The 72,089-nt window shown below is 31.0% G+C and overlaps 2 protein-coding genes and 1 pseudogene across 2 annotated transcripts; all 3 read right to left on the bottom strand.

Moving 5' to 3' along the window:
• Nucleotides 1-3,906: 3,906 nt before the first annotated feature.
• On the bottom strand, nt 3,907-4,845 carry LOC123214264 (anti-H(O) lectin 1-like). Its single transcript, XM_044634039.1, has one exon. It carries the CDS (start codon nt 4,843-4,845, stop codon nt 3,907-3,909), a length of 939 nt encoding a protein of 312 aa, XP_044489974.1.
• A 9,865-nt stretch (nt 4,846-14,710) lies between these two features.
• LOC123214951 lies at nt 14,711-16,622 on the bottom strand (annotated as a pseudogene).
• A 22,076-nt stretch (nt 16,623-38,698) lies between these two features.
• On the bottom strand, nt 38,699-40,831 carry LOC123213246 (L-type lectin-domain containing receptor kinase IX.1-like). The gene has a single exon (XM_044632638.1). It carries the CDS (start codon nt 40,735-40,737, stop codon nt 38,755-38,757), a length of 1,983 nt encoding a protein of 660 aa, XP_044488573.1. The 5' UTR covers nt 40,738-40,831; the 3' UTR covers nt 38,699-38,754.
• Nucleotides 40,832-72,089: the final 31,258 nt, after the last annotated feature.

A 72,089-nucleotide genomic window follows, 5' to 3' on the forward strand; every position in this document is an offset into this window, starting at 1 on the left:
TATATAGGAAAATGTGATTATTTTACTTTCTTTATTATAGGGATAAATGAATAATTCAAATTAAAACTTATTTTATTAGTGATCTTTAATGGATAATTGCAAACATAGGAGATGGATGAATTTTGATGCACTAAATAACGAATACCTTGAGAAAGTGAATAGCTTTATAAATACTGAATTTAGAAATAAAACAATTGATGAAAAAGTTTCGTGTCCTTGCAAAAAAATGTGTACTTTATCATCATAGAGATCAGGTAAAAATATATGATCATCTTATGGTTCATGGTATTATGCTAGGGTATGATACTTGGTTTTGCCATGGTGACCACTGCATGCATAGGGTTCTCATAAATATGTCCAAGTAAAACAGGAATTACCTAGAGATACTACCATGATAAGAATGTTATATAATGTTTTTGGGGTTTTAGGACAAAATGTTGATATAGATATTGATAGAAGGGATGAAGCCTAATGTTGAGTGTATTCCACCACAAGAAAATATAGAACAATCTCCATAATTTAAATTGTGGTCTTGGTTAGTCCAATGAATCACTTGATGCATTGATTAAGCTTATAAAATATGTTTTGAGACATCTGGCTAACTCAAAAGCATAGAAAAGTTACGACTCTAGATGCCCTGAATTTGCCAGGGACCTTCGGAATGTAAGATTGGGTTTAGCTAGGGCTGGATTCGAGCCGAACTGAGCTCGAGCTCGAACTGAGTTTGAGTTTAGCTTGGCTCGCTTCGAATTTGAGTATTCGTTAGTAAAACGACGTCGTTTTAATACGTATTAGTCAAAACGATGTCGTTTTGAATCCAAAATTTTAATTTATAAACTTTGACAATTAAGCTCGAGCAGAGACATTAGCTCAAGCTCGAGCTGGCTTAGGGCTAGCTCTCGAATCCAGGCCTAGGTTTAGCAGGTGATGGATTCAATCTCTTTGTACCATGCAAACTACTTATATAGCACATGACTAGTTATCTTAATTCCTTTTAACGTACCACCATAATTGTGTATGAAACAATTCTTTATGCTTTCATTGTTAAATCTTAGTCTATTTAGTCCTAGAAATGATATTGATGTTTACTTGCAACACTTATGGAAGAGTTGAATAAATTATGGGAGGTAATGGCGGATACCTATAATGCTCCAATCATCCAAGGAAAGTTTTCAGTTGCATGTAGCTATTATATAGACAATAAACGATACTATGAGTACCCGCTATGAGTACCCGCTTTGAGTAAACAAATTTATACACACTTATGTGTGTCATTATATAATTGAATGTTACTTTATTTTTAATTCAAAATCATCAAATCACATGATGATATATATCAAGTGTGTATCTATTTGTATACTCAAAGTAGATACATATAATTTTATTGTATACATAATAAATGTTTTTATAGCTATGGTAATCGTACTGTTGGAACATTTATAATTGTTTTGCATACGCTTCCTGTAATATAGATACTTGTTCTAGGCAATTAAGAAGTAATAAAAAAATTTTGCTTTGTAGTCATCAATGTTTCTTGCATATGAACCATAAATTTATATTTGATGCAAGATAATTTGATGGGATAACTGAATTGAAATATACTCATGTTCTGCCCTTTTAGTTAAAAATTTTGGATTAATTAAAAGATATCAACTTTACCCGTGGGAAGATGAACAAGGAAGTTACAAGGGTTAAACCAAAATTTAATATGATTTAACATTGATGTGATGCATATAGAGAAGAATGTTTGTTATAGTGTGAGGAATACTAAACTTAGTATTGAGAAGAAGTCAAAGGATAACATAAATGCTTGTCATGACTTGGAAAACATGAATATAAGAAAAGAGTTGTGGCCATAACAAGAAGATTTTGGAAGAACATATTTGCCTCTCACATGTTATACTATAGCTCCAAATGAGAAATTCATTTTGAAGTTTTAGAGAAAGTGAAAAGTTTAGATGGTTATTCCTCAAACATATCAAGATGTGTCCGCAGGCAACGTAATTATCTGCTCTTAAAACCCATTATTGCCTTTTATATCTTAACCACAAGGTTTTATTGATTCTTCAAAACTTGAATGTGTATGAACTAAAAAAGGCTCTTTATGTCTTTAAATAGGCACCTAGGTTTTGATATAAAAAACTTAGAGATGCCCTTATAGCCAAAGGTTTCTTAAATTTTATGGATAACTCCAGTCTATTCTTTCTCAAGTTTGAAAAGGTGATTGCTTTTTTTTATTCTATGTAGATGATATACTATTGATAAGTGCAAATTCTTCTTTCATTCAAGATCTTGCTTCTACATTAAATATGACATCTACATTGAAAAATCATGGAGAATTGAGTCACATTTTGGGATTTGAGGCAAATAAAAGTAGTAAAGGTCTGCATCTTTGCCAAATAAATTATGTTTATGAATTGCTGTGTAAAACTCAGATGTTTCGCAGTTGAATCAAACATACTGTTGAGTTTAACACTTGATATTTACGCCTCACATCTCAATTGTTACACTGTACTTGAATGTTTAAAAAAACCACACAACGTCGTATGTTCTCCATACTGCTTAGTCTTGTCATGATGTTGAGAAATTAAGTGCTGATCAAAAGAATCCTTGAACCTTGAGGTATGAGGAAGAAGGCCAACCTATCTCCATATTGACTTATGTTTTGAGAATTAATCACAATAGAGAAATAAGTTGTAAAATCGGTGAGATCTCTTAAAGCCTCATCCTAAAGGTGTAGCGGTCTAGAATAGATATGTGGCTTGCCTTGACTTAGCAGTTTCTAGGATATTTAGATAACTTTATATCGGGGAAAACCTGTCTCTTATTTTAAGTTACTGTCAAAAAACTGAAACTGGAAATGTAAAAGGATATACCAATTGCCAATGGGTATTTTTAAGGCGAAAAAATTATTATCACAAAAAAATTATAACCAGGCATGTTGTTGTTGTAGATTGACATTTTGGGTATAAGATTGGTCTTCTTCAAAACTTTCGTTCGGGCTTCCATTGAGTTTCGAACGCTTGAAGTATATTTTCAAATGGCGCAGCAGCCTTTCTTGACTAAAGTCCATTATATAGCATTTATAGGCCATGAAGGCATTATACCAATTTTAGTGGCAGCTCTCTTCTCTTATATAAAATAGAGTCCGTGAGTTAGTAAAAGTCAAAAGAAAGGAATTTAAAAGGAAACACCGAAAAGGATGAATTATTAAATTATTGTTGTCATGTGCAAGCCGCATGGGGGCCTGCCCACTAATGCAAGTTGCAATTTTTATATTGATTTCAACACGTCAGCTAGCCGTCTATGCAAGGTAAATTGTTTCTCGTGAGAGTAATTTCTGTTTTCTTTAATGTTGACAAAAAGAAATATATAATAGCCCCCGTGAGGAAAGAGAAAGTTTCCAGAAATTTTCTATCGTGGTTATTCTTTAGTGACAATAAATTGTGTTTCTTAGCTTTGCTTATGTACTGGAGATATTTATGCACATCTTAAATCCACAATGAACCCCATTTTTTCAAAATGCCTCAAACGAGAAAATTCGTCCATAGCATCAGTGACCTCCAATATGCATAAATATTTTGTACGGGTTTGATTATCATCTTGAATCTTGATAAGACTAGATAAATCTTTTATTGAAAAGAAAGTGTCTGGTTGTTAGAATTTCAGGTCTAATACCGTAAAAGAAATCAAAGTTTGCTTAAAATTATATTTTTGATTATTCTTCAATAACAATAAGCTAAGCTTCCTAGCTTAGCTTATACATGGTGGCTTAACATAAATAAAGCAATACTTAAAACTAATATTGTTGACAAGCAAGCCACACATGCTAAACATTAGTGCTGACTTCATATAATTACGAAACATTTTAACATGGAAAAATTTACTATAGACAGACTCAACAATTCACTTTACTAAAATGGTGAGATAGTCTAATAAAATAATTGAAATAACTATGCCACCAATACCCAATCCCACTCCCAGTCCTGTTTTGCTGCTCTTCCTACCTGCAGAAAGATTTGGGTTTACCGCTATTCCTGTATTAGTTGAATCACTGTCTTCTAAGCTTGATCTGAACTCCCACGAGTTAATTGTATGAGTTGCAGTTGCATTTCCAGTTGCTCCTGAGAAACCGAAAGTTACAAACTCAGGTAAATAAAGCCTCAAATCGACTTTATAATCGAGGTACTGCTTCACAATGGTACCATTTCTAAAACCAGTGAATTCAACTGTCAAATTCTTTGTACTAGAATTATAATTGATCCATGCCTCGTTCCTTCTTCCACCCTTGACATCACTCCACCATGGCACAGTTTTCAAAGAATGCAAAGAGTTGATGTCGATACCTACATGTTCAGGGACGCCGGGCGGATCATAGTAATTTTCATAAATATCAAACTCAATTGCAACAAACGGATTGGATGTTGAATTTAATCGCTCATCATCATTTGCAAGACCAAAAGATCCTCCTCTCGTTGCGTTCACCGGAATCATTGAACCCTGAGGCGCCAAAAAGAAGGCCAACCCATCTCCATAAGTACTTCTATTTTGAGAATCGATGACAAAAGTGAAACGGGTGGTAAAGTCTGTGAGATTTCCAGTGGCATTGTCCCAAAGGTGCAGAGGTTTATAATATGTCGCCCGGCCAACCATGCCAGTTCCTGAGGCAAGCAGAATTACTTGGTTTTGTGGGTAAGCTGTCTGGTATGTCATGTTTTCCCCATTAGAACGGAAACTGGAGAGGTTGAAAGATAAAGCCCTCAACACTCTAATTTTTACCAATAACAAGATGATGATCACGAAGAATTGAAATAGAAAAGACCTTTTCGTGCTGGGGACTGCCATTTTTGGGAGGTAGGAATGAGATGGCTCTGAAATTTCTCTCAAATCTACATATTTAGAAGGTACAAGTCTTCACGTGCTTAAACCCCACCCAGTGCAGACTATAGTGATAAGAACTAATTTTAAATTTGCAAGTAGGAAAAGGTTTACTAACAAGTCGGCAGCCTTTGTTTAACGCAGTCAGTTATCATAAGAGGGAATGTTATAAAATAACTACTTTCATGGATAAGAGTAAGAAATGTCGAAAAACTTAGGGATGTTAAGAAACTTGTTTTATATTATATAACATTTTAAGATTATTAATAAAATTTGAGTCAATTATCCAAATCCTCAACAGAGAAGTATCGTAATAAAAATGTAGTTAATTAACGAAAAAATATAGTTGCGTTAATTTTTTGAGAAATTACGTCCAGTTATTGCCCTTTTTTTAAAATATCCCATGAAAATATAAATTAAAAAAAAGAAGCAACAATCAAATTACAGATATATAAAAGCTTGGACCAAAGTTTAACTTATATTTATTTATAAGGTTAAAATTTCATATAAGACATACATGTATAAACATGTGTAGTTTATTATATTATTAAATCTGTTAAGTATTCAGTAATACTCAATTTTGATCTTGATTAAGAAGATCTTAAACGAACTATCAATTCCTAGAGTTGTTCTTGACCGGTGGTGTTGAGGAAAAAAGGAGTGAAACGGCATAGTTTTGCTTACCAGAAGAACAAAATATTTGAAAGAACCATATCCATTTGCTGTCTTTAAAAATATCTTCATCAAACCCACGCTTTTCTTTTGTCCATTTCTAATGAGATCGATTCTCCACAAGTTGCTCAACTTGCAAGATCTAAATGTCTCTTAATTGCGTTGGATAGCCCACAAATCAAGAACAATCTCATGCAAAAGTGTAAAATTTTAGAAAATTAACTAAAGATGCCAACAAAGAATTATATATAGGTTGTAGGAAATTTACTAAGCTTTCTTCCATGTTGCATCTTAATAATTTCAATGGTCATTTTGGTTAGTCAAATGAATCACTTGATGCATTTATTAAACTTATAAAATATGCTTTCCTAGAGGGTGAGACATTACCAAATTTTTTCCTTGAAACCAAAAAAAAAAAAAATTGTTGGTGCATTAAGTCTTAAATATGATAAAACTGATGTTTGTTCTAATGATTGTATGCTTTTTTTGGAAAGAACAGTCTGCTGATGATATGTGTTCAATTTGTGGCGCTTCCGGTTGGAAAACTAGTGAAAATAATTCTTGTAATAATGCATTATTTGAATTTTTGTGACAAAAAAGAAATTTACATTTGGTTAAGGTATTTTCCTTTAAAATCTAGACTTCAAAGATTATTCATGTCATTAAAACTTCTAATTTGATGAAATGGCATGACAAAGACCACACTAAGGAAAAGTTCTAACTCTAGATAACCTGAATTTTCCAAAGACTTTTGTAATGTTAGATTGGGTTTAACAAGTGATGGATTTAGAGGTGCTATGCGTCGGGTCGGGTCGAGCCTTAGGCTCGCACAATGATAGGCTTTCAAGTCGGGTTGACGCATGAAATTTTTAAGGCCCAAGGCCTGGCCTTATATATATAAGGTTGGGTAGGTCAGCTTTTATCGGGCTAGCCCAATGGTCGGCCCATTTAAACAAATTTTAAAAAATAAATTTATTAAAAAAATTAAACACATTATTTTTAAATTATTAAAACCGATAATAGTATCTCAAATATTTTGTTTATAATCCTTTACTTATGGAGAAGGAATATTGTGGTTACATGATAAAAATATTATAATAGAATACAAATAAATTAATTTACATACAGTGTGATTATAGATATAAATAAAATATATATATCATACTATTTATCTACTCATCCGCGACGTCCAAATTTGTGAATTCTTTAACGATATCTTTTGTCAGCTAATTTTGTAATTTGAAATTAACTTTGACCCAATCCTTCATACACATGATCTCCTCGACCATGTTTGGTTGTAAATTGAATCACATATCATCTAGCACACATCCACCTACACTAAAAGTGGATTTCGATACTATAGTTGACACCGGAGTGTTAATAGATCTCAGGCCATGGTGGTAAGCATAGGAAAAGTTTTTGTCTTCCCTTTCCACCATTCCAAAACATCTAGTTTTTCAATAATATGTCTTTGAACAATTTCTGGATAATGGTCAGTATTGATATAATTATAAAATTTATCATAATTTGTACTTTGACTTACAACTGCTTACCTTTGTGTAATAGCAATCATATGCATGATCTCTTTTTGTCTAAACTACTGAAACTTACCTCTAGTATAGAGATTTGTCCAATCCTTCTATAATTTTGTTCATAAATACTATATATTTCAAAAAACAAATCTTGAACATATTCAATATAATTAACATTACTATTAATTAACAAACTTTCATTAATAACATCAAATAAATTTTATAGTTCATTAGTTTTTGTCCTAGGATTTAAAACAATAGTTGCAGAATAAAGTAAAAGAATTTTACTCCAATATTTTTAAAATTTTTGTTTCATTTGCCTAGATATATTTTGGAAAGTATGATAAGAGTCATGAGACTCACGTTCTTTAAAAAAAACCACTTATTTTTATCATACTATATATTATTGAACTAATAATTGGATAATACACACCTAAGCAATGGTCTATGACTATCGTTAATAGCTTTAACATGTTTATTAGAATCATAACTATCTTCCAATCTTGATCTATCAAAAAACAGGATTTGTCAAATCGTTTGATCGTATATTGAAGTACCATGTTATAGGAACTTTATACATATTGCTAGGCCTGGAAATGATCCAAGTTGGCTTAGTCTCAAAAGTTGATTAGACTCGATTTAACTGGACTCAAATTTATTTGATTAAAATTCCAACCGAACTCGAGCCAAAAGATTTGGGTCATTTTTTAATTAGAGGCAAACTTGAGCCAAAGGGTGTTTAGTTCGGTTTAGCTCGAATTCAACTCGATTGAAGAATGCCCCAATGTAGTTTCTTGAGTAGATACCCTTACTCTAGTTACAAACGACTCAATTATCATCATAGTAAGAACTCTATCAAATTATCTTTAAACCTGCTTTTTATATTTTTATATTCTCTAGATTTCATTTCTGTCTTACCATCTTTAAATAGGAACGTCATTTTTGGAATATTCTAATTGGACATAGAGATGGGATGATCTCTAATTTTTAATACAGTCTAGATATAATTTGAATCAGCTCGGTCTTGAAAGTTGATTCAGCTCGATTTACCTTGACTAAAATTCTTTTTGATTAAAATTTGAATTGGACTAGAGCCGAAAAATTTAGCTCGTTTTTAATGTGAGTCAAACTAGAGTTAAGGGGTGTTCAGGCTCAGCTTGACCTGAATCCACCCCTACACATCGTATGCTTTGAACATGAGATATGTTGAATGCCACCTAATTTTAATATATATTTTTAATCTTGTTCTGCTTAACCTCATTAATTTACATAATTGATTATATGTTTGTGCCTGTGATGGGGATGATGAAATGTATGTAATGACATATCTAATTATTTGCATATATTTTTTAACTACGCCCAAGCCTTCTTGAGCTATTAAATTAATAACATGACAACACACCTAATATAAAATCATTTTTCATTAAACAAAAGTTATAAATGATTATCCATATATTTAGTAACTTTTTCATTAGTTTTGGCATTATCAAAAGTAATTAAAAAGATGGAATTATTAATGTTACATTCCTAAAAAATATTTGCTAATGCATGATAAATTATAAGACTGTCATGTGGATATTCTAAATTTCTAAATGCAATAATTTTTCGCATAACTGTAAATCAAAATAAATATAATGGGTAGTTACATATAGGTACCATATATCTTGATTTGTAATTGTCCATAAATTAGAAGTTGTTGAAATAACACTATTAAAATTACTTAATTCTCTAATAACTTTAATTTCATTAATTCATAATTTTTCAAGATGTTTGACCTAAGAGTTGACCTATGAATTCTTCTAAATATCGGTTAAATACTATTTTGCATCATCCATTCTAAAATTTCATTTTCTGCATAACTAAAAGGTTGATCAAAAGCAACCAAAAACTTGTTTATGTAGTCTCACATCTTCATTTGATTGTATATAAAAGTTGACATTTCTCTTATATGTCTGAAACCACTCGAACCTCCTACTGAATTGACGCTAGGAAGATCAAATCATGATCGATAAATGCAATTTGTTTTTACCGTCTGAGCTCTTGTAGAATTTTTTTACAATAATCAGTAATGTGTCAACAAAGATGCCTCATGCCACTCATACTTGCACATGTCAAACAAGAACTATAATGTATACTTACTACTCAATGAATTATTTTTTCTTCAATCTTTTCCTGTATTTTATTGAAATGCTCCCACATCATTAACGTTTGTTTTCTTTTTCTCTCTATTGAATGCCAACTTGTGTTTATACCTCTTTCATTTGTTAATACTCCACTTATTTCACCTTGTGCATCATCAATAATATCATCAGTGCAATTATGATAATATTCAAATGAATTGAATTCATTTGACCTTGGATCAATTTGTAATATTTTGTAATGACAAAATTGAAATGAAAATGAAATTATAAACATAGAGAAAATTTCCTCCAAGGCAGTAAATGTAGCTCAACATGCATTCAATGCATTCACACCAAACTTTTACATTTTCTTCTCAAATGGTGGATTAATTCACCTTTTGTAACACTCCCCCTTGGATTTCCACCACTTATAGATAATTACATTAACCTTGTTAAGAAAAAACCCAGTGGAATAAAAACTAAAGCAAACAAACATAATTATTTAATGTCTTGTAAAGTGAGGTTGGATGTGATAAAACTGTCTCATTAAAAACCTTACTGGAAAACCTATTGAGACAAAACCTACTGAAGGGAAAAAGAGTACAGTACACATTTTATCCAAAATGTGATCAACTAAAAAAATTACTCCCCCCGATGAATGTTCTCCCTCTTTGAAGCTAGATTAATTTGGTTGCTTGTTAAGCCACTACATACCAATGTTATACACTAACTTTTTAAATATTAATGCGGTAATGTCTTGATGAACAAATCTACAAGATTTTCATTAGATCTTATTTATTTGACATCAGTCTTTCTATTCTACTGAAGTTCATGAGTATAAAAGAACTTGGGTAAGATATAGTTGGTTCTATCTCCTTTGATGCATCCACCTCTAATTTAGGCAATACATGTTTGTATTGTTTTCATATAATATAGAGGATTGTCTATTGTAAAAGTAAGACTGCATGTATTCTAGATATGATAGATGACAGACTGTAACTATATGCATTCTTGACTAGTTTCATGGAAAGTTAAGATCTCTAAATAATTTGAAAATGTTGCAACCAAAGTCTGTTTAGTGGAGCGTCAAATATCGCCATATCATTAAAAGTAAAAACATATCCTATTTGTGAATAGGTTTTATAAGGGTCAAAAAGATAACTAGTATCTACACATCCGACTAAACTAAACTTTTTAGAGGATTTGACATAATAGAATAATCTCAAATCTTTAGTTGCACATAGGTAACAGAGTGATTCTATTCCAATGACAATAGGTTAGTGTAAAGCTAAATTAGGCCAACAAATTGATTGCGAAGGATATATCCAGTCTAGTGCACTAGGCCAAATATAATAAGATTATAATAGCATTAAGATACAATACTTTAAGATGGAGTGTCTTTTCATCTTCTTCTACAGGATGAAATAGGTCATTTTTCGAATCGAGAGACTGAATAACCATTGGATACTCAAAGGATAAGCCTTATCCATATTAAAGTATTTTAATAATTTTTTAATATACACTATTTGATGGATAAGTATTCCATCTGAATTGTACTAAATCTGTCGGTTGAGACAATATTTTGTTTTCCCCAAATCCTTCACTTAAAATTGTTATTTCAGATATTTAACATTTTTGAAAGGTTCTTGAAGAGTCTCAATTAAATTCATGTCATCAACATAAACTGCTATAATGGCAAATTCCGATTCTGACCTTTTGATAAAGACACATGGGTATATAAGATCATTCACATAGCCCTATTTTTTCAAATATTCATTGAGGCAATTGTACCATATTCATTTGAATTATTTTAATCTGTACAATAATCTTGGTAATTCTATTGAGTGCATGTCTGTTGAGTTGACCTTTTTTTGCTTTAGGCAATTTAACAATCACATTAATTCTTGCTGGTGTGTTGGTAGTTAGAAAATATGATCTTGTCACTTTTATCGTATCTACAAATGCATCGGGCATTTGGTTGACAATAATTTATAAACGCATTATCCCCTACACTGTAGTTTCACTTTGGGATGTGTGAGGATTTAGATGAAATATGGTAGGTACATACTAAGTAAGTTTATGCCTAACTTCAAGAGGCGTTTTCTTTTCCCTTAAAGATGGGAATGTTGTCTCATCAAAGTGACAATATGCAATTGTATGGTAAAAAGATCACTTGTTAATGGTTCTAGATACCTAATAATAGATGGTGAATTATATCTAATACATATTCTCAAAATGACGTTAGAGTCTTATTTTTATGCATTGAAGAGACATAATAGGGATATATACAACATAACCAAATATCTTTAAATGAGATATATTAGGTTGGTGAGTAAGAACCAATTGTATGGGAGAATAATGATGATAAGAAGAAGGTCGCAAGTGAATTAATGCTACAACACATAGAAATCGGTAATTGAGTTCTTAGTAATAAAGTACATGCAATTACACGAAGTTATTTGATAAGAGACTAAACTAATCCATTTTGAGTGTAGACATGCGGGACTAGATATTCAATATCAATCTTCTTAGACAGGCAATAATCATCAATGTTTTGGATGTAAATTCACCAGTATTATCTAGTTGTATTAACTTGATTGAAAAATTTGCGAAATGTGTCTTTCATTTGATAATTCGTGTTAACAGTTTAGCAAATACAACATTTTATGTTGACAATAAACAAACATGAGACCATTATATAGATGCATCAATTAAGACCATAAAATAACGAAATAGCCTACTTGGTGGATAAATGGGTTATGTCCTATTGAATCCTTTGCACAAATGATAGGGATTCAACTCTAATTTTGGAGGGAGGTGGTCTTATTATTAATTTGCCTTAAGAATAAGCAGTGCAAAATTTTCCACTGGACAATAAAATATTATGATTATTTAATGTATGTCCATGTGAATTTTCAACAATCCTACGCATTATTGTTAATCTGGGCAACCTAAACGATCATGCCAAAATATAAATACTTTTGGATTAGAGAACTTCTAGTTCAATACTGTATAGATTTCAATTGCCTGTATGATTGTATAGTATAATTCAGACGATAAAACAGACAATTTTTCTAGTATAAGCCTTCTTTCAGAGGTATTACTAGTTATATAGATGAATTCTACACTATTTTCACTTATGGTTTTAATGTGATAACCATTATTGCTTGTATTTTTTAAATTAAGTAGATTTCTTTTGAATTTACTTAAATATACTGCATCATTGATGCTTAATATGGTCATATTTTTAAACAAAATTATGGCTCTTTTGAAGCCTTCAATTAGATTTATTGATCCAAATATAGTATTTACTTTAACTTCAATCAATGCTAAAGTTAAGAAAAAAAATTTTTCCTTGAGAATTGTATGCGGTGTTACACTATTTACCAAACTCATGTCTCCGACATCAGCATTTGAAGTCAACACTTCAATTTTTGAGTCCATATCCTTTCATTTAAAAATTACGTTAGTCATAACGTACACAAAATATTAAAAGGAAGGAGAACAAGATAATAAAACACAAAATAATATTGATGACTCCAAAATAATTATATATGATGAATATTAATTATAAAAATCTAGGGCGTTCACATCACTAGTCAAGTGACCCATATTTTATTCTTGAAAGAAGTTTTAAAGTATCAAGATTCATTATATCGACAGGATCTAAATCATCAAAAGTTTAATTTTTATGAATGCTTAATATAAATCCACCCAATGTTTGTGTGCTCTACAGGTACACAACCAATGACATTTGCAACCACACCTATTGTTTCGTAATTCACTCTACGTTATTTTTATTTCACTTCAATCTTAGTCCACTTCCGGTGATATAACTGAGATTTTCTATTATAACCATCTTCGGATCAAAAAATATTTCATCCAAGATCTTTGACCCATAATAACTGCTTTTAGTAGTTGCATTCACTTCAAGGAATGATGCAATACTTGATGGGTGAGTTTGATAATTTTTCATTAATAAGAAAATATTAATTCAGAATTTCTATTTCTTGATATTTCTATTACAGGAGCATATTATAAAAAAAATAATATGTGGAGAATATTTTCTCTTACACATTATCTTAATTAAGGAATGATTCTGAATATCGCAGAGTTGTACTGAGTTACAAAACCATTGGGAGTATTATTAAATTTGATGTTCAAATTTATCTTTCAAATTTCTTTGTGAATTTAATAGATCTATCATTATATCCATACATTCGGCTTGCAATCCTTCAGGGATGTGGTGTCGGGAAAATAGTAGCCTTGTATTTGTCCTTCTGGGATATTTTATTTTAATAAGTTTTTCAAGGCTCATAAATTCTAGAAGGAGAATTGTGTAAAAAACCCATTTAATATTATCTATCCAATTTTATGAACTTCAGATTTAAATATTATCATATTTACAAAACTTATAGTTTTGTAGACAATATATATGAGTTAATCTTTGAAACTTCATGTTCAAATATTATACCATTTTTATAAAACAACTAATTTTGTAAAAGAAATATTAGGTTCAAATATTATCTCATATTTACAAAACTTTTAGTTTTGTAATTAGTATTCAAAATATTATAATATATTTTTTGATTATATTTTGGACTTCAAGTCCATATTTTTTACCATTCATACAAACTTCAGATTGCAAATATAATATAGTTATTATAAAATAAAGACTCTGATGAAATTTGAGACTTCAGACCAATATATATATATATATATTCTCACGATTGTACAAACTTCGGATTACAAATTGAATACAATTATTATAATAAAAGTAAATATTCAAATAATATTTAGGACTTCGAGCTTAGATTTATGTTTTTAAAAACTTCAGGTTACAAATGATATTTATGACTTCAGATCCTAATTCATGATATTCAAGACTTTAAGTCTAAATTCATAATTTTATAAACTTTAAATTACAAATAATATTTAGGACTTCGAGTCCAGATTTATGAAATTCTAGACTGCAGATCTAAATTCATGATTTTACAAACTTCGAGTTGTAAATATAAAATAAATATACATGAAAACTTAAATAGAAGATAGCAATAATTAAAATATCAATAGTTTGTATTTTGCAAATGGAACAATATCATAACTAAGATATTCATATTTGCAATAGACAAATAAAATAATAACATAATTGGAAGATACCTAAGAGTAAAATATATCTAAGTTGATCATGCTGATAAAGTGCAATAAATATAATTAAACAAAATGAAAGATAATTGAAGTAAAGAACGAATTGAGAGAAATTAATATTGAAGTAAAGAATTGAGAGGAGTGGAAGAGTTTTTTATTTCTGGATGAAGAAGTTTTTGTCTCACTCTTCATAACAATAACAGTGGGGGAAGTTACTTATATAGGCAAAATTTCCTCCAAGGCAATAAATGTAGCTCACCATGCATTCAACACATTCACATCAAGCTTTTACATTTTCTTCTCACGTGGTGGAAAATCCACCTTCTGTAACAGGTTTTTACTAATTATTATAGACAGGAATTATTATATGGTTTCCACCTTTATTTTTTTTTCATACAAATAAGAATATTAAATCAGCTTTACATTTTATTAAGTAGACAAAATTACTTGGGTATAGTCAATCCAAAGAAAGGAAGAAATCCTCTGACGGAGCTACATGGAAACAGCTACAATAGTAAAATCATGCCAAATGGATTAACGTAGAATGGTCAAAGACTGAGAAGGCGCATAGCTTGAACCAAAACCTGCACCCGTATATAGCATAGGAACAAAAGTGGGATCAGGGATATTTGGTGGAATATCCGGCAATTCTAACTCAAAATTAAGAAATTTAATAACTTGTCTTATGGATGGCCGCTGATTACGATCAGGATGAGCACACAACAGCCCCACAATGATCAAACACTCCATTTGTTTACTGTCAAAATTCTTACATAATTTCTTATTAGCAGTATCCAGAAGTCTTTTATCCTTATACGACTCCCAAACCCAATGCACCAATGAAACTTGATCCTCCTCATATTGGTGCTCTATTGATTTTCTTCCGCATACAATTTCCAGTGCAACTACACCGAAGCTGAAAACATCTGATTCCTTCCTAGTCTTTTCTGTTTTGAGACATTCAGGAGCCATATAACCTTTAGTTCCAGCTAAACCGGTAGCATCTGACCCTTTTTCATTGTCAATAAATGTAGCTAATCCGAAATCTCCCTATGCAATACACTGTTCCCAATCTTCGTGCAAATACAGTAATCCTGAGCTAAATCTTGAGCTATTTTGTACCTCCGCTCCCATGGCAATAAGCTTTCTCCTTTCAAAAGATGGAAATCCAAGCTGCCATTAGGCATAAATTCATAAACAAGAAGAAGATTCCTTTCCTCATGGCACCAAGAAGTTGCACCAGATTTCTATGCCTCAATCTACTAATGATTTTCACCTCTGAAGCCTACTCCCTCATCCCCTGTTTAGACTCATTAGAAACCTTCTCAACTGCAATGTAAGTGTTTGTGCCCCTCATAAATCCTCTGTAAACCCCGCTAAAAGCACCCTGCCCTAACTTGTGTTCATCATTGAAATTATCTGTACCTCTTGCTAATTGTTCATACGAAAACTTCTTAGGTCCAGTTCCTCTTTGAAATTCGTCAGCCATATTTTCTTCTTCATCTTTCCCATCTCTCTTCCTACCAAAGCAAGACATCCGAACCAAAATAAACCCAGCAATTAACACACCGCCACCAAAACCCAATCCCACTGCCAGTCCTATTTTGCTGTACCTCCTACCGGCCGAAAGATTTAGGCTCACTGGTATTCCTATACTAGTTGAATCACGGTCTTCTAAGCTTGAACTGAACTCCCACGAGTTAATTGTATGAGTTGCAGTTGCATTTCAAGTTGCACCTGGGAAGCCGAAAGTTACAAACTCAGGTAAATAAAGCCTCAGATCGACTTTATAGTCTAGGTGCTGCTTCACAATGGTACCATTTCTAAAACCAGTAAATTTAACTGTCAAATTCTTTGTACTAGATGTATAATTGATCCGTACCTTGTTTCTTCTTCCACCCTTGACATCACTCCACCATGTCGCAGTTTTCAAAGATTGCAAAGAGCTGATGTCAATACCTACATGTTCAGGGACGCCAGGCGGGTAATAGTGATTTTTCATAAATATCAAACTGAACTGCAACAAACGGATCGGATGTTGAATTTAATCGCTCATCACCATTTGCAAAACCAAAAGATCCTCCTCTCGTTGCGTTCACCAGAATTATTGAACCCTGAGGCACCAAAAAGAAGGCCAACCCATCTCCATAAGAACTTCTATTTTGAGAATCGATGGCAAAAGGGAAATGAGTGGTAAAGTCTCTGAGATTTCCGGCGTCATTGTCCCAAAGGTGCAGAGGTGTATAATACGTCGCCCGACCAAACATGCCAACTCCCGAGGCTAGTGGTATCTCATGTTTGTGGGATTGATTGATTAAAATAAATTCTTATCATTTTCAAAGCTAAAGCAAGAGCTGGACAATTTATTAAACTATAATTACGGCTAATAACAGGTGGCGGCAGCATACCTGTCTGATTATTAAACGGCCAAAACACTTATCCCACCCCAGGTTTGGTGTATTCACAAACTCCAACCCGTAAGGTATCAAAAATTCAAATATCCACTATTTTGTTAAAATTCTAAAACAGTTATTTAACATCAAATATCCACCTACAAGTGTAATATCATTATTTAACAAAAAATTTTAAAAAAACTAAAATTTTATCTCATTTTCCCTTTAATTTAAAAAATTAATAATTTTCCCCTACCTAAAGTTTGAAAAGTTACACTTTCCCTCTTAGGGTTTTATTTTTTCTAGTTACCACTTTTCGATGATCACTTCATTTTGGTCATCAAGCGACCTTCCCACAATCTCTTTGCCTAATGGTTTCCTAGTGTGCAAACTACTTAAAATTCAACCAAAATGGTCGGCAATGTTGCACAAATTTGTATGACATCACACAGTCTATGCATCAACCGAACAATGTATAAACATGGCATTGTTGTTTGTGCATCATCCTGTTGACACACAGATGTTGGACGATACACAAATATGTGCAACGTTGCACAAATCTATGTGACATTGTCCTACTATTTTGATTGAAATTTAGGTGGCTTCCATACCATGAAAACATTGGGGAGGGAGATGGTGGGAAGACCGATCAATAGTTAGAATGGCATAGTTGTCAAAAAGTGGTGACTGGAAAAAATCAAGTCATAGGGAAAAAATGCAACTCTTCAAACTTTGAAAGGGAGGAAATTGTTAGTTTTTTAAATAGAGAAACTGCGATAAATGTTAGTTTTTTAAAAATTTGTATTTAAATGATGGTTTTACCCTTACCCTTAACAAAAAATTTTAATAGAAAAATGGTATTTGAGTTTTTAATATCTTGCGGGTAGGAATTTGGAAATACACCAACCTCAGGTGGGAATAAGTCTTTTGGCCTTATAAGAATGGATGAGTCAAAAGGAATGAAAAATAGCAGGAAGAAACCTAAAAGCAGATACTAAGAATTGGTGGTGTTGGCATTCAACGTCTGAAAGGCTAAAGTTAACATTGGAGGGCATTTTAGCTTCTCATATAACAATATCATGGTTGTCTCCTGATGCATCATCATATTGACTAGCAAGCACATCATCAGATTTGACCAAAAAATGGTCTACAGTCTACAAATATTATAAGGTTCAAATTCACAAATCGGTTTTACAAATGCATTCTTATTTTTGCCTATATTAGGTACTAAAGACTTGATCATTCATAAGAAATGAGACTTCTATTGTCATTACGAACATCATATGAAAGCAACACAAAGTTTGATAAAAAGGATAAAAGACTTCTATTGTGTTGCACTAGTAATACTCAAGATAAAGGATGTGTTAAAATACTCTAATTAGAGAATTTATGTGTCAAGAGCTCACATTTCTACTAAGATACTTCAGATAGATTTTACATTAAACTTTAAATTGATTCATTATTGGGCTCCCATTTGTTGATTTAATCCAGAAAACTTCTGTGTTATCAGAAGGTCAAATCTGGATAACCATCGATTATGCTCTTGCAAACAAACTCTACATCAAGAGCTTTAAAATTAACAAAATTTTCAATCTATTTAATGTCATACAAATCCATATGAGGTGGATCCAACAACCTAAAATTAGGTTCTATGTTTCCTCAATATTACATTAAATATGAATATATTATGTTGAAAGCCACTTTCCTCTGACTTACATTACATACAAATGAAAAATAGTTTGTTAGAATGGATACAATCATATTATTATTTGTTCATAGCAATGGATATGGCTTGTATAACATCAAACTAAGTGATATGTTGCTGACTTTATGGAAGAAATTTTATAGTAATAAAGACTATGGAATTACAACAATCATTTGAAACTTGTCTAATGAAGTATAAAAATTGAAAACAATCAAAAACAAGATTCACAAAATAAAGCAAGCCATAAAATAAATGAAACCCATTTTCTTATCACCTCAAACAAAAATATTTTAGTTGTTTATATTCAAGAGATCTAGTGTCAGACTGACAAGAGTATAGGAAAAAAGTCAAAATCATCAAATTTTACCATAAACAAATATATTGGAATAACATCAACCACTTAATTTTTGAGAGTGTAGGAGAAAAAGAAGAACCCTAGAATCGGGCATTTCTCAAAGCCAATCCCTTTTTCATTCTTCTTGGATATGAAACAGTAAGTTGAACTCACCATAAACCAGTAGTATTCTTAGTCCTCCATCAACAAAACATTCTTGTCAAAGAAGAATACAAACTTCCAATAGAACTTTTAACAAAAGACACTTTTCAGATAAACTAACTAAACAATAGTAATAAGAAAAACAAACAGAAGAAACTTTAGCCATCCTTTATCTCTAAGTCAACTTGGAAAAAAATTTTTAAACCAGAATTATTAACCACATTCAACTTATTCATCAATGTTTGAAACTTGAAAGGGAGATAAGGGTTTAGTTAGCAAATGTTTTGTTTAAAATTTAGTAGGCACATACTAAATTTATAACACTTTAAATGATATCAAGTCCTCACTAATGAACATATATCTCTATGTGTTTGGTTCTTTCATGAAAAAACTACATTTGAAGCTAAAGAACTCGCACTCATATTGTAACACGAAATAACAATAGTACCAAATACTAAGACATCTATCTTTTTAAAAAAACTTCTCAACAAAGCAATTTTTATGGATATCTAACTAAGTGCCCTATATTCTAATTCAGTAAAAAAAGACTGTCATTACCTTTTGTCTTTTATAACTCCATAGGATAAATTATATTCCAAATAAACATAGTATCCATTGGTGGACTTTCTGTCTCATAGACTCCCAATCTAGTTTGCATAATAGGCTTTTAAAGTTACTAAAGAAGTTGGTTTAAATAAAATGCCATGTTGTAATGCTCTCTTGATGTATCACAAGACTCCCTTCATAGCTTACCCTTGTAATTGAAAAGGATCCTTAAGAACTTGACTCAATTTGTTTACAACAAAAGAAATATAATGTCTGGTCAGTGTTAAATATTGTGATGCCTTTATTATGCTCCTATATTGGGTTGGATTGTTATACTAATCGTTGTCACAAAAATAACATTTTAGAACCTAGGGCCATTACAGTAGCACACAGTTTGAATCTTGCATGTGAGTCTTAATAAACTATTTTGGCTAGCATACATGAATTTCTTCTAATGTTCAATGGGTTTCCAAGCCAAAAAAATAACTTAATTCACCCAAGTTCTTGAAAGCAAATTGATTATTTAAATATGAAACAATTGCTTTTATATACATTAAATCAAGACTAGTAAGTGGTATATCATTTACATAAATGAGCACAAAATTTGAACCCTTTTCTCTTTTGAGAATGAAGAAAATTGAGTCTTAAGTCTACAATTGAATTAATAAAACCCTTATTGATCAAGGCTTGTTAGTTGTTAGTGTATGCCTTAAAAACCATTTATGTTGTGGTTTCAAGGCATTTCATCTTGTATATATGTAATTATGATTTATTAAATAAAAAAATATGTTCTTTTGTTCATATACATAAACTACTTATTTTATTGGTTTTAAATATAAAATATGTATATGAATTGTCTAGATAATTCATTTAATTAGTAAAACAATAACACCCAGATTCAGGTATGCCAATAAACCCTACTTCCAAAATTACCCTTAGAGTTGATTTTATAAGCTATTGTTTAAAGAAATTGTGAAAGAGTTCTTTAAAGCTACTAAATGAGCCATAATTTTCAAAAGGAGAAAAATGGTCATTTTGGAAGGATCTAAAGGAGAAAGTGGGAATGTAAATTGAATGGCACACTTAAAATTGAATAATGGTGCTAAGGGTTTTTGGTAATGGTATAGGGATATAATAGTCCTTTTTAGAGAAGACTATGGGTAAATTAGTCCAAAATGGTTATAAAGGCAATCAAAAATGTAAAAAAACAAAATTATTATTGATTTTCTTCTTCCTTGGCCGAGACTTCTCTATAAAACTTTACTAAGGTTTGCTTAAATAAAAAATTCACTAAAAACCTAGCTAAACTACCTAATTTCTAAAGCCACTAGCAGTAAAAATTTTAGATCTGTCTATTTTGATAAGTTCTAAAGTAAAAACTTTAATTTTTAAGAGATGTCAAATTTAGAGTTTTAATTGATAATTATGTTTTTGGTTGAATAAGTTTACCAAAAAGAGGAAAAGAATGAGAATAAGCTTAAATCACCCAATTATCAAAGAAAATGTCAAAATTTCATACTTTACATACTTGAAATAATTTGAGTTAGGTTATTCAAAGAACCTTTAATTGTATAAGTGTGTAGGGTATTAGAATTAAAATGATTTATGCTTAAAAAAATAAGGAAATTCATTAGGATTCATGATGTAATTTTTGGCCATAAGGGTATTTTAGACATTTCATATTCCTAGGGTTAGCTTAGTTGATTTTGTGAGTTCAATATGTGAGAAATGATGAATTGATGGAAGAATTTGCACTAAGGGTAGACATGTAATTTTTTGCTATAAGGGTAAAACTATCATTTTATGTGTTGTAGGTTAATTTTGTTTTTTTATGTGCATGATATGTGTAAGAACCCTTATATTAAGCCCATGTTGTATATGTGTAGATTAAAATGGAGAAAAAAAAAATCCTTACATATGAGTTATACTGTATGGACAACAGAGAAAAATGTTAGCTGAACTGCATGAACAACAAAGAAACATAGTGAAATATGGGTACAATTTGTGATATTAAGATTACATGTAAAAGAGGATTGTATCTCATATAGTGACTATGGGTACTATCATATATAGTTTAGACAAACTAATGGAAATATTTGATATACAAAAAGAATTAGCAAATGTTTTATGAAATTCATTTGCTTTAAAATCATGCATGTAAGCCTATATGGTTGATAAAGAGTTGAAAAAGATGTACGATCATAAAAGAGTTAAGAAAAGAGAAGAAGAATCTGAAAATAGAAAAGTTATAGCACTCATACATGCATAAATCATAAAGTGTGAATCATACTTGCATAGTAAAGAAAAAGAATAAATTTATGAATAAAGAGAATTATGATATATGGTTGATGCAAGTTACAAATAAATTATCTTGTAAGTGAGTAGCCTTGACATGTTGAGTATAAAGGAGACTGGTACTGGTATGAAATGTTTTAAGTATTTAGTATAATTTCCTTATTAAGTCGTGGTGGCTCACTCCATATAATTTAATATTTTACAAATAAAGAGTTACAATAGAGGTTCCAGGAGGGCACTAGCAAGACATAAGGTTCAGTAACGATAGCACTCTATTTTTGTCGCTTTGTATGTTTTGGGTGTATATGTGAATATATGTATATATATACATGATATATATAGGTGAATATGTATATTTATATTTTGGTCCTTATATGTATATATGTGGTTATTGTATTGATATGCATATACATCTATATGGTGGCCAATATATACCCGTGGGAATACATACATACATACATATATACATACATATATATATATATATATATATATATATATATATATATATATATATATATATACATACATATATATATATATATATATTATTACTTGTTGAAATTGGTTATAAGGTTCCTGTGGGTGGTAATTTTTCTAGATGGTAACTATTATTTAATTATTCCGTTAAATGTGATCAAGTTGATGAAAATCTAGTTGGTTAATAGAATTGTTTTGTGCGAATTATTAATTAGGAGTGTTACAGGGCATCATAAAAATTCTCCAGGCCCTATAAAGTAGGGAAACTCTTGTTGTTTTTTTGTAACACACCTATTGGTTAGAAGATGTTACATTTTTTATATCAAAGCATGATTGTAGGCTTTTAAAGCTAAATATAACATAATATACATGCATACATACATACATACATACATACATACATATATATATAGTTTTGCATTCTGGTATTGCATAAGTGCCACTCATGTCTCATATATCAGCTTCTAAGAATCGACTGCAATAAATTGTTTTCTTTGCCTGTATTTAAATAGTAGAATGATAAAATCCTTATATAGTTACACGTATGCAATTATCATAGGAGAGTCGTCTAACCCTACCCTACTAGGTGGTTCAAGATTTGGCCTAGCAAAAATCAGAGATATAGTCCACTAGATGTTGATCGAGAGTCAAGAAAGGGCAACGCCTAAAAGTGTAGCTAGAGATGCTATTCAAAATGAGATTAGAAGTGAGATTCGAGAGGAGGTCAGAGGAGAAATAAGAAATAAGATAAGGAATGAGAGGAGAGAAGAAGTTGGAGCTCAAAGGTAACTTGAGCCCATCTGTGCCTTGCCTAGTCAATATACCCCTTTTGAATTTAAAGGTACTAAAGTTCCTTCGATAGTTGACAAATAGATCAAGCTAGTAGAAAGTACCGTGGATTTGTTTCCTATGATTAACAGAGAAAAGGCTTGGTATGCTAGTTTCTTAATGAGGGAAAAAGCCCACCTATAGTGAAACCTAGTTAAAGAAACTAGAAATATAGATTTCATAACCTGGAAAGACTTCAAAAGGGCATTTAAGGCTCAATACAAAGTAACCACTGTGGTAGTAGTCAAAGTTCATGAGTTTATTTCCTTGTAACAAGAGGAGTGTTCAATAAAGGATTATTCTATTTGTTTTGATGTCTTATCTAGTTTTGCTCTGGGTATGATAAGTACACCCAATCTCCAACTGGATCGATTTCTTTAAAGCCTTAGATGGAAGATAGTCTTACATGTACTAACTGGACCACAACCTCTTCAAACCTATCAAGGGGCATTAGAGAGAGCATTGAGGTTAAAGGTATATGTTAACAAGTTATCCAAGAATGAACCCTCTATGACAACACTTTAGTTAGTGACAACACCATAGACAATAATGCCAAATCAGTCAGGTCTACTTGTTTTATTAACTACTTTAGCATCTGCTACAATATCAAGGGGTAATTCAATTGGCTCCAGTTTCATAAATAACAGAGGCAAAAGAAAATTCTAGTTAAAAACAAATAAAAAAGGCTTGAAGAATCGCAAGAAGCCCAACAAAGAAAATATTCCCTAATGTTAGATATGTAGGAGACGTTAGTAAGGAATGTTGATACCTACAGAAATAGGTGATTTGTTATAGATACTGACAACCAAGACATATAGTAAAAGATTGTCAAAGTACCGAGGTGTCAGTCCTAATACAATCACAGTAAATCCTGATTCCACCAGTATAGCCAAGGAGAGGTACTAATGCATGGGTCTATATAGCTACCCATAGTTAAGTGACAGCTAGTCTATCTATTGTTACTAGTTAGCTCCTATTCCACTCTGTTTCTTTGTATGCATTGATTGGTTCAAGAGTTACACTTCTTTATTACATCACGAGTTATTGAAAGAGTAGGTTTAGTGCTTGTCAAATCTACCTATTCCATTAAAGTTGAGATGTTAGATAGGAGGAATGTGATTACTAATAAAATGTTGAGGGATCAGAAGGTAGTGATACATGGGAGAAAGTTAGAGGTGGACATGATTGTCTTTGATATGTATGATTTTGATGTTATCCTGGGCATGCATTTCTTATGAAGATATGGAGTCAAGATTGGTTGTAGAAAGAAAAAGGCTCAGTTCTAACTCGATAGTGGGGATCGCTGTAGTTTTAGAGAGGGCTATTAGTTGAGTATAATGATCAGTAGTGTAAAGACACAAAAATTATTGAAAAAAGGGTGTATAAGATATTTAGCTCACATGGTACATGAGAGTGATATTCAAAAATTAAGTATTTAAGATGTAACGATAGTACGAGATTTCCCAGATGTATTCCTTGATGAGTTTTCGAGTTTACCTTCAGAGAGGGAGCTCAGATCAACTTAGTATTCCTGAATGAAAGTTGGAGAATATTTTAATGGATTTCATTCTTGGTCTACCTTGAGTACATAAAGGCTATAATGCACAATGGGTGATTATAGATAGATTGACTAAATTGGTACATTTTATTCCAGTGAAAGATAGTTCTACCTTAGACCAACTAGCCAAGATTTATGTACAGGGGATTGTGAGATTACATGGCGTACCCAAAATTATTGTGTCAATAAAGACCTCAAATTTGTTTTAGCTTCTTGGGACAGTTTATAGAGAGCATTGGGTACTAGGCTGACATTTAGCATAACATATCATCCAAAACAGATGGCCAAACTAAAAAGGTGAATCAAATACTCAAGGATATGTTGAGGGTCTGTTGCTTAGATTATAAAATAACTTGGCATGAAATGATTCTATTGATAGAATTTGCATATAATAATAGCTACCAGTCCACTATTAAAATGGCACTATATGAGGTTCTTTATAGAAAAAAAAAGTGTGGATCTCCATTACATTGTGATGACATAGGAGAGTGAGATGATTTGAGTCAAGCTCTTCAGTATGTGTTGACCCAAAAGATGGTAAAAGACATAAAGACTGTCAAGGCTAGATTTAACGCAAGCTTAGGATAGACAAAAAAGCTACACATATTTGAAGAAGAAAGAAATAAAGTTTCAATTGGGTGACAAAGTTTTTTATGAAAATAACCCCTTACAAACATGTGATGAGATTTGGAAGAAAAGGTAAACTTGCTCCAAGATTTATTGGACCATTTGAAATTTTAGAAAGAATGGGCAAGGTGGCTTATAGACTTGCACTTCCACCCAGTATAGATCGAGTTCATAATGCATTTCTTATTTCATTGTTGAGAAAATACATCAGCGATCCTTCACATGTATTGAAATCAGATGATGTGGAATTAAAAGAGGATTTAGTTTATGAGGAGCAACTAGTGCAGATACTAGACAAAAATAAAAGACCTTCGAAATATGACAATTCCACTAGTTAAAGTATTATGGAAGAATCATAAGGTGAAAGAAGCTACATGGGAGATTGAGTAATATATGAGAGAGATTTGCCAACCTATTTATTTAAATTTAAGGATGAAATTCTTATAAGGGAGGAAGAAAAGTAACAATCGAATTTAGGTATGCCAGTAAACTTTACTTCCAAAATTACCCCTAGAGTTGATTTTATAAGTTGTTTAAAGAAATTGTGAAGGAATTTTTTAAAACTACTAAATGAGTTATAATTTTCAAAAGAGTAAAATGGTCATTTTAGAAGGATTTAAGGGACAAAATGGGAATGTAAATTGAATGTCACATTTGAAATTGTATGATGGTGCTAAGGGTTTTTGGCAATGGTATAGGGATATAATAGCCCTTTTGGGAGAACGCTAAGGGTAAATTAGTCCAAAATGGTTATAAAGGCAATAAAAAATGTAAAAAACAAAATTACTGTTCATTTTTTTCTTTCTTGGCTCAGACTTCCTTACAAAACTTCACTAAGGTTTGCTTAGAACAAAAATTTGCCAAAAACCTAACTAAACAACCTAATTTCCAGAGCCACCAGTAATAAAAATTGTAAATCTATCTATTTTGGTAAGTTCTAAAGTAAAAACTTTAATTTTTAAGAGATGTCAAGTTTAGAGTTTTAATTGATGATTATGTTTTTGGTTGATTAAGTTTGCGAAGAAGAAGAAAAGGAGAATAGACTTAAATCACCCAATTATCAAAGAAAAGTAAGAATTTCATACTTTATATCCTTAAAGTAATTTGAGTTAAGTTATTCAAAAAACTTTTACTTATATAAGTGTGTAGGGTATTAGAATTAAAGTGATTTATACTTAAAAAAATAAGGAAATTCATTAGGACTTATGATGTAATTTTTAGCTATAAGGGTATTTTAGACATTTCATATTCCTAGGGTTAGCTAAGTTGATTTTGTATCTTGAGTATGTAAGAAATGATGAACTGATAGAAGAATTTGCACTAAGGATAGGCATGTAATTTTTACCCACAAAGGTAAAAGTGTCATTTTATGTGATGTAAGTTAATTTTGCTTAATTATTTGTATGATATGTGAGCCAAAACCATAGTAAAACCTATGACTTCAAAAGACTTCGAAAATCTCTTAAATAAAGCCAACTCTTAAATACAAAGTTTTTTCAACCACAAAAACAAAAAACAAAAGTCTTTCAAACAAAACATACAATCAAATAGTTACCTATTTATTTTATTTTTCTTTTAGCCAATCTTCCCAATTAAGTCCTCTTATTCTTTATTCCCCAAATGCTAAATAGAAACTCACACTTTATGACATCTCTAATCTACAAAAAAGTTAATGATGAAGGGTGAGTTCTCAACTCGATAAGCAGAAGCTAAATGTTATATATGCATACTTAAACATTTAATTCAAATATTTATAAAGAAAATCAAATAAAAGAAGGTCAAACAGAAAGAGATGCTTACACGTATAAAACCACAAATAAATAATTAAATTATTTTAGAACCTTTCAAACTACCAAACTTAAGTCAAATTTATTTTAAACTCTTGTCACATAGTGTCACTTGTACTCCTGATCAGCCAACCAGAAATTTAGAATCATATGTCACCTGTCATCCTGATGACCCAACCAGAATTTCAGAAATATGCATAATAGAACAAATAATCCAGCTAGACCAAACTTATAATTTCAGAGTTTAGAGTAGATATTCAGAGACTATGGACAATGAGTCCAAACCATATATATAAAAAAAATTCAGATCATAAATGTACCATAAATAATTTTATTAAATCAATGTCTAAATAATTAAAATTTTGGTGGAACAAAAACGTATACAAAAATATTTTATAACTTACAAAAGTCATTTAATACAAACAGAATGAAATATCATTTATATAACTTATGATCTATGTATGTGAACAAAAACAATTATATATATAAATCAAAGAAATATCAATATTATATAAACAAAACATTTGTAGAAATTCTTTGGGTTTGATAGAAAATGTTTATAAAAATATTATATAGCTTACAAAAACCAAATTTTTTCAAATTCGACTATGATTTCCAAACATATAACATGTATATGCATACAAAAAGAATAGTTTCTACTTAACTCAACTAATAACAAAAGTCTATACAAACCCTTATATAATCCAAGTTATCACATACAACCTATTCAGATCCTAGCCAAAACCAATGAATTCAAATTGTAATAATACTCTTAGTAATATCCTTAAATCCCACTAAAAATCCTCAATTCCAAAACTAATTTCACAGATTCTAAGAGTGTCTAAGGTGAACAATCCTATACTTAACTAACATAAATTTACATTGTATAACCTTTGTTCCATGAATTTTATAAAATTCTATACAAATCAAAATGTTACAAAACTTTGCAGGGACAAAGAAGACATATAGATGGTTTAGCCAAAAATTATTTAGTTTAAGAAATATATATGAAACTTCTCAAAACTTACTTCCTTCCATAGCTCATGAACACAACAACAGTTTTCAGGTTTGATAGTTCAAGCTTCCAGCAATTTTATAAAATTTTATATGATTGAAAAATTCACGAAATTTTGCAACTATAAACGTAACATATTGGCGTTTTCATCAAAAAATATGAACTTGAAAATATTTAAAAAAACCATGTAAAACGAAAATTTTATCACAGGCCATTAACACTGCCAAAAATATTCCAGATTGGACATATACACTTGTAATAATTTTAATAGATAGCATATAATTTATAAAATTTTGAAAACTTTCAGAATTAAACTATACAAGCTAATTTAATTATAAAATAATATTCAAGTCACAATTAATTCAAAGAAAAGCTAAAAACCATATTTTTTTTATCGGTCACAAATTATGTCAAATAAATTTCAGGTTTAACACTCAATACTTTAACAATTTTAATAAATTATATTAAATTGATAAAATTACGAAACTTTTCATAAAAAAGTAGACATATTGATTTATATTAAATTGAAAACAATTAAAAAATATAAAAATAAACAAATCTTTTACAAGCATGAACTTCATCAAAAATTTCAAGCTTATCATTTAAAAATTCTAGCTAATTCTATGAAATTTTTATAACTTAGGAAATCATAAAATTTCACAAAAAAGTTAATAACTCCCTGTAATATCTCAAATAATTTTTTTTTTAACAATTTTTCATATAGTATAAACTATCTATTTAAACTTACAAAGTTAAGATATCAATAAATTACTAAAAATCCCTACTTTTTTTATAAAATGAAATTAATATATAAAATAAAATAGAATCAAGTGTATATAAATTTTTTTTTGTTTTTAGTTAATTTACAAACTAATATAAAACTATCATGAAACAAACAATTTGTAATGCAAAATTGAATTGAATTCTGAAAGAAAAAGAAACCCTAATCCTCAAATCATAAAACACCTATATATTCAAATAAATAAAAAAATGTTGAAACATACCTTAACGCAATAAATTTATATCAACAACACTGCTTCACTATTTTAGTCTCCTTCTCAACAATTCTTTTCCTCCTTAAATCAATACTCAATACCTTCCTTTTTTTTTTGAAAGAAAAAAAAATCTTTTCTCTTTCTTTATTAATATTGATTTTTTTTTAAAGGTAAGTTTCAAAATAAATCGGCATTTATCACAAATAAAATATCTCCTCTCTTTATAGAAAATTTGACTATTATCTTGCTTTTACCTAATAAAATATTTTTTTTAATTTAAACTTACCTTATCTCCTAAAATTTAAACCTTATCCTATTTAAATAATAATAATAATAATAATTAAAAAGTGAATATTACAATATGTGTAAGAACCCATGTTGTATATATGTATATTAATATGGAGAAATTAATTTGATGCATGAGATATATGTAAATGCATGAGAAAATAATATGATGTTTGACAAGGATTGAAAAGAATGAGAAAAAACAATGAATAGGCATATTTCATATTATGGTTGTACATGTATATATGAGAAATCATAGCATATACATGTTTTCTGAAAAATAAAGAAAAAGGGAAAACATTTTCTAAGTTATGCATGTTTTTAGAAAATGGAAAACAAATGTTTTTAGTTTTATAATAGCTCATATGATATAGGATAGTAGAAAACATACTTAAAAAACAAATTCTTACATGCGAGCTATATTGTATAGATAGCAGAGAATGATATCAGTTATACTGTATGAACAACAAAGAAACATAGTAAAATGTGGACACAATCCGTGAGATTAAAATTACATGTAAAAGAATATTGTACCTTGTATAGTGACTGTAGGTACTGTTTTATGTAGTCTAGACCGGTCACTGAAAATATTTGATAAACAAAAGGAATTACCAAATATTTTATAAAAGTCATTTGCTTTAAAATCATGTATACAAGCCTATGTGGCTGATAAAGAGTTGAATAAGATGTACAATCAGAGAAGAGTTAAGAGAAGAGAAGAAGAATCTAAAAGTAGAAAGTCATGGCACTTATACATACACAAATTATAAAGTGTGAATCATACTTGCATAGTAAAGAAAAAAATAAATATATGAATAAAGAAAATTATGATATGTGATTATTACGTGTTACATGTAAATTATCTTGTACATTACTAGCCCTGACACATTGAGTATAGAGGAGATTGGTACTGGTATGAAATGCTTTAAGTACTTAGTATAATTTCCTTACTGAGTCGTGGTCTCTCACTCTATATAATTCAATATTTTACAGGTAAAGAGTTACAACAGAGGTTTCTGGGAAGCATTGGCGAGACATGAGATTGAGTGAGGATGGCACCATATTTTTGTCAATTTGTATGTTTTGGGTGTATATGTGAATATATGTATATATATGCTTGATATATATCGGTGAATATGTATATATATATTTTAGGTCTTATATGTATATATGTGGTTATTGTATTGATATGCATATACATCTATATAATGGTTAGTATATACTCATGAGAATATATATATATATATATTTGATTATTGGATATATGTGGGCGTGCATATATATATATATATTATTAGTTGTTGAAATTGGTTATAAGGTTCCTGTGGTGGCAATTTTTCTTATGGTTACTATTATTTATTTATTTCATTAAATGTGATCAAGTTAATGAAAATCTAATCGGTTGGTAGGATTGGTTTGTGTGAATTGTTAATTGGGAGTATTACAGGGCATCATAAAAATTTCTCGGGCTCTATAAAATAGAGGAACTTTTGCCATTTTTCTGTAATAGACCTATTGGTTAAAAGAGATTACAAAAACAAAATTATCAAATTGTTCCTTATAAACATGATATGATTGGATAATAATATCATATAGTAGGCATACTTAATACGTCCATTGAATATAATGAGCTGATATTAGTACGGGTAACAATGATGGTCATGTTAATAAACTATTTTTTGAATGTGATCAATTGTCAATAAATCATATGAACATTACAATATGATCAATGACTTATTTCATGATTGTACTAGTATACGAAGTTATCTTTTAACCTAAGATATCATGATTAGATCTGAGATGGATTTGTATGGTTCATATGGTACATAAATAGGGAGCTAGTCACGTCTCATATGATAAAACCAAATTGGTTATATGTTATTTGTATACAAAGATGAATGATAATTAAGAAGGGATTAGTTAACTTAGAGTTATAGGATTTAGAGTATCTGTTGACTTAGTAATTATTTGGTTATAAGTTTCTACATGAATGTCAATAAATATTGAAACAAAATCTCTGGGCAAAATATAATGTAAGCAATACAAAGAATGTTGGTGACGAATATATCAATCGACGATTCATTAGGATATCAAGATTATGGTTTTGATGAACCATGGACCAGTACTTAATCAAGATTTGACAACAGAAAGATCTTACATACATGAAACATATATTTAAAAAAAAGGTTTAATGGATTGTGTTTTCATCGTGGTTTAGGGGCTATGACACATTTCTAGATATTTAGCATAGTAATTGAGTCTTCAAACATGCTTTTTTTAGATTATTTGAAAAGAATTTACAGCTATGCCACGATGAACCTAGATAGTCACGCTAATAGACTAAGTTTTCAAAGAGATAAAGAATTGATTATCTAAGGATGGTTAGCACCTACCAAGGGTAGTAAAGGTAATATCATATAAAGTGTTGCACGGATGTGAAAATAATATTTTTAAGCGAAAAGTATACTAAAAAAATAGGTTTAATGGAATGTGTCTTCATCGTGGTTTAGGGACTATGACACATTGCTAGATATTTACCATAGTTGTTGAGTCTTCGAACATGTTTTTCAGATCATCTGAAAAGGAATGACAACTATGTCATGGTGAACCTAGATAGTCACACCAATAAACTAAGTTTTTAGAGAGATAGAAAATTGATTATCTGAGGATGGCTAGCACCTACCAAGGGTAATAAAAGTAATACCATATAAAGTGTTGTATGGATGTGAAAATGACATTTTTAAGAATCAAAATGTCATGAGATAAAATTAGTGTGGGTAATGCATATCTATTATGTAAATACAAAACTTTGCAAGTTGTCATGCAAGAATTAAGAATTTGCTAATTAAGTCTGCCAGTATAAAAGGGAAAATTAGTTAATTTTAAATACATGAACTCATTTTGCACAAAAAGCATTATGTCACTAATTTCTCTCTCTAAGTTTTGGCCAAGAGCATTTTGAGCTTGGTTTGATGTATATTTTAGAGGTATCACAAGTGAGGTGCTCCACTCCATCATCTCCACCAAAAGAAATAGCTTGGAGAAGGTAAAACTCTAACCTTTCTCTTGTATCTTTTGAATGCTATTGATTCTTGCTTTCACCAAGCATGTATGTCGATTTCCATTATCATCTTGACCTCTAATTTTCAAAAGCTTGTCATACCAAGCTTGAAGAGCCTATTTTAAGCCCTATAATGCCTTAGTTAGCTTGCAAACATACTATAGCTTTTCACTATCAACAAAACCTTGTGACTTTATTACATACACTTCTTGTAACTTACCATTCAAAAAGGCAACATTATCATTGATTTGATGTATTTTCCAATCAAAAGATGTAGCCAAAGTAAACATCACTCTCATGGATACAAGTTAAGGGAAATATTTGTGTGTCAACTAGTATGAACTTTGGTTGTATTTTCCAACATAGTTATTACCAATCAAAAGTAAACATCCATTCGATCTATTTTCTAATAAAAAATACAGCCATCCATTTATATTTATCCAATATTATAAATTCCTTTGTTTGATATGCATTGTGTTAGGAAACTGGTAATGTACACTTGTAGGTGATTTTGATTAAAAAAACGGACATGCTTATTTTCATAATGTTTTCTGCTTTAAAATTATCTATGCAGTTAATTAGATTTTTATTTTTTTATAATATCAATGTTTGTTTCCGCATGTGAATGAATCGACAACTTTTGATATAATTGGTCTCTTTCAAAAGCAGTTTTGTTTTCTCTTAAAAACACCTTCAATGATTTGCTCTTGTCATGGCATATGTTTTGTTTTCTTTCTAAGGTACATGGTGTCTTCCTTTTATATAAAGCTTGCACTCAAGTATATATGTCTTAAAATGATAAACTAATGCCATGAGTAATTAATCTCATGATTGATGTGTTGATTTTCATCTCCTTTACAAGAGAGATTTTTGGCTTGATCGATGGTCATATTATAGTACAACTCACTCCAACAAACTATAAATTTATTGCTTCATGTAATTTAAATTTCTTCTTTGCAACACATGCAATAGACCACAATGCCTATACATGAAAGCATTGTTGTACATTATATATGAAATTCATATTAATTTTAATTATTTCGTTTTAATCCTTTTCGGCAGCCGTTTTCTCCATTTTTCCAATTCCATCTCAGTTAGTTACCACTCAGTTTCATCCTTCTATAAGTGCTTCCACAAAAAAGATAATAAATGCATATTGTGCTCCATGCTTTTCATGGCTCTCTTTTTTCAGATTACAATAGTAATTTCATCCCAATTGGATACTTTTTATGGATCAAGTATTGCATATTAAATTAATGACATGGTTGATCATTAAGCTTTAATACAATGTATGATGATTACAATGTTTGATTATTTTAATAGATGAAACTACAAGATAAATGTGATAATAAAATAAGACAAGTTAAGAAATTTCAACTCAGTGGGCATAAAAGTAATGATTCATGTGTATATTTGAGTTTTCTTGTTAGCTTGTCTTGTACTTTTATTTTGTAAACTAGTGATTATATATGGTTGCAAGTTAAAACACTAATGTGTCTAATTATTGGATAATTTTTAATTATTAAAATTGATTTTTTTTATATGTATTGACTTTTATGTCTTATCCTTCAACTCATTTAATCGTTATATGTAGGATCTTGTTTTACAGTTAATTAAATAAGAAAAAAGAGTGGTTATTTTAACGTATATTTATGTTGAACCAACAATCCAGGTGTGTTGTATAGTTTTAACTTTGATAGTATGAGCTATGTTATGGTTATAATTATAAATAACATGTTTGATGATTTGTTAGTAAGGATGTTTTCATTTAGCACTAGACAAAAAATTATGACACTTGATTATAGTTATACATGTTGCTTTATACATTGGAAAATGTGATTATTTTACTTTCTTTCTTATAGGGATAAATGCATAATTCAAATTAATATTTATTTTATTAGTGATCTTTAATGGATAATTGTAAGCATAGGAGATGGATGAATTTTGATGTACTAAATTATGAATACCTTGTTAAAGTGAATAGTTTTATAAATATTACATTTAGAAATAAAATAATTGAAGAAAAAGTTTCATGTCCTTACAAAAAACGTGTACTTTACCACCATAGAGATTAGGTAAAAATATATAATCATCTTATGGTTCATGGTATTATGCTAGGGTATGATACTTGGTTTTGCCATGGTGAACCAATGCATGCATAGAGTTCTCATTAATATGTCCAAGTAAAACAGGAAATACCTGAAGATATTGCCACAACAATAATGTTATATAATATTTTTGGGGTTTTAGGACAAAATATTGATATAGATATCGATAGAAGGGATGAAGCCTAATGTTGAGTGTATTCCACCACAAGAAAATATAGAACAATCTCCATAATTTAAATTGTGGGCTTGGTTAGTCCAATGAATCACTTGATGCATTGATTAAGCTTATAAAATATGCTTTCCAAGAGGGTTAGACATTTCCAAAATCTTTCCTTAAAACAAATAAGATTATTGATGTGTTAAGTCTTAAATGTGATAAAATTGATGTTTGTCCCAATGATGGCATGTTTTTTTGGGAAAGAAAAGTTTGCTGATGATATGTGTTCAATTTATGGGCCTTCTCATTGGAAAATTAGTGGAATAATTCTTGCAATAATGCATCAAATTTGAATTTTGTGATAATAAAAGAAAATTACATCAAAGGTGTTAAGGTATATTCTTTTAAATCCTAGACTTCAAACATTATTCATGTCATCAAAAACTTCTAATTTGATGGTATGGCATGACAAAGACTGCATTAAGGATGGTATTTTGAGACTTTCGACTAACTCAAAAGCCTGGAAAAGTTATGACTCTAGATGCCCTGAATTTGCCAGGGACCTTTGTAATGTAAGATTGGGTTTAGCAAGTGATGGATTCAATCTCTTTGTACAATGCAAAGTACTTATATAGCACGTGACTAGTTATCTTAATTACCTTAAACGTACCACCATAATTGTGTATGAAACAATTCTTTATGCTCTCATTGTTAAATCCTAGTCTATTTAGTCCTAGAAATGATATCGATATTTACTTGCAACCTTTATGGAGAAGTTGAATAAATTATGGGAGGTATAGGTGGATACCTGTAATGCTTTGATTATCCAAGGAAAGTTTTCAGTTGCATGCATCTATTATATGGACAATAAACAATACTATGAGTACCCGCTTTAAGTACACAAATTGATATACACTTATGTGTGTCATTATGTGATTAAATGTTATTTTATCTTTAATTTAAAATCATCCAATCACATGATTATATACATCAAGTGTGCATCTATTAATGTACTCAAAGTAGGTATACATAGTTTTATTGTATACACAATAAATGATTTTTTAGCTTATGGTAATTGTACTGGTTGGAACATTATTATTTGTTTTGCGTACGCTTCCTATAATATAGATACTTGGTTTAGGCAATTAAGAAGTAGTAAAAAAATTTTGCTTTGTAGTCGTCGATGTTTCTTGCATATGAGCCATAAATTTCTATTTGATGCAAAATAATTTGATGGGATTACTGAATTGAAATATACTCATGTTCTGCCCTTTCAAATAAAAATTTTGGATTAATTAAAAGATATCAACTTTACCTAGGGGAAGATGAACAAGGAAGTTACAAGGGTTAAACCAAAAAAAAAGTATTTTCTTTTCAAATTACCTTACTGAAAGTATGATTTAATATGATTTAACATTAATGTGATGCATATAGAGAATAATGTTTGTTATAATATGAGGAATATAAACTCAGTAATGAGAAGATGTCAAAGGATAACTTAAATGCTCATCATGACTTGGAAAACATGAATATAAAAAAAGAGTTATGGCCATAACAAGAAGATTTTGGAAGAACATATTTGCCTCCCACATGTTATACTATAGCTCCAAATGAGAAATTCTTTTTGAAATTTTGGAAAAAGTGAAATTTTTAGATGGTTATTCCTTAAACATATCAAGATGTGTTCACAGACAACGCAATTATCTGGTCTTAAAACCCATTATTGCCTTTTATGTCTTAACCATAAGGTTTTATTGATTCTTCAAAGCTTGAATATGTGTACAAACTGAAAAAGCCTCTTTATGTCTTTAAATAGACACCTTGGTTTTGATATAAAAAACTTAGAGATGCCCTTATAGCCAAAGATTTCTTAAATTCTAAGGATGACTCTTTCTTAAGTTTGAAAAAATGACTGTTCTTTTTCTTCTATGTAGATGACATACTATTGACAAGTGCAAATTCTTCTTTCATTCAAGATCTTGCTTCTAAATTGAATATGATATCTACATTGAAAAATCGTGGAGAATTGAGTCACTTTCAGGATTTGAGGCAAATAGAAGTAGTAAAGACCTGCATCTTTGCCAAATAAATTATGCTTATGAATTGTTGTGTAAAACTCAAATGTTTCACAATTGAATTAAACATATTGTTGAGTTTAACACTTTATATTTACACCTCACATCTCAATTGTTACACTACACTTGAATGTTTCGAAAAACTACACAACGTCGTACGTTCTCCACACTACTTAGTCTTGCCGCGACGTTGAGAAATTAAGTGGTGATCGAAAGAATCCTTGAACCTTGAGGTATGAGGTATGAGGAAGAAGGCCATCCCATCTCCATATTGACTTAATTTTGAGAATTATTCACAAAAGAGAAGTAAGTCATCAAATCTGTGAGATCCCCTAAAGTTTCATCCCAAAGGCGTAACGACTTAGAGTAGATATATGGCTTGACTTAACTTAGCAGTTTCTAAGATATTTGGATAACTTTATATCGGGAAAACCTGTCTCTTATCTTATGTTATTGTCAAAAACTGAAACCAGAAATGTAAAAGGATATACCAATCACTAATGGGTATTTTTAAGACGAAAAAGTTACTATCACAAAAAAAATTATAACCAGGCATGTTGTTGTTGTAGATTGACATTTTGGGTATAAGATTGGTCTTCTTCAAAACTTTCGTCCGGGCTTCCACTGAGTTTCGAATGCTTGAAGTATATTTTCAAATGGCGCAGCAGCCTTTCTTGACTAAAGTCCATTATATAGCATTTATAGGCCATGAAGGCATTTTACCAATTTTGGTGGCAGCTCTCTTCTCTTATATAAAATGGAGTCCGTGAGTTAGTAAAAGTCAAAAGAAAGGAATTTAAAAGGAAACACCGAAAGGGGTGAATTATTAAATTATTGTTGTCATGTGCAAGCCGCATGGGGGCCTGCCCACTAATGCAAGTTGCAATTTTTATACTGATTTCAACACGTCAGCTAACCGTCTATGCAAGGTAAATTGTTTCTCGTGAGAGTAATTTCTGTTTTCTTTAATGTTGGCACAAAGAAATATATAATTGGCCCCGTGAGGAAAGAGAAAGTTTCCAGAAATATTCTATCGTGGTCATTCTTTGGTAACAATAAATTGTGTTTCTTAGCTTTGCTTATGTACTGGAGATATTTATGCACATCTTAAATCCACAATGAACCCCATTTTTTCAAAATGCCTTAAACGAGAAAATTCGTCCATAGCGTCAGTGACCTCCAATATGCATAAATATTTTGTACGGGTTTGATTATCATCTTGAATCTTGATAAGACTAGATAAATCTTTTATTGAAAAGAAAGTGCCTGATTGTTAGAATTTCAGGTCTAATACCGTAAAAGAAGTCCAAGTTTGCTTAAAATTATATTTTTTATTATTCTTCAATAACAATAAGCTAAGCTTCCTAGCTTAGTTTATGCATGGTGGCTTAACATAAATAAAGCAATACTTAAAACTAATATTGTTGACAAGTAAGCCACACATGCTAAACATTAATGCTGACTTCGTATAATTACAGAACATTCTAATATGGAAAAATTTAGTATAGACAGACTCAACAATTCACTTTACTAAAATGGTTAGATACTCTAATAAAATAATTGCAATAACTATGTACTATCTTTTATCAACTATCACAATAACAAAAAGTGATTTTTACCAACAATAAAACTATAAGTATATGTTTTTTATATATAATTTAAGTTTATATTGAATAATTTTAAATTAAAAATAAAATTTTATTCAATTACATGATAATATATCATCTATACATTAAAAGTATGCACGGATAACATTGCTCTTTTACTAATTATTATTGACAGGAATTACTATATGGTTTTCACCTCTTTTTTAATACAAATCAGCATCACATTTTATTAAGTAGACAAAATTACTTGAATATAGTCAATCCAAAGACAGGAAGAAATCCTCCGACGGAACTACATAGAAACAACTATTATATTAGAAAAAAGAATCATATAGTAAAATCATCAGAATATGCCATTAATCGTACTAATAAAATGTACAATTGGATTAACGTAGAATAGTCAAAGACTGAGAAGGCGCATGGCCTGAATCGACTAGTGCAGCCGTATAAAGCGTATGAACATAAGTGGAAGCAGGCATACTTGGTTGAAGATCCGGCAATGCTAACTCAAAATTAAGAAATTTAATAACTTGCCTTATGGATGGTCTCTGATTACGGTCTGGGTGAGCACACAACAGCCCCACAAGGATCAGACACTCCATCTGTTTCTTGTCAAAATTCATACATAATTTCTTATCAGCTGTATCCAGAAGTCTTTTATTTCTATATGACTCCCAAACCCAAGGTACCAATGAAACTTGATCCTCCTCATACTGGTGCTCTATTGATTTTCTTCCGCATGCAATTTCCAGTGCAACTACACCGAAACTGAAAACATCTGATTCCTTGCTGGTCTTTCTTGTTTTGAGGCATTCAGGAGCCATGTAGCCCTGAGTTCCAGCTAAACCGGTAGCATGTGACCCTTTTTCATGGTCAATAAATGTAGCTAACCCGAAATCCCCAAGCTTAGCATTGAAATTTGAATCTAACATAATGTTGCTCGATTTGATATCCCTATGCAATACACATTGTTCCCATTCTTCGTGCAAATACAGTAATCCTGAAGCTAAATCTTGAACAATTTTGTACCTCAGCTCCCATGGCAATAAGCTTTCTCCTTTGAAAAGAAGGAAATCCAAGCTGCCATTAGGCATAAATTCATAAACAAGAAGAAGATTCTTTTTCTCATGGCACCAACCCAGAAGTTGCACCAGATTTCTATGCCTCAATCTACTAATGATTTTGACTTCTGATGCATACTCCCTTATCCCTTGTTTAGACTCTTTGGAAACCTTCTTAACTGCAATATAAGAGTTTTCGTCCCTTAAAAATCCTTTATAAACCCCGCCGAAACCTCCCTGTCCTAACTTGTTTTCATCATTGAAATTATCTGTAGCGCTTGCTAATCGCTTATACGAAAACTTCTTAGGTCCAGTTCCTCTCTGAAATTCATCATCCATATTTTCTTCTTCATCTTTCCCATCTTTGTTCCTACCAAAGCAACCCAGCCCAACCAAAATCAACCCAGCAATTAACACACCGCCACCAATACCCAATCCCACTGCCACTCCTGTTTTGCTGCTCTTCCTACCGGCAGAAAGATTTGGGTTTACTGCTATTCCTGTACTAGTTGAATCACGGTCTTCTAAGCTTGATCTGAACTCCCACGAGTTAATTGTATGAGTTGCAGTTGCATTTCCAGTTGCTCCTGAGAAACCGAAAGTTACAAACTCAGGTAAATAAAGCCTCAAATCGACTTTATAGTCGAGGTACTGCTTCACATTGGTACCATTTCTAAAACCAGTGAATTCAACTGTCAAATTCTTTGTGCTAGAATTATAATTGATCCATGCGTCGTTCCTTCTTCCACCCTTGACATCACTCCACCATTTCACAGTTTTCAAAGATTGCAAAGAGTTGAGGTCGATACCTACATGTTCACGAACGCCGGGCGGATCATGGTAATTTTCATAAATATCAAACTCAACTGCAACAAACGGATTGGATGTTGAATATAATCGCTCATCATCATTTGCAAGACCCAAAGATCCTCCTCTCGTTGCGTTCACCGGAATCATTGAACCCTGAGGCGCCAAAAAGAAGGTCAACCCATCTCCATAAGAACTTCTATTTTGAGAATCGATGACAAAAGTGAAACGGGTAGTAAAGTCTGTGAGATTTCCAGTGGCATTGTCCCAAAGGTGCAGAGGTTTATAATACATGGCCCGGCCGAACATGCCAGTTCCTGAGGCAAGCAGAATTACTTGGTTTTGTGGGTAAGCTCTCTGGTATGTCATGTTTTCCCCATTAGAACGGAAACTGGAGAAGTTGAAAGATAAAGCCCTCAACACTCTAATTTTTACCAATAACAAGATGATGATCACGAAGAATTGAAATAGAAAAGACCTTTTCGTGCTGGGGACTGCCATTTTTGGGAGGTAGGAATAAGATGGCTCTGAAATTTCTCTCAAATCTACATATTTAGAAGGTACAAGTCTTCACGTGCTTAAACCCCACCCAGTGCAGACTATAGTGATAAGAACTAATTTTAAATTTGCAAGTAGGAAAAGGTGTACTAACAAGTCGGCAGCCTTTGTTTAACACAGCCAGTTATCATAAAAGGGAATGTTATAAAATAACTACTTTCATGGATAAGAGTAAGAGATCTCGAAAAACTTAGGGGTGTTAAGAGAACTTGTTTTATATTATATAACATTTTAAGATTATTAATAAAATTTGAGTCAATTATCCTAATCCTCAACAGAGAAGTATCGTAATAATAATATAGTTAATTAACGAAAAAATATAGTTGCGTTAATTTTTTGAGAAATTACGTCCAGTTACTGCCCTTTTTTTAAAATATCCCATGAAAATATAAATTAAAAAAAAGAAGCAACAATCAAATTACAGATATATAAAAGCTTGGACCAAAGTTTAACTTATATTTATTTATAAGGTTAAAATTTCATATAAGACATACATGTACAAACATGTGTAGTTTATTATATTATTAAATTTGTTAAGTATTTAGTAATACTCAGTTTTGATCTTGATTAAAAAGATCTTAAACGAACTATCAATTCCTAGAGTTGTTCTTGACCGGTGGTGTTGAGGAAAAAATGAGTGAAACGGCACAATTTTGCTTATCAGAAAAACAAAATATTTGAAAGAACCATGTCCATTTGCTGTCTTGAAAAATATCTTCAACAAACCCACGCTTTTCTTTTATCCATTTCTAATGAGATCGATTCTCCACAAGTTGTCCACTTGCAAGATCTAAAGGTGAATTTGTATTTTCTGTTTTAAATCAAAGGCTGCAAATGCTATATGCCTTTTCTTGTTGAATAAAAACATATTTGTATAGTTTCTTCAATGTCAATGAAAAGATAATGAAAAGAAAGTCTATCAATTGATCTATGTGGTATGATACATCAGGACCAAGAGTCTATCGATTGTCACCTATAGTAGAACCACTAGGATGTAGATACCATAAAATGAGTAACATGGCAGGCTGCTAAATATCTCACCATAGTTCAATTGTTATGAGATGATGATAGAAAAAAATAATAGATGAGTCCGCTTTCACCCTAGATGTGATATAAAATATGTATATGTTAGTATTCTAGATCATTTAAATTAAGGTAGAGACGAACCCTAGATAGCAAGAGAGATTAATTATAGAATGTGATAAGAATATGAGAAGAGTAATAATGTGATTTGAATATTATAGGATAGATACTCATCATTATTAAGTATTTTATCATTCACCCCTTTTTCTCGTTCACTTATTTCTCTTTGGTTTTATAGATGAGAGATGATATAATAGTGAAAAAGTGACTGATTAGCGATGAAGCATAACAAGGGGTGGACTCTTTTGGATTTAATGTTTTGTTTTGGATTTGTTAAACTTGATACTTCTTTTGATGTTTGATTTATACAAACGCTTTATGATGTGTCTTATGGATGTTTTCGTGATTAAACTGTTGAGATATTTATGTAATTTTTGCGTTGTTATATGTTTTATGACATTATGCATGGTTAAGCGTTAAATAAAGCGACATTTCACTCCACGCGACAGGACTTTGGGAGTAAGGTGTTACACTAAATAGATTCAATCTTATCATAAAGTTATCTCAAGTTTTCGTGGGACCATCCGTGACTTCATTTCTATGGTCGTTTTAAATAAATATTGGGACAAGGTTTTCACGCTGCTTTCATTGGACATTTCAAAAGCTAAACTAGACAAATTAATGGCCAAAACAGCTTTTATTTTGTTAAATATTTAGCCCATATATTTCAGTTTCCTCGTGTGATGTTTTCACATTTGGATATTAGACTCTTCCTATCTCTCTATATTAAAGAATAGTCAACACTCACTTTTCTTCATAAGTAGACTATAAAAAAAATAAGGGAAATTTTAAAAACTAGGCAAAATTAAAGGGGTCTAAGCGAAATTGCCCAAAAAATTCAGGTTTAAGCAAAAATGCCCAGGTTTTGTGAAATGACGAAACTGCCCCCATATATAAACACAGCAATTTTTCACTGTACAATTCAAAGAAAATTCGAATTTTTTCCACATCCCACGGCGAACGTCATTTCCGCCGATTTTCTTGCTTTCCGGCAACCGAAAATGGAAAATAATGTTATCACATCTCCTGTAATCTTGTTTGGATCAAGTTATTGCTCATATTATTGCGATTTGATTAAGAATTTTGGGTTTGAAATTTTAGGGTTTACGGTTTGAATAATGCTTAAAATGTTTCAATTTTTGGTTGTTTTTGTTGAATTGATTGAGGGGTTTTATGTTATACAATGTGTAGATTTGATTTATATGAAAATCGGAGGTCGAACGACCAAAAATTGGCCGAAATTGGCTGCCGAATGGATCGGCAGTCTGCCGTGGGAACGGAATTTCCCACGGCAGGACGAATTCTCCCACGGCAGCTGAATGAACAATGGATTTTAGGGGGGTAAACTGGCTTTTTTAAAACATTGGGGTGTCGGGGAAATCCTTATCCCACGTTGGGTTTTTGTGAAATTTCGCACGTTGTCGTGGGAAAAGCAAAATTACGAAACTGCCCCCCTTTATATACAAAGCAAAATTTCCCACGGCAGGTTCTGATTTCACTGTTCATTTCCACGAAAAATCGCAAAATTTCCTCCTCCCACGTCAATCCCACGGTGAAGGTCATTTCCGTCGATTTTGAAGCTTCCCGGCAACTGCAAATGGCAAAGAAGGTTAGTATATCTCTCGTAATCTTGTTTGGATCAATTTATTGCTGATATAATTGAGATTTGATTGAGAATTTTGGGTTTGAAATTCTAGGGTTTACGCTTTGAATATTGCTTAAAATGTTTGGATTTTTTGTTGTTTTTGTTGAATTGAATTAGGGGTTTTATGTTATACAATGTGTAGATTTGATTTATGCAAAAATCGGAGGTCAAAACGGCCAAAAATTGGTCGAAATTGGCTGAAACTTGGATCGGCAGTCTGCCGTGGGAACGGAGTTTCCCACGGCAGAACGAAATTTCCCACGGCAGTGTCATTTTCAAACTTTGTTGGGGGGTAAATTGGGTTTTTTAAAATCTTGGAGAGCTGGATGAGATTCATTACAACAAAGGGGGTTTTATGGAAATTTTTGATATAACATTGGACCTTTTTAATTAAAGAATTTTCATTAGGGGTTAAATTGAGATTTTTCTCATCTACGGTTTCTGATCGTGTAGTTTTCGAATTTTATATCCGTTTTTTCTGTTTTAGGTTTTTCTATATGTATTTTTCAAATTTCAAATTCGAGTTTTCAAATTTTGGTGTTTTTTGACACAACTTACGATGTAACGACGTTATTTCAGTTTCGTTTTTCTAAATTCGAATTTCAGTTCCATTTTATTGGATTTCACCATTTTAGATTATATCGATTCGTATTTCACGATATCCGAATGATTTTCCAAGTATCATCACTTTAAAGTATTTCAACGTATAGAATTCGAATTTCAGTTCCATTTTTTCGGATTTCACCATTTTAGGTTATATCGATTCGTATTTTCACGATTTCCGAATGAATTTTCGAGTATTGTCACTTTGAGGTATTTCAACGTATCGAATTCGAATTGTAACTCCGTTTTTTCGAATTTCACCATTTCAGAATATATCGAATCGTATTTTCATGATCTCCGAACGATTTTTCAATTATCGTCACTTTAAGGTATTTCAACGTTTAGAATTCGAATTCCAATTCTGTTTTTTCGATATTCACCATTTTAGGATATATCGATTCGTATTTTCATGATTTCCGAATGATTTTCCGAGTATCGTCACTTTAAAGTATTTCAACGTATAAAATTCGAATTTCAGTTCCGTTTTTTCGGATTTCACCATTTTAGGTTATATCGATTCGTATTTTCATGATTTCCGAATAATTTTCTGAGTATCGTCACTTTAAGGTATTTCAACGTATCAAATTCGAATTACAACTCCATTTTTTCGAATTTCACAATTTCAGGATATATCGAATCGTATTTTCATGATCTTCGAACAATTTTTCAATTATCGTCACTTTAAGGTATTTCAACGTATAGAATTCGAATTTCAGTTCCGTTTTTTCGGATTTCACCATTTTAGGTTATATCGATTCGTATTTTCACGATATCTGAATGATTTTCTGAGTATCGTCACTTTAAGGTATTTCAACGTATAGAATTCGAATTTCATTTCCGTTTTTCGAATTTAACCATTTTAGGATATATCGATTCGTATTTTCACGATTTTCGAATGAATTTCGGAGTATCGTCACTTTGAGGTATTTCAACGTATCGAATTCAAATTGCAACTCCGTTTTTTCGAATTTCATCATTTCAGGATATATCAAATCGTATTTTCATGATCTCTGAACGATTTTTCAATTATCGTCACTTTAAGGTATTTCAACGTTTAGAATTCGAATTCCAGTTATGTTTTTTCAATATTCACCATTTTAGGATATATCGATTCGTATTTTCATGATTTCCGAATGATTTTTCGAGTATCGTCACTTTAAAGTATTTCAACGTATAGAATTCGAATTTCATTTCCGTTTTTTTGGATTTCACCATTTTAGGTTATATCGATTCGTATTTTCATGATTTTCGAATAATTTTCTGAGTATCGTCACTTTAAGGTATTTCAACGTATCGAATTCGAATTGCAACTCCATTTTTTTGAATTTCACAATTTCAGGATATATCGAATCGTATTTTCATGATCTCCGAACAATTTTTCAATTATCGTCACTTTAAGGTATTTCAACGTATAGAATTCGAATTTCAGTTCCGTTTTTTCGGATTTCACCATTTTAGGTTATATCGATTCGTATTTTCACGATATCTGAATGATTTTCTGAGTATCGTCACTTTAAGGTATTTCAACGTATAGAATTCGAATTTCATTTCCGTTTTTTCGAATTTAACCATTTTAGGATATATCGATTCGTATTTTCACGATTTTCGAATGAATTTCGGAGTATCGTCACTTTGAGGTATTTCAACGTATCGAATTCGAATTACAACTCCGTTTTTTCGAATTTCATCATTTCAGGATATATCAAATCGTATTTTCATGATCTCTGAACGATTTTTCAATTATCGTCACTTTAAGGTATTTCAACGTTTAGAATTCGAATTTCAGTTCCGTTTTTTCGAAATTCACTATTTTAGGATATATCGATTCGTATTTTCACGATTTCTGAATGATTTTCTGAGTATCGTCACTTTAAAGTATTTTAACGTATGGAATTCGAATTGTAACTCCATTTTTTCGAATTTCACCATTTCAGGATATATCGAGTCGTATTTTCGTGATCTCCGAACGATTTTTTAATTATCGTCACTTTAAGGTATTTCAACGTATAGAATTCAAATTTCAGTTCCGTTTTTTTGGATTTTACCATTTTAGGTTATATCGATTCGTATTTTTACGATATCCGAATGATTTTCTGAGTATCGTCACTTTAAGGTATTTCAACATATAGAATTCGAATTTCATTTCCGTTTTTTCGAATTTAACCATTTTAGGATATATCGATTCGTATTTTCACGATCTCTGAACGATTTTTTTATTATCGTCACTTTAAGGAACTTCAACGTATAGAACACCTTCCCCGAAAGTTCAGGTTAACTTTATTTTTACGGTGTATGATTCAGATGTTTCATATTTGGGGAATATAGGGACTCTGGAGCAGCGCATGCGACCGTACATGACCTTTATTCCCGCGTTATTAGAGGCGACGACTTTTTGGACAGCTTCTAGGAGGACTCCACGACGTGATCCCCTCACTTTACATCGAGCGTCGAATGTCCCTCAGCAGGGGTTGGGCTCCGGTGACTGTGGCGTTTTTATGTTGCGATTTTTTGAGTGTTTGGCGTTGGCACGGAGCTACATTTTTCCCCGAGAGTCGTCTACCTCTATGCGTCGACGATTAGCGACACAGTTGTATTTTCATTGTATCGAGTAGCTCACGGATGTATATTTATCATTATTTCTATGTTTAGATGTATATATTTATTGTATTTTCATATGTATATGATATACTTTATTTGTGGTTATATATGAATGTGTATCGTATTTGAGTTCATTTTTTAAATAATCTTGTCATGAAAAAACAATAAAATCCTTATCTAAAAGTTAAAATTCGAATTCTAAAAGTTAAAATTCAAATTCTAAAAGTTGAAATACCCTAGAACGGAAACAATTAGAAAATCCTTCAGAAATCTAAAAAATACGAGTCGATATCTCGTAAAACGGTGAAATCCGAAAAAACGGAACTGAAATTCAAATTCTAAAAGTTGAAAAACCCTAGAATGGTAACAATCGAAAAATCCTTCAGAAATCTGAAAAATACGAGTCGATATCTCGTCAAACGGTGAAATTCGAAAAAATTGAATTAAAATTCGAATTCAAAAAGTTGAAAAACCCTAGAATGGTAACAATCGAAAAATCCTTCAGAAATCTGAAAAATACGGGTCGATATCTCGTAAAACGGTGAAATCCGAAAAAACAAAACTGAAATTCAAATTCTAAAAGTTGAAAAACCCTAGAATGACAACAAACAGAAAATCCTTCAGAAATCTGAAAAATACGAGTCGATATCTCGTCAAACAGTGAAATTCGAAAAAACTGAATTAAAATTCGAATTCTAAAAGTTGAAAAACCCTAGAATGGCAACAATCGAAAAATCCTTCAGAAATCTGAAAAATACGGGTCGATATCTAGTGAAACGGTAAAATCTGAAAAAATGAAACTAAAATTCAAATTCTAAAAGTTGAAAAACCCTAGAATGGCAACAAACGGAAAATCCTTCGGAAATCTGAAAAATACGAGTCGATATCTCGTCAAACGGTGAAATTCGAAAAAACTGAATTAAAATTCGAATTCTAAAAGTTGAAAAACCCTAGAATGGCAACTATCAAAAAATCCTTCAGAAATCTGAAAAATACGAGTCGATATCTCGTAAAACGGTGAAATCTGAAAAAACGAAACTAAAATTCAAATTCTAAAAGTTGAAAAACCCTATAATGGCAAGAAACAGAAAATCCTTCAGAAATCTGAAAAATACGAGTCAATATCTCGTCAAACGGTGAAATTCGAAAAAACTGAACTAAAATTCGAATTCTAAAAGTTGAAAAACCCTAGAATGGCAACAATTGAAAAATCCTTCAGAAATCTGAAAAATACGAGTCGATATCTCGTAAAACAGTGAAATCCAAAAAAACGAAACTGAAATTCGAATTGTAAAAGTTGAAAAACCCTAGAATGGCAACAAACGAAAAATCCTTCAGAAATCTAAAAAATACAAGTCGATATCTCGTAAAACGATGAAATCCGAAAAAACGAAACTAAAATTCAAATTCTAAAAGTTGAAAAACCCTAGAATGGCAACAAACGGAAAATCCTTCGGAAATCTGAAAAATACGAGTCGATATCTCGTCAAACGGTGAAATTCGAAAAAACTGAATTAAAATTCGAATTCTAAAAGTTGAAAAACCCTAGAATGGCAACAATCGAAAAATCCTTCAGAAATTTGAAAAATACGAGTCGATATCTCGTAAAACGGTGAAATTCGAAAAAACGGAACTGACATTCGAATTGTAAAAGTTGAAAAACTCTAGAATGGCAACAAACGGAAAATCCTTCAGAAATCTGAAAAATACGAATCGATATATCGTAAAAAGGTGAAATTCGAAAAAACGGAACTGGAATTCGAATTCTAAAAGTTGAAAAATGAAAATGCCTTTACAATGTAAAATATCCAAAAACCCCTCATATTTATCTAAAATTATTTTAACCCCCATAATGAGTGAGGGGAGTTATATAAATAAAGAGAAGGGTAATTTTGACATTTTAGAAAAAGTTTGAAATAAATAAATAAATATCAAAATGCCTTTATAATATAAAATATGCAAAAACCTCTCGTATTTATCTAAAATTACATTAAAACCCCATAATAAGTGGGAGAGTTATATAAATATGAGGGGAAGGGTAGTTTTGGTATTAAAAAAAGTCATAGGCATTTTTTTTTGAAACAGTGATTTTGGGCATTTTGGCTTGAAAATAGTGATTTTGGCTATTTTTGCTTAATGGGAGGGCATTTTGGCCATTTTTTAAAATTTCCCAAAAAATAATTACCTGAAAAAAAAAAGGAGTAGGCTATAAAAAGGCAAAATATTAATGATAATACAATTCATTTAGAAATATTCAGATTTTAAACGAGTTTAGCCTTATTGTTGTTTTAAATGAAAAATGAAATACAGCAAACAAAATCCGCCAGCATTATTCTTCAGGTTTGATTGAGTTGTGACAACTTAAAAAGGGTAAGAATGTGGTCAAAATTGGCTTAATAATTCAAACTTAAAAACATTGCTTAGTTTATTCTGATAAGAACAAATATATGTCTCTTAATTGCGTTCGATAGCCCACAAATCAAGAACAACTCATGCAGAAGTGTAAAATTTTAGAAAATTAGCTGAAGATGCCAACAAAGAATTATATATAGGTTGTAGGAAATTTAATAAGCTTTCTTCCATATTGCATCTTAATAATTTAAATGTCATTTTGGTTAGTCAAATGAATCACTTGATGCATTTATTAAACTTATAAAATATGCTTTCCTAGAGGGTGAGACATTACCAAATTTTTTCCTTGAAACCAAAAAAAAAAAATTATTGGTGCATTAAGTCTTCATTATGATAAAATTGATGCTTGTTTTAATGATTGTATGCCTTTTTTTGGAAAGAACAGTCTTCTGATGATATGTGTTCAATTTGTGGCACTTCCGGTTGGAAAACTAGTGAGAATAATTCTTGTAATAATGCATTATTTGAATTTTTGTGACAAAAAAGAAATTTACATTTGGCTAAGGTATTTTCCTTTAAAATGTAGACTTCAAAGATTATTCATGCCATTAAAACTTCTAATTTGATCATATGGCATGACAAAGACCACACTAAGAAAAAGTTCTGACTCTAGATAACCTGAATCTTCCAAAGACTTTTGTAATGTTAGATTGGGTTTAACAAATGATGGATTTAGAGATGCTATGGGTCAGGCCATTGGGCCCATTGGTCGGGTCGAGCCTTAGGCTCGCACAATGATGGGCTTTTAAGTTGGGTTGATGCATGAAATTTTTAAGGCCCAAGCCTGACCTTAAATATATAAGGTTGGGCAAGTTGGGCTTTAATTGAGCTAGCACAATGGTCAGCCCATTTAAAAAAAATTTTTAAAAAAAATTTATTAAAAAATTTAAATACATTATTTTTCAATTATTAAAATTGATAACAGTACTTTAAATATTTTATTTACAATCTTTTACTTATGGCAAATGAATATCGTGGTTAATGATGAAAAATATTATAACATTAAACAAATAAATTAATTTACATACAATGTACTTATAGATATAAATATATATATTATACTATTTATCTACTCATCCTCAACGTCTAAATTTGTGAATTCTTTAACGATATCTTCTGTCCCTTACTTTGTAATTTGAAATTAGCTTTGACCGAATCCTTCATGCACATGAACTCATCGATTATGTTTCGATGTAAATTGGATCACATATCATCTAGCACATATCCACCTACACTAAAAGTAGATTCCGATACTACAGTTGACACTGAAGTGTTAGTAGATCTCATGTTATGGCGGTAAGCATAGGAAAAGTTTTTGCCTTATCTTTCCACCATGTCAAAACATCTAGTTTTTCAATATTATATCTTTGAACAATTTTTTGATAATGGTCAATATTGATATAATTATAAAATTTACCATAATTTGTACTTCGACTCACAACTGCTTACCTTTGTGTAATAGCAATCATATGCATGACTTCTTTTTGTTTAAACTACCAAAACTTACCTCTAGTATAGAGCTTTGTCCAATCCTTCCATAATTTTGTTCATAAATACTATATATTTCAAGAAAAAAAATCTTGAACATATTCAATATAATTAACATTACTATTAATTGGCAAACTTTCATTAATAACATCAAATAAATTTTGTAGTTCATTAGTTTTTGTCCCAAGATTTAAAACAATAGCTGCGGAATAACGTAAAAGAATTTAACCCTAATATTTTTTTAATTTTTGCTTCATTTGCCTAGATATATTCTGAAAAGTATAATAAGAGTTATGAGACTCATATTCTTTAAAAAAACCACATATTTCTATCATACTATATATTATTGAACTAATAATTGAATAATAGAATGTGCTATCGTCGACACCCAAATTAAAATCCTAAATTCCTACAACAAAAATGTAGTAAAGAAAAGTAGGGATCGTTCTCTCAAAGAGTTTTAATTATTACATTGTCAAAAATCAATCAAAACAAGGAAATAAAAGGGGGTTTTAAATTGAATGCAAATTATAATTTTAAAAAACAATAAATAAAAATTCAGCAAAATAATCTAAAGCAAATAATCGATTAAACAAACCTTGGTCTATGGTCACATCCACTATTAGAACTACGATTGATTATTGAAATCAAAAATATCAAATTAATTATTCAAATATTTGTTGTAGTATTAAATTTACCTGTCATTTCTTATGATTAGTTAACCAAAAATACGTATTTCAATTAACCCTTATTGATTAATAATTCGGATACGATCTCGAATTTAATTAAACAATAACATTACGAATTAGAAAGACCAATGAAGTAAGACAATACAAACGTACGACGTTGCATTTAATCTAGTTGATTATTTTCCTAGGATTTACAGTTTCTGACGCAGCAAATGATAAACCTAGTTGCCACTTTGATTAGATGGATTAAACAATTACGGATTCAACACCTAAACTAGCAGTAAATTAGATTAATTGATAAACTAATCGCGCGCTTTAGCAATCAACCAACACAATCATGAAAAATAATTCAGAAAGATAATCAATACTCGAATAATTAAAAAGATGCATTAAAAAACAAAAATAAATCTCACAATTATTGTAGTTCCATGGTTTCAGATCCCTTCAACCAAGAGAAAACATTTAGCCATTGTAAACCATATTTAGCTCTCTAATCTTCTAATTACAATGATGAATCCTTAGCAAAATAAAAATAAAAGTATATATATTTTCTTCCTACTAAAATCTGGAAATAAAAGTCAATCATAATCTCCTAATCCAACCAAACAAGGTGATACATATCTTCCCAAAAATAAAGGAAAAAATATATATTTTAATGTATATCCTTCCTTCAAAAATATTTTTCCTCATCTATCTTAATTAATCTCTTTTTCCAGCTAATAATTATCTCTTTTCTAGGAAGCAAATCTTGACATTTTGTAGACTTTTTCAGCTGATCTGGACATCCAAATTTAATTTTTGAATTTGGCTTTCGTCATTTCACGTGCCCACGCCTAGTTAGCATCACAACTTTTTGTTGATTCATAAATCTACTGCAATTTTAAACTTTTTGGCCCAACTTAGTCCAAAAAATATTCAAAGCTTCCTAAGTGCAGAAAATAAATAATTCCATTAGATTGAATTAAATTTCCATATAAAATAAGGGAATTAGAACTCAAAATAATAACAATTAACGACGTTATCAAATTCCCCCACACTTATCTTTTGCTTGTCCTCAAGTAAAACAAAAACAAAACAAAAAGGTTCCATCAATCTATTTTCTCATGATACCAAAAAGTGCGCGTACCTTAGGATTCAAACCAACCAAGACTCAAGCATCAAAACACATCATCATCAAACTTCAGAAGGAAATATGCACAAAGACAAATCAAAACAATCACATTCTAAAGCATGTATAAAGTTTTAGTGAATCTCCTCACGATTATCACTCATACCACTCATGACTTTAATGGTTCGGTGTTTTGCTCAAATTCTTCCAATGCAAACATTCTACCATAAGCTTGCTTATGCACCAAATCTCCACCACTTAGATTATATACATGCATAAATCAAAAGGATTTTATTTTAGGTTGGAATGGGGCTTTGGATAAAGGTGAGGATTAATGGATACAAAAGGTTAAAACCATGAGCATTAACAAAGCATTTAAACACATAAAGGGAACAAAATATAAAACCGAAAACACTACATTCACCACATTTCTCTTTTGTAATTTCTTTCTACCACCTTTTTTTTTATTGAACTTCTTTTTTTCCCTTTCTTTTCTATGTTTTTCTTTTTTTTTTCTCTCTTTTTTTGATTTTTTTCATAATTTTTTTCTTTTCTTTTTTTTTCTTGAATAACTAAGAGAATTAGATAGTAAAAATAACAATATAAGGTAGTAACAATAACAATCTTCATGCCAACTTTTCATCATCTCATCCTAATGCATTTAAGTCCCTTTTCCCCCCACACTTAAAATTTTTCAAGATAGCAAATTCACCAAACAACAAAATTTAGTTTAAATGCCTTGCTAATTTTCATTGTTTGGTAAGGATATTTGCTTGAAGGCTTGGGTTTGTAATATGGTTTTAGCATAAAGAATCAAGGGCTTTGTAAGGCTCAAGGGGCTAACTAGGGAAATTAAAATAGGTTAGCTTTTTAAGCTAAAGGTTTTAAACAAGAATGCCTTTATCGTTTTCATGCAAGTATATATTGATGCGGTCTCAAAATGGTTCAAAACAAGTTCTAAAGATATATTCACATGGGAGAACATCACTCATCAAAGAAGACATAGATTGATATGTATGTTTCAATCTTTTTTAGCTCAAAACTCACGGGTTAAATCAATTCACCTCAACTTCAAACAAAACTCTAGCACTCAATTATCAAAGTTTGTTTAAGTGCATACCCCTAGTTAATTTAACAAATCAATGTACATTGCTCTCTTACTTAATTAGCTAAATCCCAAGGCATGCATAAAATTAATTCATTCAAAATGAAATTACTAGAACTATTTGGTTAACTAAAAATAGGGAAGAATACACTAATTACCATATCAATGAAAAACATAACCAAAAACCAAACTTTAACCAGCAAAAAATAGCAATACAGACAGAACAAAGCAAAAATAAGGCAAAACCTCAAGAAGAAAACACAAGACATAATAGTAAAAAAAAAAAAAACAGAATAAAGAAGAACACAACATAGAAGAGCAGAACATAAAAAAAAAAAGACAGAACATAAAAGCAAATAAACCTTCCCTCATACTTAAACCAAACATTGTCCGTAATGTTTAAACAAAAAAACACAATGATGAAAACTAAAATTTAAAAGAAAAAGGAAAGAAAACTTCTTTGAATTTGGGGAAAAGAAACAGCAGACAACATCGTTGAGAGTTGCCATTGACGAAAGATGCTTCGAGTTTTGGTGATGGTTCTATTGTAAGGGGTTTCTAACAGGTTGATCTTGCTAGTCTTTGATGTTGTGAGTAGGTTCTTCCCATTGCGGTGTTATTAGAATATGCTCTAAAAACCAACCACTTCGTTGGTTTCAAGGGTTGTATATCTTGCATACACATTATTAATAATACTTCACATGTTTTCTGCATCACTTTTATATATATGTTGTAGTTGTATATTACATCCATATCAGCTACATGCATATGACATGTGAAAGGTCCTGATGAGCTTTAATAAACGTCATTAAATTGTTCCCTGCACAGACAATCTATTTGGGTAATAGTATTGCATAGTGGGTGTGTGCTATATCACCACAGTATATCAGTGGATGATATTAGACATGATGGATATACACATAGGTAAATAATAAAATCGTTTGATGGTTAGAAGACTGATCAAAGGTTATTATATTATATTATTTATCGAACGTGACTACTAAATGATGATTACATGGGCATTAATATTAGTCAATGACATATCATAAATCATATTAATGTGTAAATCCTTTGACTTGAGATATCATAATTATGCTTTGTTTAAGAATATATGGTTCATACGGTGTATACTATGAGACTAATCATGTCTCGTTCAGAAGCCGCTTTGATCATATGTTGCTTGAGCGAGAGGACAAGTGATGATCATACAGGGATCCGTTAGCTCAACTGCTCTTGAGTTCTCATATGAATATCAAGAAACATGAAAATCTAAGACATTGGCCAGTGTAGGTAAAAGACTACATGAAGAGAGTTTCGATATGGGATGTTATGATGTATTACTTGATATTTGAAAAGATTAAATATTGGATTTTGACATTCCATGAATCCAAGTTTAATAATCAAGATGTAACGACGGAGGGATTGAACTACATGGTAAGTGTGAGTAAGAAAGGTTCATTTGATATTATGCGAAGCTTGTACTTCATTGTGATGTAGGGGTCATGAGATATTACTAAATGACACCACATGATCAGTGGGAGCTTCGTTTTGTGGCGAAAAATGAAGTATATCGGTTAACGATAGTTTTAGGTTATACAATGATATAATAAAATGTATCATTCGATATGGAGTCCACGACTACGTTATTATGAACCTTGAAGGTCACACCCATGTTTCAAGGAAGAAAATGGTGCTATAAGGCTGAAAATATTTATCCATGGTTGGCTAGCACTTTTCGAGGATAAAAAATTGTGTTTTTCAAATAAGATTCGAAAAAAGGGCAAAATTGTCATTTTACACCTTTTAAATTGTTTAGAAAGTTAGAATGAATAATTTTGGGAACAAATTATTCAACATGTGTCAAATTCTAATTTGTCTTAATTATCAACTAATGAGAATTGAACACATGCTTTAACTTGATAAATATCAAGTTTTAGTTTAATAAAATAGAGAAAAATGTAGAAAAATAATATATTTTTCTCTTTTTCTTTTTCTTTTGTCGGGAAAAAACATTCATTTTCTTCCATTTTTCTTCCTTGAAGGGTGCAAGTCAATAGATCACTTATTTTAGTGATTCGAGCTTCCAAACTTCAAGTCAACTTACAAGGTACAAGGTAGATTACATGTTTCTATGTTTTATTTCTTGAAACAACATGTAAATTTTATATTACCATTATTATATTTGATGTGAACATGATCTAAAAATTCTAATTTTCTTGCCAAAATCCTTCAAATGGAATCTCTTCTAATGGGAGAAACTGAGCATCTAAAGGATCCAAAAACTTACCAAGAGGCAATATTGGATATTGACTCCAACAGATGGCTAGAGGCAATGAATTTAGAAATTGAATCTATGAATGCCAATCAAGTATAGACACTCGTTGATCCACCTGATGGAATAGTTTTGATCGGATGTAAATAGATCTTCAAGAGGAAAATTGGCAAGGATGGAAAAGTTGAAACTTATAAAGCTCGATTGGTAGCTAAAGGTTATACTAAAAAACATGGGTTGGATTTTGAGGAGATATTTTCACCAGTCGCGATGCTTAAATCCATCAGAATCCTATTAGCTATGGCAGCACACTATGATTATGAGATATAGCAGATGGATGTTAAAACTGCTTTTCTCAATTGGTATATTGAGGAAAATATCTATATGAAGTAGTCATTCGGTTTTATATCTGCTACTGAGAGATATAAAGTGTGCAAACTACATCGATCTATATATAGATTGAAACAAGCTTTAAGAAGCTAGAATATCCAGTTTGATGAAACGATCCGAGTATTCGGTTTCATAAAATCTGAATAAGTTGTGTGTTTATAAATTGGACAGGGATAAAATTATCGTTTTCCTAGTCTTGTATATAGATGACATATTATTAATTGGAAACGACATCGCCACTATGACTGAGGTTAAGCTATGGCTAGTGAAATCTTTCTCCATGAAAGATCTAGGAAAAGCAACTTATATTCTAGGTATTCGCATCTATAGAGATAGAGCGAAAGGATTAATAAGTTTATCTCAAAAGTTGTATATAGAGAAAGTGTTGAAACGCTTTCATATGCAAGACTTTAAGAGAGGTTTTCTATCATTTTATCATGGAAGACATCTATCAAAAGATATGTGTCCAAAAACTGATGAGGAACGACAATAAATGTCTGAGGTGTCATATGCTTCGACAGTAAGGAGTCTCATGTATGTCACATTATGTACACGACCAGACATTGCTTTTGTAGTTAGTGTAGGAAGCAAATATCAGTCAAATCCTAGAGAAAGACTCTGGACTGTAGTAAAAGCCATCCTAAAGTATTTAAGAAGGACCAAGGAGTTGATACTAGGTTATAGGGGTTCAGAGTTGACGCCTAAAGGATACCCAGATTTTGATTTTCAATCAGATATAGATGATAGAAAGTCTACATCTGCATTTATTTTTGTTTGTAATAGAGGTACGGTCAATTGGAAAAGTGCTAAACAATCGACTACTACAAACTCTACTATAGAAGCTGAGTATATTGCCACTTCAGAAGCTGCAAAAGAGGCCGTTTAGATGCATAAATTTGCCACAGAGTTGGACATGATTCCTTAGATGAGTCAACTAGTAATTATATTCTGTGACAATACTGGTGCCATTGCACAGGCAAAGGAACCAAGAACGCATCAAAGGTCAAAGCATGTTTAGCGAAAATATCATATATTAAGAGAATTTGTTCAACTTGGAGATATTGTCATTCAGAAGATTGCTTCAGCAGAGAATCCTGTAGACCCACTAACTCAAGCATTGACGTAAAAACTATTGGACCAACTTCTAGAGAGGATGGGCATTAGGTACTACAACGATTGGCTTTAGTGCAAGTAGTAGTTCTTGTTAGAATATGCCCTAAAAACCAATCGCTTTGTTGGTTTCAAGGGTTGTATATCTTGCATATACATTATTAATAATACTTCACATGTTTTCTGCATCACTTTTATATATATGTTGTAGTTGTATATTACATCCATATTAGCTACATGCATATGACATGTGAAAGGTCTTGATGAGTTTTAATAAACGTCATCAAATCATTCCACGTATAAGCAATCTATTTAGGCAATAGTATTGCATAGTGGGTGTGTGCTATATCACCATAATATATCAATAGATGATATTAGACATGGTGGATATACACATAAGTAAATAATAAAACCGTTTAATGATTAGAAAACTGATCAAAAGTTATTATATTATATTGTTTATCGAATGTGACCGCTAAACGATGATTACATGGGCATTAATATGTAGTCAATGAAACATTGTAAATCATTCTAGTGTATAGATCCTTTGATTTGAGATATCACAATTGTGCTTCGTTCCAGAACATATGGTTCATACGGTGTATACCACGAGGCTAATCATGTCTTGTTCAGAAGTTGCTTTGATCATATGTTACTTAAGCAAGAGGACAAGTGATGATCATATAGGGATCCATTAGCTTGACTGCTGCTAAGTTCTTATACAAATATCGAGAAACATGAAAATCTAAGACACTGGCTAGTATAGGTAAAAGACCACATGAAGGGAGTTTCGATGTAGGTCATTATGATGTATTACTTGATATTCGAAAAGATTAAATATTAGATTTTGACATTCCATGAATCCAAGTTTAATCGGGATGTAACGACGGAGGGATTGAACTAGATGGTAAGTGTGAGTAAGAAAGATTCATTTGACATTATGTGAAGCTTATACTTTATTGTGATGTAAGGGTCATGGGACATTACTAGATGACACCACATGATCAGTGGGATCTTCGTTTTGTAGCAAAAAATAAAGTATATTGGTTAATGATAGTTTTAGGTTATACAGTGATATAATGAAACGTATCATTCAATATAGAGCCCACAGCTACGTTATTATGAACCTTGAAGGTCACACCCAAATTTCAAGGAAGACAATGGTGTTATGAGGCTGAAAATATTTATCTATGGTTGGCTAGCACTTTTTGAGGATAAAAAATTTTGCTTTTCAAATCAGATTCGAAAAAGAGGCAAAATTGTCATTTTACACCTTTTAAATTGTTTAGAAAGTTACAATGAATAATTTTGGGTACAAATTATTCAATATGTGTCAAATTCTAATTTCTCTTAATTATCAACCAATGAGAATTGATTAGATATTTTAACTTGATAAATATTAAGTTCTAGTTTAATAAAAGAGAGAAAAATGTAGAAAAATAATATATTTTTCTCTTCTTCTTTTTTTTTTGCCGGGAAAAAGCATATATTTTCTTCCATTTTTCTTCCTTGAAGGGCGCAAGTCAAGAGATCACTTATTTTAGTAATTTAGGCTTCCAAACTTCAAGTCAACTTACAAGATACAAGGTAATGTACATGTTTCTATATTTTATTTCTTAAAACAACATGTAAATTTTATATTACCATTGTTATATATGATGTGAACATGATCTAAAAATTCTAATTTTCTTATCAAAATCCTTCAGGTGCAGAATGAGAACAAAGGCTACTAGGGCTTAAAAGGGAAAGAAAATGTGGTGTGACCGTGTTAGCAAATATGATTTCATATAACCTAACATTATACTTGCACTTAAGCATATGAGCCCCTTATATTTAACATAATAGCAAGGAAAGAGCTAGACCTTGACAGAAACACATGACCCAATTCTAACACATTAAAATACAAGATTGCTCTCCCGTGAACAATTACGAAAGGCTAATTGGAACCTGGCAGAAGGAGGAAGATGATTGAATAGTAAAAAAAATTAATTAATTAAAACAAAAAATAATCATAAAAATAATTACCAATTAAACATCAAAGATCTTAAAACTAAAATTTAAAATCAAAATTAAAACCCATAAACTGAAATTAAAAACAAATGTCCAGAAAAATTAAAATTGAGGTATTAATCAAAATAAGATTGAAAGCTTAGGTTGCCTCCCAAATAGCATCTTTGTTTATAGTCGTTGGCTCGATGTAATTCCTTCATCTATTTATCAATGTAGATAGGATCTCTCAGTTCCACTTTTTCGACATTTTCAGCTTGCACTCCTTCATAAAAAGGTTTGAGTCTATGGCCATTAACTTTAAATACTTTCGAGGTCACTAAGCTCTGAATTTTTACTACACTATAAGGAAAAACGTTAGTAATAACAAAAGGTCCAATCTAACGAGAACGTAATTTACCTAGAAACAATTTAAGTCTTGAATGATAAAGGAGAACTTTTTGGCCAAGTGAAAATTCTTTTCTAAAAATCATTTTGTCATGAAATGCTTTTGTTTTCTCCTTATAAATTCTTGAACCCTCGTAAGCGTCATTGCGAATTTCTTCTAATTCTTACAACTGTAATTTCCTATGTTCACCACTCTTATCCAAATTCATTTTGCATTGCTTGACAACCCAATATGCTTAATGCTTTGATTCAATTAGAAGAAGACAGGCTTTATCGAATACCAACCTGTACAATAACATACCAATTGGCATTTTGTACGTTGTTCTATATGCCCATAACGCATCCTCGAAGCGTAAACTCCAATCTTTTCTTATTGGACCAATGGTTTTCTCAATGATAAATTTAATTTCTTAGTTTGAAACCTCAGCTTATCTGCTAGTTTACGGATGGTACGTCGTAGCAATCTTATATATTACACCATATTTTTTTAGCAATGCCTCCAATGTTCGATTGCAAAAATGTTTCACTTGATCATTAATTAAGGCCTTCGGAATGTCGAACCTACTGAATATGTTAGATTTAAGGAAACTTGAAACAATTTTAGAGTCATCAATTCGGGTAGCTTTCGTTTCTACCCACTTTGAGACATAATCAACCACTAATAAAATATAAATGTAACCAAACAAAAATAGAAAAGGCCCCATGAAATCAATACCCCAAACATAAAAAATTTCATAAACTAAAATAGGAGTTTGAGGCATTTCATTTTTCTTTGAAATATTACCCGTTTTCTGACAGCGTTCACAAGTTTTGCAAAAAGAGTATGTGTCTCAAAACAAAGTTGGTCAGAAAAATCCACAATCCAAAATTTTTCTTATTCTTTTGGCTCCAAAATGGCCTTCAAAAGCATACGAATAGCAGAAGGTGATAAACAAGAAATTTTAGTTTCAGGTACACACATTCTTATAACCTGATTAGCATAATATTTCCACAAATACGAATCATCCCATACATAATACTTTGCATCATTTTTCAATTTGTCTTTTTGAGCCTTAGATAAATCAGTTGGCAGTATGTTAGTAACCAAATAATTCACAATGTTTGTGTACCAGGGTAGCCTACAGCTTGCTGAAAATAACTGTTCATCAGAAAATTGCTATAATGTGTACAACATAATCTAAAAATATACTGACCAGACACTTTTGAAAAATGGTCGGTGCATTACAAGCTCTAAATGACATTCGTCAATATGTAGGTTCCAAATAGGCATGTGAAAGTCTTCTTCTCCCGATCTTTTAAAGTAGTTGCAATTTGAAAATAACCTGAAAAACCATCTAGAAAATAGTAGTAAGCTCGACCAACTAGCTTTTCCAACATTAGATCAATAAACGACAACACAAAATGATCTTTACGAGTTACAACGTTTAATTTCTTATAATCTATACAAACCTACCACCCATTTTGAACTCAAGTAGGTACCAATTCATTATTTTGATTTTTTACCATAATGATATTGGTCTTCTTTGGTACAACTTGAACAAGGCTGACCCATTTGCTATCTGAATTTGGATAAATTACTTCGGCTTGAAACAACTTCAAAATCTCCTTCTTTACCACTTCTACCATCAGTGGGTTCAACTCTCTCTTCAAGAAGAATTCGATGCATGTAGGTAGAGGAACTAATTCCTTTAATATCAGCATTGGTCCATCATATGGTTGTTTTGTGCTTCTTAAGAATCTGCACTAGTTTTTCTTCTTACTACTTATTTAACTTGCTAGAAATGATCACTAGTAAGGTCTCCCCATTTCCAAGGTACACATATTTGAAATGATTTGGAAGAGGTTTCAGCTCTAACTCTAGTGCTTACAAAACAGAAGGTACTAATTTTTTATTAGGCATTGGTAGCACAATATAAGATACATTACCTGCATTTTTCAATTCCATAAACTTATTCATTTCTACCACTGTATCCTACACATCAGAGTTTAACTTAAATTCATCACTTCCTTTCAAAAGCTTTTCATGGTTAGCCACTTCCAACTCATTTTCACCATCAAGTTTAAAATATCCTATGTTAAAGAATCAGTTAAATCAATTGAATACACTGGAAAATCCACATCAAGATATTTTATAACATCATAAATATCAAACTGGACAACTTCACCATCAAACTCCATGGTTAATGTGCCTTAATGAACATCAATTTTTGTTTTAGTTGTTTTTAGAAAGGGTCTTTCTAGCAAAATAGGTGCAGATTGGTCATTATTTTTCATGTCAAGAACATAAAAATCAACTAGAAAAATTAACTTGAATAAGAACATCTTTAATCAACCCCTTAAGATATGTATTCGATCTATCAGTCAACTGAATAACTACACCAGTTTTTTCCAAAGGTCTAAGATTAAAAACAGAATAAATAGAATATGACATTACATTAATAGATGTTTCTAAATCTAACATAGCCTTTTCAATTTAGTACCCTCTATTGTGTGAGGCACTTGTTTGATTGCATTAAAAAATGGGATGTTGACTTCACACTTTTGAAAGGTCTCATATAAATTCACATTACATTCGTACTTCAGTTTTAAAGCTTCAGGAAAATGAGGAACAGGTTTATATTTGCTGAAAGAAGGATATTAACCTGTCATTGCATTTTCAGAAGAATTATTTTCTGTTACCAATTCTTCTTTATTTTGTACTTGTTATGTTGGTGCAGGTGGTGCTTTAATTGACATTTTTAACTCTTTTCCACTCCCTAACACTATGGCATTAGCATTTTCCTTTGGGTTTACTATAGTTTGTGACAGCAGTTTACTTGAATTTTATGCTTCCCGTTTATTGATTGTAGGAGCCATCTAACTCGTTTGATTTTCTAGATTTTGAATGCTGGTTCTTGTTTCCTGCTAAAATTTCATAGTGTTAATAGCCAAAGTTTTAACAATATCTTCAAGAGATATACTTAAATTAGAATTTTGAGTTGGTTGTTGCTGTCTAGGAATGTAGGGCTACTAATATAGCTGAAAGTTATTCGAAAGCTTATTTGCTTATACATTCCCATAACGAAGATTAGGATGATCTCTCTAACTTGAGTTGTAAGTATTTAAATAAGGATTATAATTCTGATTTCACTGTTATTGTCCTAGAAATCCACCTACTACATTAGCTTGTTCAAAATAGTCCTCTTGAGGTGTTAGACATATATCAGTTGGATACACCCTCACAGAACAGATTTTGTAAACTTTTGTTGCCTTCATTTTTCCTATAGCCATTTGATGTACAAGAGTAGTTAGATCATCAAGTCGTCTTTGAAGAAAAGAGACATTTACCTCATTTACATGCCAAGACGAATGGTCCAATCTATTCTCAAATTGTTTTGAATTTGACGTCATGTTTGTAATTAAATTTTGGGTTATTTCATGTGTTTTGTTAGCTAATGCTCCACCACTAGTTACATCAATCATATTCCTATCATTTGATAGGAGTCTTTCATAAAAATATTGAATAAGAAATTAGTCATTAATTTGGTGATGTAGACAGCTTGCATAATTTTTTTTAAAGTGCTCCCAATATTCGTATAAAGACTTTCCATTATGCTACTTAATGCCACAGATTTCTTTCCTTATACTAGCAACTCTTGATGCTGGAAAAAATTTATCCAGAAATAGCCTTTTCATCTTATGCCAAGTGGTAATACTTCCACCAGGAAGATAATAAAGCCAATCTTGTGCACATCTTTCAAAGAAAATGGAAAAGATCTCATCTTGATTTATTCTTTGGTTACTTCATTTGGTTTCATACTTGTGCACACCACATGAAATTCCTTTAAATGTTTATGAGGATTTTCACCGACAAAGCCATGAAAAATAGGTAAAAGATGGATTAGTCTAGATTTTCATTCAAATGTAGTATTAACATCTAAATTAGGAAAAGCAATGCAGTGTGGTTGTTGATTCAAATTTGGAGCAGCAAGCTCTCTTAAAGTTTGATTCTCAACCATGTTTTCCTCTATTTCGCGAGTAGATTTGTGTGCTTGCAGTCTCCTTTTTGCTTCTTTTCTCAGCTCTTTTGTAGTTTTTTTAATCTCTAGATCAAATTGTAAATTAGTTTGTTTCGAAGATTGCATAACAAACATACAAAGTAAAAACTCCTTGGCAACGACGTCAAAATTTGGTACGTGCTATCGTCGACACCCAAATTAAAATCCTAAATTCCTACAACAAAAATGTAGTAATGGAAAGTAGGGATTCTTCCCTCGAAAAGTTTTAATTATTACATCGTCACAAGGAAATAAAGGGAGCTTTTGCATTGAATGCAAATAATAATTTAAAAACAATAATTTAAAAATTCATCGAAATAATCTAAAACAAATAATCAATTAAACAAATCTTAGTCTACAGTCACATCCACCATTGAAACTACAATTGATCATCAAAACCAAAAATATTAAATTAATTATTTAATTATTCATTGTGGTATTAAATTTACCTATTTTTCCTAATGATTAGTTAACAAAAAACACGTATTCCAATTAATCCTTATTGATTAATAATTTGGATACGATTTCTAATTTAATTAAACAATAGCATTATGAATTAGAAAGACCAATGAAGCAAGACAACACAAATGTATGAATGTTGCATTTAATCCAGTTGATTATTTTCCTAGGATTTACAGTTCCTAACGCAGCAAACGATAAACCTAGTTACCACTTTGATTAGATGGATTGAACAATTACGAATTCAACTCCTAAACTAGCAGTAGATTATATTAATTGATAAACTAGTTGTGTGTCTTAGAAATCAACCAACACAATCATGAAAAATAATTCAGAAAGATAATAAATACTTGAATAATTAAAAAGATACATTAAAAAACAAAAATAAATCTCACAATCATTGTACTTCCATGGTTTTAGATCCCTTCAGCCAAGAGAAAATATTTAGCCACTGTAAACCATATTTAGCTCTTTAATCCTCTAATTACAATGATGAATCCTCAGCAAAATAAAAACAAAAGTATATGTATTTTCTCCCTACTAAAATCTGGAAATAAAAGTCAATCATAATCTCCTAATCCAACCAAGCAAAGGTGATACATATCTTCCTAAAAAGAAAGAAAAAGATATATATTTTAATGTATATCCTTTCTCCAAAAATATTCGTTCTTATCTATCTTAATTGATCCCCTTTTCCAACTAATAATTATCCCTTTTTTAGGAAATAAATCTTGACATTTTGTAGACTTTTTCAGCTGATTTGTACATCCAGATTTAATTTTCAAATTTTGCTTTTGTCATTTCACATACCAACGCCTAGTCAACATCATGACTTTTTGTTGATTCAAAAATCTGCTTTAGTTTTAAACTTCTTGGCCCAACTTACTCCAAAAAATATTCAAAGCTTCCTAAGTGCAAAAGATAAATAATTTCATTAGATTGAATTAAATTTCCACACAAAATAAAGGAATTAAAACTCAAAATAATAGCAATTAACGATGTTATCAGATAATACACACCTAAGTGGTGGTCTATGACTATCTTCAATAGCTTTAACATGTTTATTAGAATTATAGCTATCTTCCAATCTTGATCTGTCGAAAAATAAGATTTGTCAAATCTTTTGGTCGAATATTGAAGTACCATGTTATAGGAACTTTATACACTTCGCTAGGCCTGGAAATGATCCAAGCTGACTCAGTTTCAAAAGTTGATTCAACTCAATTTAACTTGACTCAAATTCGTTTAATTAAAATTAGAATCGAACTTGAGTAAAAAAAATTTGGCTCGTTTTTTAATTAAAGCTGAACTTAAGCCAAAGGGCGTTCGACTTGGTTTAGCTCGAATTCAACTTGATTGAAAAATGCTCTAGTGCAGTTTCTTGAGTAGATACTCTTTCTCTAGTTACAAGTGACTCAATTATTACCATAGTAAGAGCTCCATTAAATTATCTTCAAACATGTTTTTTATATTTTTATATTCTCTAGATTTCATTTTTGTCTTACCATCCTCTAAATAGGGAGGTCATTTTTGGAATATTCTAACTGGACATAGAGATAGGATGATCTTTAATTTTTAATACAGTCTGGATATAATTTGAATCAGCTCGGTCTTGAAAATTGATTAAGCTCGATTTAGCTTGACTCAAATTCCTTTTGATTAAAATTTGAATCAAACTAAAGCCAAAAAATTTAGCTTGTTTTTTAATATGAGCCGAACTAGAGTTAAGGGGTGCTCAGGCTTGGCTCAACTTGAGTCCACCCCTATGCATCGTATGCTTTGAACATGAGGTATGCTAAATTTCACCTAATTTTAATATATACTTTTAGGGTTTAGGGTACCTTAAACCCTAACCCTAAACCCTAAACACTATTAATTTATATAATTGATTATATGATTGTACCTATGATGGAAATGATGAAATGTATGTAATGACATATCTAATTATTTGTATATATTTTTTAACTAAGCCCAAGCCTTTTTGAGCTATTAAATTAATAACATGACAACACACCTAATATAAAATATTTTTTCATTCAACGAAAGTGATAAATGATTATCCATATATTTAGTAACTTTTTCATTATTTTTGGCATTATCAAAAGTAATTAAAAAATAGAATTATTAATGTTATATTCTTAAAAGTATTTGCTAATGCATGATAAATTATAAGACCATCATGTGGATATTCTAAATTTTTAAATGCAATAATTTTTTGCATAACTATAAATCAAAATTAATATAATGAGCAGTTACACATAGATACCCTATATCTTGATTTGTAGTTGTCCATAAATCAGAAGTTATTGAAGTAACACTATTAAAATTATTTAATTCTCCAATAAACTTTAATTTCATTAATTTATAATTTCTCAAGATATCTGACCTAAGAGTTGACCTATTAATTCTTCTAAATGTTGGTTAAATACTATTTTGCATCATCTATTTTAAAATTTTATATTCTACATAACTAAAAAGTTGATCAAAAGCAACTGCATACTTGTTTATGTAGTCTCACATCTTCATTTGATCATATGTGAAAGTTGACATTTCTCTTATATGTCCGAAACTACTCAGACCTCCTATTGAATTGACGCTAGGAAGATCAAATCACAATCGGTAAATGCAATTTGTTTTTACCCTCTAAGCTCTTATAGAATTTTTTTTTACAATAATCAGTAATGTGTCAATGAAGATGCCCCATGCCACTCATACTTGCACATATCAAACAAGAACCACAATGTTCACTTACTACTCGACGAATTATTTTTTCTCCAATTTTTTCCTGTATTTGATTGAAATGCTCCTACATCATTAATGTTTGTTTTCTTTTTCTCTTTTTTAAGTGCAAACTTGTGTTTATACCTCTTTCATTTGTTGGTACTCCACCTATTGTACCTTGTACATCATCAATAATATCATCAGTGCAAATATGATAATATTCAAATAGATTGAATTCATTTGACCTTGGATCAATTTGTAATATTTTGTAATGATAAAATTGAAATAAAAATAAAATTGTAAACACAGAGAATTATTGTTTTTGAATTTAAATAGTTTTCAAAAGAGAGTTAATGAGAGAAAATTGGATTGAGAATCTAATAAAAGAATTGAAATTGAGAAATTTATACATAAAATTCGTAAATAGAGAAGATTTGGGTTATTTATATGGGAGGAAAAAATAAAAAAATTAAAACAATGGTTGTTGGTTAAAGGCCAGTAGTCATTCTAGCTTCTACTTGTGTGGTAGAAGTCCTTGCTTTTACTTGTGGTAGAAGCTTTTGCCTATTGTAGAAGTCATCGGCTTATACCTATTGTAAAAGCCAATTGTCATTTAATTTTTTTTTATTTCTTTAATGTTTGAACAATATTGGGTTGGCCTAGCCTATGGGCCTAATACCTAGGCCCAAAATCCAACTGGAAGGCCCATAGGTTAGGTCAAGCCCTTTAAACCTGACTTTATTTATAGGCTTTTGGTCAAGCCTCCATTTGGCCCGACCTAATTAATATCTCTAGATTGATTCAATCTCTTTGGTTCAATGCAAAATACCTATAAAACATGACCAGTTATCTTAATTCCCTATAACTTACCACCATGATTACGTATGAAACAATAATTCTTTATGCTTTCATTGCTAAATCCTAGTCCATTCAATCTTAGAAATGATATTTATGTTTACTTGTAACCTCTTATAGAGGAGTTGAATGAATTATAAAAGGTAGGGTAGGAGACTTATGATGTTTCATTTATGGAAAGTTTTCAGTTGTAAGCAACTATTATAAAAGACAATAAGCAATACTATATGTACTCATTTTGAGTATACAAATTGTTATTCACTTATGTGTGTCATCATGTGATTGAATATTATTTTATCTTTAATTTAAAATGACACAATCACATAATCACAAACGTCAAGTGTGTACTTATTTATGTACTTAAAATAGGCATACATAGTTTTATTATATGGACAATAAATGATTTTCTAGCTTATGGCAATCTTTCTTGTTAGAACACTTATAGTTGTTTTGCATGCCTTTCTTGTAATATAGATACTTGGTCTGGGAGATTAAAAAGTAGTAAAAAAGTTTTCTTTATGAGTCATCAATGTTTCTTACATATGAGCCATAAGTTTCAATTTAATGCAAGATCACTTGATGGGACTACTGAATTGAGATATTCTCATGTGCCATCCTTTGGGTTAGAAATTTTGGATCAATATTAAAAATATTGACTTTACTTCTGGGAAGATGAACAATAGGGATAGGAAAAGCATTTTTTTTTTTAAATTGCCTTACTGATAGTATAATTTAATATGACGTAACATTAATGTGATGCATATAAAGAAGAATGCTGTGATAATGTGATGAATACTATACTCAATACTATAAGGAGTCAAAGGATAACATAAAAGCTCATCATGACTTGGAAGAGATGAATATAAGAAAATATTTATGGCCTTAACAACCAGATTTTGGAAGAACATATTTGCCTCTCTCATGTTATACTATGGCTCCAAATGAGAAATTCTTTTTAAAGTTTTGGAGAATGTGTTATTCTTTAAACATATAAAGATGTGCTCATAAACAACACAATTTTTCTGGTCTTAAAACCCATTATTGCCTTTCATGTCTTAACCACAAGGTTTTATTGATTCTTCAAAACCTAAATATGTGTACAAGTTGAAAAAGACTTTTTATGTCTCTAAATGGGCTCCTCGGTTTCAATATGAAAAACTTAGAGATGTCTTTATAGCCAAAGGTTTCTCAAATTCCAAGGATGAATTTAGTCTATTCTTTCTCAAGTCTGAAAAGGTTACTATTTTTGTTTTAGTCTATGTAGATGACATACTATTGACAAGTGCAAATTCTTCCTTTATTTAGGATCTTGCTTTTGAATTGATTATGACATCTATATTGAAAACTCAAGGAGAACTGAGTTACTTTCTAGGATTTGAGGCATATAGAATTAATAAAGGTCTACATCTTTGCCAGTCAAATTATGCTTATGATTTGTTGCTTAAAACTCAATGTAAACACCCAATTTTAGTACTACTCATATGTTTGTTGGTGTGAAACATTTTTCTTCTAAGGATAATGGCTTATATGAAAACCTTAGACTATACGAAAAAACTATAGAAGCACTTTAGTATCTAACAATGATAAGATCTTATATGTCATATGTTGTGAATAAGTTGAGCCGGTTTTTTAAGTCCCCAACTTAGCAACAATGACAAACATGTATAAGGTATTGAGGTATTTGAAAGGAACAATACATTATGAGTTATCGTTTAAACTGTTTGCCTTAATGAGTATAAATGCTTCTATTGATGCTAATTAGGTAAAAATCTAAGTGATAAATGATCCATCGGTGGTTATTGTGCTTTTAGGGCAACAACTTAATTCAGTGGAGTTCTAAGAAGAAAAAAACAGTTGCTCTTTCTTCAATTGAGGTAAAATATAGAGCAATGAGTTAAGTTTCCATTGACCATGAGTTAGCTAGGTTCAAAAGTCTACTCATTTATGTTACAAATGTTGTTGTATGGTGTGATAACCAAAATGTTAGGTCTCTAGCCTCAACTCCAGTGTTTCACAGTTGAACCAAACATATTGTTGAGTTTAACTCTTCATATTTATAATTACACCTCACATCTCAATTGTTACACCGTACTTGAATGTTTAAAAAAACTACACAATCTCATATGTTCTCCACACTAATTGGTCTTGTCATGATGTTAAGAAAAAAAGTGGTGATAAAAGGAATCCTTGAACCTTGAGGCATGAGGAAGAAGGTCATCTTATCTCCATATGGACTTATGTTTTAAGGATAAAAAACAAACGAGAAATAAGTTGTAAAATTTGTGAGATCTCTTAAAGCTTCATCCCAAGGGCATAACAGATTAAAGTATATTTGTGGCCCTACTTAGCAGTTTATAGGGTATTTGTATAACTTTATTTTGGGGAAAACCTATCTCTTATCTTATGTTATTGTCGTTAAAACTGAAATTGGAAATGTTATAAGTTATACCAATTGCCAATGGGAATTTTTGACACAACAAAATTAAAAAAATTGTAACGAGGCATGCTGTTGTTGTAGATTGACATTTTGGGTATAAGATTGGTTTTCTCCAAAGCTTGGGCTTTGATTTAAGTGTCGAATGCTTAAAGCATATTTTCAAATGGTGCAGCAGCCTTTCTTGACTAAAGTCGATTATATAGTATAAATAGGCCATCAAGGCATTATACCAAATTTAGAGTCCGTGAGTTGGTCAAAGTCAAAAGAAAGGAATTTAAAAGGAAAATCCAAGAGGATGAATCATTGAATTATAATTATAATGTACGAGTTGTATGACTGCCCGGGGCATGCCCACTAATGCGTTCACGTAGAAAATCCAAATATTGGCCTGCATTTTGCAAATTTATATAGGGAAAAGGACAATTTCTCACCTAAGTTTTAAATTAATCGTAAAAGTATACCCATGATAAAGAAAATTCTAAATATCTACCTATAGTTTAATCTGTTAGAATACATCCACATATTTTCTGTTAGGGTTAAGGGTCAAATTCGTTATTTCATCAATAATATTAAAATAATTATAATTTTATCTCATTTTCCTCTTTAATTTAAAAAACTAACATTTTTTCCTTGAATTAAGTTTTTACTTTTTTCCCTTGAAATCTAGCCACTTTCTCCGACGATAGCCGACTGATGACAGGGAGTTTTCATCCAGAGATCGACCTCTTTTCCAAGGATGATGACTGTCATCTAGATCTAGACGATGTTTGGTTATCCAAATCTTTGGACGATGGAGAATCATCTATTATAGATGATGCTTCGTTGTCCATTCTGGACAACAAGTGTCATCCTCATCGGACGACAAGAGTCATCTAGAATGGATGATGAGCATCGTCCAGAGAATGGATGACATTCCATCGTTCGGTGAAGGTCGACAAGCGTCATCCAGATTTGGACGATCCTCATCACTCTCCCTTCAGCCACATCTTCATTGTTGGTCGGAGGGAGAGTGAAAAAAAAATTAGGGATTTGGGGGGGTGAAAGTCACTTTTCAAAGTTCAGGCATAGGCATAAAATGTTAATTTTTAAAATCGGAGGGAAAATGTGATAAAATTATATAACTTTAATATAAACAGTAAAATGATGGTTTTACCCCTATATTTAACAAAAAACTTAACAGCCATTTAGAAATGGGTAAGTGTTTAGATTTTTCATTTGTTATGGGTATACTTTTTAGATTAGACTAAAACTTAGATGGGAAATAGTTCTTTTCCCATTTATGATTTCACCACTTCAGCTGGCCATCAACGAAAGATCAATGAATTGTTTCTCATGGGAGGAATATCTATTTTCTTTAATGTTGCACAAAGAAATAATTGCCCTTTATGACATCTGCGAGGAAATACAGTTTCTAGAATATTTCTGTCGTGATTATTCTCAATAATGATAAATTGACTTTCTTAGCTTTGCTTATGTACAGGAGATTTTCACACGAAACCCCAATGCTTTCTTAAATCCACGCTGAACCCAAATTTTTGAAAATGCATTAACAAAAAATCAAATTCGTTAATAGCACCAGTGACCTTCAATAAGCATAATTATTTTGTAAGAGTTTGATTGCTAACAGAGAAAGTGTGGAAGTAGTTAGCAGATCTAGCAGCAAAGGATAGTTGAGAATATTCATAGAGCCACTCATATTGAATCTTGATAAGACTAGATAAATCTTCTATGGAAAAGAAAGTGTTTGGTTGCTCAGATTTGCAGGAAAAATTTGGCCAAAAGACTTATTCCCACCCAAGGTATAGTAAAGTCCAAAACACACATCTATT

Source organism: Mangifera indica, chromosome 4 (genome assembly GCF_011075055.1).
Source record: "Mangifera indica cultivar Alphonso chromosome 4, CATAS_Mindica_2.1, whole genome shotgun sequence".
NCBI lineage: Eukaryota > Viridiplantae > Streptophyta > Magnoliopsida > Sapindales > Anacardiaceae > Mangifera > Mangifera indica.

Coding starts and splice junctions, on each gene's coding strand:
- LOC123214264 (XM_044634039.1), bottom strand. CDS start 4,845: ATGGCAGTCCCCAGCACGAAAAGGTCTTTTCTATTTCAATTCTTCGTG.
- LOC123213246 (XM_044632638.1), bottom strand. CDS start 40,737: ATGGCAGTCCCCAGCACGAAAAGGTCTTTTCTATTTCAATTCTTCGTG.